The sequence below is a fragment of the Scyliorhinus canicula genome, chromosome 1 (assembly GCF_902713615.1).
Source record: "Scyliorhinus canicula chromosome 1, sScyCan1.1, whole genome shotgun sequence".
Taxonomy (NCBI): domain Eukaryota; kingdom Metazoa; phylum Chordata; class Chondrichthyes; order Carcharhiniformes; family Scyliorhinidae; genus Scyliorhinus; species Scyliorhinus canicula.
This window is the reverse complement of record NC_052146.1, coordinates 108,889,752-108,961,840: the sequence shown is the minus strand read 5'-3', so window position 1 is coordinate 108,961,840 and position 72,089 is coordinate 108,889,752. Positions and strand designations below refer to the sequence as shown.

Sequence of the window (72,089 nt, the reverse complement as noted above, 5' to 3'; positions counted from 1 at the left end):
CTTGTGTGCTAATGAGACCATTGTAGCTTAAGATGTACTTTGTGGTCATGTTAATTTTAAAATTTGTGTGTAACAGTTCAGCTAAGGGGGAGTAAAGGAGGATTGTATTATAATCCAATGTTTTCATATTTAATAAATGTTTTTTTTGTTGTTGAAACTAATAAGCGGACCTGTGACTCTCTTCCTCCATGTTTTATAAAAGAAAGCTTGGGTTCCATTCTGGGTGTTTTCCCATCCAGTTATAAATCAACTGGAATCGTAAAAGTATCATCAGCAAATTTTATTGAGTTCCCAAATCCAAATCATTGGGCTAGGTTTAGAAAGCAGGATTGAGAACCAGACACCCGTATAAATTCCGGGAACTGACTCCGAACATCAACTGCATTGCTCCCATGGGGTTACTTTTAAATTCAAATGCTCTAATTGGGCAAGAGGCCAACTCGACGCATGCTGGGATCTGCTGCTGCCTTGCTGAGGGGAGTAGGCACCTCCCTGGAAGACCCAGGTGCTGGAGCATGGAGGAAAGTGGTCACGCAAGCACAGAAAAGATACGGTGCTGGACTGATGCTAGCTGACCTGTCAAACTTAAGTTTTTCTCAAATTCAAATGAACTTAGCAATGTCTCCACAGCAACTGCCAAAATCAACCTTAAAAATCAAACTTCCAGCTAGACAGGCCCCCTTAACAAACTCCTTTAAGGAAGTTAAAAGGCCGCTAATTGGTGACGAGCATGGCTCCTGTTTCCTCCTGGGTCTTTGAAAATTCCAAACTGTGCTGGACATGCTGAGACAATATTGAAATAGGTTCACAGTCGCTGATATGGGTTTTATGAAATCCATTTTTTAAAAGGCTGATTTCAAATTCAGGTTGGGTGTAAACCGACAGCCTCCAGCTACAGGGCTATGGACCGGGTGCAGGAAGGTGGGATTAGAAAGATCACTTGGGTGTCCTCCGAATGGCCGCCCTCTGAGCTGTAACTTTTCTGTGGTTCGATAATTTTATGATTATAGGTCCAGGGTGATTATACACGAGGGGCGGGATTCTCTGACCCCCCTCCGGGTCGGAGAAACGCTGGGGGGGGGGGGGGGGGGGGTCGGCGTGAATCGCGCCGCACCGGTTGGCGGCTGCTCACAGTAGCCCCCCCCCGCCGATTCTCCGGCCCGCGATGGGCCGAAGTCCCGCTGGTTCTTTGCCAGTCCCGCCGGTGTAGGTCAGACTAGGTCCCTTACCGGCGGGACCTGGCGGCGTGGGCGGGCTCCGGGGTCCTGGGCGTGGCGCAGGGTGATCTGGCCCCGGGGGGGTGCCCCCATGGTGGCCCGGCCGGCGATCGGGCCCCACCGATCTGCGGGCTGGTCTGTGCCGTTGGGGCACTCTTTTCCTCCGCATCAGCCGTGTCAGCCTCCACGATGGCTTCAGCGTAGGTGAACCTCCCCCTGCGCATGCGCGGGGATGACGTCAGCAACCGCTGACACTCCTGCGCATGCGCAGACTCTCGCCGGCCGGCGGAGTCCCTTCGGCCCCGGCTGCCATGGCGCCAAAGGCCTTCCACGCCAGCCGGCGGGGCGCATACCACTCCGGCGCCGGCCTAGCCCCTGAAGGTGTGGGCTAACGCCAGAGTGGTTCACGCCACTCCGTCCCGCCGGGGCACCCCGCCCCGCCGGGTACGGGAGAATCCCGTCCCTGATATCTACTTGGTGAAAGAAGACACCAGAGTCAGTCTTTACCTGTAAAATATTTATTCACAGAGTGAAACATTACCATGCATATATCTCCTGATTCCCCTCGATTCCTGTATCAGTGAGTGCACCTTCATATGTGTTCAAGTGACCATCCAATCAATACCTTTCACGTGTATGTGCTTAATCTCGATTGATGCAATGGACACAGGTCTCTGGATTTCTAACTCAGTAACATATCCACTACAATTTTCTTCATGAATTTAGATTGGAGAGAGAAATGTAAAAATGGGTGACAGAATTACCCCAAACTACAGCAGATAACATAACCAACAGCAAATTAAAAGCCCACCAGCAGCCTCAAGCAACCAGTTAAATGCCTATCTGCCCAGAAGGTCTAAACAGTAATGCAGACACCCTCTTGATTGCTTCTAACACCAGGATTTATGGTCATGTTTTAGGATGGGTGAATCCAGCCCTCAGGAATTTGAAAATAGCAGAAGGTTCCTTAAATAGCTACAGGATCCTCATTTACAATTATTTTTGAGCTGCCAATGATAAATAGGCGGGCACATCCGAATCAGTGTAGTACTGAATGTGTGTTCGGTGGCTGTCATGTACTATATCGCCTGGCAGAATTTGAATGTGTTAATATCCTTTTTACAAGCACTAAATCAACAACAGTGTGCTGAAAATTCTCCCAGGATTACTTCCTAAAATACTATAAAAGGATTAGCTTAAACCAAATCTTCTGCACTCATTGCTTCAGACAAATCTCCGATGAATAGGAAATATGTTGTTCCTCTGGACAATATAGGCTGTACTTAATGTACAAATTGAAAGCAATTAACAGATTTAAGTGGTAGGAACACTGGGAATAGTCGGATTATCACTAGTTGAGAGTTCAACTTCAGAACCTTCACAAAATTAGCATCAAGCCACGACCCATGCTGCATTTAAAACATCTGACAGTGCATTCAGGGAGCTGTTTGTCCAAACTAACGTTACTCGTCCAGTTTAGTAGGAAGAGAATCCTGCAGATGGGTTAGATCATCAACATTTTCAAATGTGGAGAAACTATCTAGCTCGTCATATATTCAGTAAGTTTTGAAGTCCTGGTGGACAGGACTTTTTCTTTTTGACGAGGCCTACAATATCTCTCGTTATCCAAGGTTCCCAAAATTTGCTGTATTTATCCTTCTTCCTCACAGGAGCATGCCGGTCCTGAATTCCTTTCAACTGACATTTGAAAGCCTCCCATATGTCAGATGTTGATTTACCCTCAAACATCCGCCCCCAATCTAAGTTCCTCAGTTCCCACCTAATATTGTTATAATTAGCCTTCCCCCCCAATTTAGCACATTCACCCTAGGACCACTCTTATCCCTGTCCACCAGGACTTTAAAACTTACTGAATTATGGTCACTGTTCCCGAAATGCTCCCCTACTGAAACTTCTACCACCTGGCCGGGCTCATTCCCCAACACCAGGTCCAGTACAGCCCCTTCCCTAGTTGGACTGTCTACATATTGTTTTAAGAAGCCTCCTGGATGCTCCTTAAAAACTCTGCCCCGTCTAAGCCCCTAGCACTAAGTGAGTCCCAGTCAATATTGGGAAAGTTGAAGTCTCCCATCACAACAACCCTGTTGTTTTTACTCTTTTCCAAAATCTGTCTACCTATCTGCTCCTCTATCTCCCGCTGGTTGTTGGCAGGCCTGTAGTAAACCTCCAACATTGTGACTGCACCCTTCTTATTCCTCCCCTTTTACATCCCCCTCTATCCCGCCTGAAACATCTAAATCCTGGAATGTTTAGCTGCCAGTCCTGTCCTTCCCTCAACCAGGTCTCTGTAATGGCAACAACATCATAGTTCCAAGTACTAATCCAAGCTCTAAGTTCATCTGCCTTACCTGTAATAATTCTTGCATTAAAACATATGCACTTCAGGCCACCAGACCTGCTGTGTTCAGCAACATCTCCCTGTCTGCTCTGCCTCAGAGCCATACTGGTCCTATTCCCTAGTTTTCCCTCAATGCTTTCACCTTCTGACAGATTGCTCTGGTGCCTAATGTTCCTGTACCCAGTGCTCCTGTGCCTAATGTTCCTGTGCCTAATATTCCTGTACGCAGTGCTTCCATACCCAGTGTGGTGATAACTACTGTAGATATGCATACTTGCAGTAGGGGGATGTATGGCTGTACCTGTAATACATGTTCCTCCGGTAAGCCCCTGTCGGCTAGCTTCGCCCACAGGGAGCTCGTATATAACTTTGCGTGTGAGTCACTCAGACTCTAGTCTTCAGTTGCAGCTGGAGGAATAGCATCACACAGCAATAAAGCCTCGATTGAACTTGTCTCTCGTCTTTGACTGCAATTGTTAGTGCCACACCCAGCGCTCCTGTACCCAATGTTCCTGTACCCAGTGCCCCTGTACCCAGTGCTCCTGTACCCGGTGCTCCTGTACCCAGTGATCTTGTACCCAATGCTCCTTACCCAGTGCTCCTGTACCCGGTGCTCCTGTACCCAGTGCTCTTGTACCCAATGCTCATGTGCTTAATGTTCCTGTACCCAGTGCTCCTGTACCCAGTGCTCCTGTACCCAGTGCTCCTGTACCTAATGTTCCTCTACCCAGTGCTCCTGTATCCAGTGCTCCTGTGCTTAATGTTTCTGTACCTAGTGCTCCTGTACCCAGTGCTCATATACCCAGTGCTCCTGTATCCAGTGCTCCTGTACCCAGTGCTCCTGTACACAGTGCTCACGTACCCAGTGTTCCTGTACCCAGTGCTCCTGTACCCAGTGCTCCTGTACCTAATGTTCCTGTACCCAGTGCTCCTGTACGCAGTGCTCCTGTGCCTAATGTTCCTGTACCCAGTGCTCCTGTACCTAATGTTTCTGTACCCAGTGCCCCTGTACCCAGTGCTCCTGTACCCAGTGCTCCTGTACCCAGTGCTCCTGTACCAAATGTTTCTGTACCCAGTGCTCCTATACCCATTTCTCCTGTACCTAATGTTCCTCTACCCGGTGCTCCTATGCCCAGTGCTGCTATATCCAGTGCTCCGGTACTTAATGTTCCTGTACCTAGTGCTCCTGTATCCAGTGCTCCTGTATCCAGTGCTCCTGTACCCAGTGTTCCTGCACCCAGTGCTCCTGTACCCAGTGCTCCTTTACCCAGTGCTCCTGTACCCAGTGTTCCTGTACCCAGTGCTCCTGTACCCAGTGCTCCTGTACCCAGTGCTGCTGTGCCTAGTACTCCTGTGCCAAATGTTCCTGTACCCAGTGCTGCTGTGCCTAGTACTCCTGTGCCAAATGTTCCTGTACCCAGTGCTGCTGTGCCTAGTACTCCTGTGCCAAATGTTCCTGTACCCAGTGCTGCTGTGCCTAGTACTCCTGTGCCAAATGTTCCTGTACCCAGTGCTGCTGTGCCTAATACTCCTGTCTTCCATATACCTTTACCTGCTTAGTGTTCCTACACTCTGCTAGCCCCGCGGCTGCAGCAGGAATTGTGGAAGCGGCGGCTGACTTTCATTGAGGGCATAGAGGGCACGCTGTGCACTGCGCTGCACTTTTTCAGCATTGGCAGCACCAGTCTGAGCTGACTGGCTGACAGGCAACAGCCAGAGCATTGGTGGCATGATAACTCCTGTCTCTCCGAGAGAAGACTTCAAACTTTGCGCAAAGCCTCGTACCAAGTTGGTGAAAGCCTCCTCCATGCTCCTCGATATTGAGGACGGGTTTCCTGACAGCCTTCCCAATGCACCAAGCATTTTGTTGTGCATAACCACCAGCCTTCCTCTGTGGACTGCCCCGCCCCATTGAAGTGCTCAGCTGCATCCCCATGCTCAGGTGAGCTGGTACTGGGTGCTATCTGTGGTGAATCACAATAGCGTAATTCACACTGTTATTACATATGATGTACTATGTCTGTGTAAGCTTGGCACACGAGCAGTTGCGCGGCTCTGCCCCTAGGGGGAGATGTACTGGGAGTGTATGGGAGTTTGTACTGGGCTCCATCCTTGGCTCCGCCCATGGGTCCTCCCACCAACTGGTTGTATAAAGCTTGGCAGTCTGAGCCTGCCTGCCAGTTCATCTCGTCACAGACAGGCTCCGTTGTGAGATTATTAAAACCACTGTTCACTTCCAACCATGTGTCTTGTGAATTGATGGTCACATCACTATCCTTGCACTCTGCCCTGGCTGCAGCTCATTCTTACCCAGTGTCTCACCAGGCATGGGCTTTGTTGTATACTAAGTTCCGTGCAGTGTCAGTTCTGAGCTGGTGGCTGTGAGTGTGAAATGAAGCGTCAGTGCTGTGTCTTCATCACCTCTCTCGTCTTGGTGGCTTTCTAATGTTTAGTCAGGTTGCTTCTCCTGAATATTTGAAATGAAAAGTGGACAAGGATAAAGTTGTGGTGTGGAGAAAGGGGCAAGTACGAGCTGTAGCTTATAGATAGGAACAGAGTGTGATGAGAGGGAAGTGGGATATGAGAAGAAGGTCGAGATACCATTATCTTTGATGGTTTTGCACTATTGCTGGCCATGGCCTCAACAATTGGAATCCCAATAACGACCAGCGCTGCGTCCTTCTTCAGGGTTAAGATATGTAGGCACACCTGCCCCCATCTGCTTAGTGCGTGCTATCATGTTGTGTCGTCTCATAACATGGTAGTACCAGTTAGAGCAAGCATTCATTGCTAAGGCTGCCTCTTCAGGTGTAGGAGGTGATATATTGTGGCTGGAGCAGGTGCTAGAAACTGAATCTGATCTCAGGAGGAGTGAGGACTGGGACAATACAGGGACAGAGAGGCCCACAAAGCTTTCTGATGCTGCGTCACCTTGTCCTTGAAGAGAGAAGGAAGTGCGACAGTGAATAACGTGCAATCTGCTTGTGACTGCTGTGACTAACATGGTCGAATAGCTGGCTGTGAGTGTAAGCTGTGAGATGTGGATGTGAGAGCTGCAGCAATGTTAAGCTTGCGAAGGTGAAATGTAATAAACTATGGCCACACTGTCATACATTGCAAACTAGGTATGGAGTGATTTTCTTATGAGGAGAGGTTGAGTAGGTTGTACCTGTCTGTTCTTATTGGAGTTTAGAAGAATGAGGCGATCTTATTGAGACATATAGTATTCTCAGGGGGCTTGACAGAATAGATACTGAGAGGATGTTTCCTCTTGTGCGAGAGTGTAGAACAAGAGGGCATCATCTCTGAGTAAGGGGTTGCCCATTTCAGACAGAGATGAGGAGGAATTTCTTCTCTTAGAGGGCAGTGAATCTGTGGATTTTTTTTACCCCCTGAGGGCTACAGAAGCTGGGTAATTAAATATGATCAAAGCTGAGACAGCAGATTTTTAACCAGTAAGGGAATCGAGGATATGGGGATAAGGCGAGAAGGTGGAGTTGAGGATTATATCAGATCAACCATAATCTCATTGAATAGCAGAGCAGACTCGATGGGCGAGTGACCTATTTCTGCTCCTACGTCTTATGGAGGCAGATACCTTCTCATAGCAGGGGTTGTGGGACATCTGTCTTTAACACCCGTCAACCCTAACTACATAGGCCACCAAAAACTAATCCAAGAGCTCACTCAAGCAGAAGACAGAAGGGTGATAGTCTGGGGGTGCCTGAGAGTTCGCCCCAATTCCCACAAATTGGGATTTTTGCCATGTTACTTGAATGGAAATTTTAGTAACAGGGCAGGGCAAAACAAGCAGGCCCCAAATATGCGAAATTCCCGACCTAAACCTCACAACCTCATTTTCCTTTTTAAGTCACTCCTTGAGGCCTACCTGTTGGACTAAGCTTTTGGTCACTCACCCTAATTTAACCTTCTGTGGCTGGGTGTGATAATTTGTTTTATAATGCTGCTGTGGGGGACTTGGGGTGACGGGGATTGTGCTGAGCAGTCGCACATCCGAAAGACAAGAAATAGGCACTTTTAGCCAAAATTAGCCCACAAAAAATGGCCTAAAACATCCCCTCACCCTCAACAATACAAGGATCAGCAAAGATGCCAGGAAGCAGCAGCTCAAGAGGCTGCAGACACACCAGAAACGGCGGCGAAAGACAGGAGCGGAGAGCGAGCAGGTCAGCGAACCCACGTGGCGAGGGGTGCCTGGCCACTCCCAAGGGAGGGAGACCAGCGACCCGAGAAATGAACTCCCCACCCACCCCTCCGCCAGCTAGAAGGCGTTCCTCATGAGGGAACTGAAAGAGATGAAGGAAGGTATAAAGAGAAAAATCAAGGTGGTGGTCAAGTTGGCAGAGACAGGCGCTGGCCACCATGCAGGTGGCCCTCGACATAATGGGAGAGAGATTAGAGGCCCAGGGCACCATAATAAAGGAGCTGGAGAAAGCCTTGACGCACCAGAGCGGCCGAATCGTCATCCTGGAGACCGAAATAAAGAGGTCGGTGGCGACTCAAGGGAATCTGAAAGGGAAGGTGGAGGACCAGGAAAACCGGTCAAGGTGTCAGAGGTTCAGGGTAGCGGGCCTGTCAGAAGGAACTGAGAGCACGGACCCAACTGGGCATTGGCCCAGATGCTGGGGAGCCTAGTGGGGAGAGACAATTTCCCCAAGCCGCTGGAGATCAACAGGGCCCATAGATCGCTCCGGCCGAAACCCAGGGGGAGCAGCCGAGAACAATCATTGCCAAGTTACATCATTACCAGGACAGGGAAAAAATCCTTCACTTGGCCAGGCAAACAAAGGCCTGCAGCTGGGAGAACAGAGTATTGGGCTGCATCAGGACATTGAGGCCACCTGGCAAAGAGCAGGGCAGAATTGCACACCACCAAGGGCGGGCGGGGGAAAGCTAGGGGGCAGATGGGGGAGGAGGAATAGAGGGGGCAACAACAGTGTGGTGGCGGGTAGCAGTAAGAGGTGGAAACAAAATGGCAGGGGGAACCAATTGGCGGGGCGGGGGCTGTAGACTGGCTTCAACAAGCCACTCATGGCAACATGGAACAAGATGGCACCGAAAGCAGCCACTTTAGAGGGTCCCTGAACAAAGGGAAATTCTGGAGTGCAGGGGCTCACACGTTTGGCGTACATACAATTGGTGGCCATGTTGGGTGGTTCCTGGCCAAAGGAACAGGACAGAACAGGGGCCTGGCCTCATGGTGAGAACAGTGACTGTGGCGATTTTGAATGGACCCTAACAAAGGGAAACCCCGGTGCACAGGTCCACTCCATAAGGGAAGTATGGTTGATCCCACAGGAATGGGGGGACAGAAGCCCCCCACCAGGATAGTCACCTGGAACGTCAGGGGACTTAACGGCCCAGTGAAAAGATCAAAAGTCTTTGTCCACCTGAAAAGTATGAAAGCCGACATGGCCTTCCTCCAAGAGACATACCTGAGGGCGAGGGACCAACTGCGGGTAAGAAAGGGATGGGTGGAACAGATGTACCATTCATGTTATGGGACGAGAGCTAGAGGGGTAGCCATACTAGTGAGCAAGAGCACGGCATTTAATGCAACAAAGACAGTTATAGACCCAGGGGACGGTACATCATGGTCAGCGGTGTTCTGGATGGGGCACTGGTGGTCCTGGTTAATGTGTAAGCGCCCATCTGGAATGACACTGAATTTGTAAAGACCATGCTGGAAATCCCTGACATAGACACACACCGATTGATCATGGTGGGAGGGTTGGGGGGGGGGGGGGGGGGGATCTTTAACTGTGTACGGGACCCACTGACGGACAGATCAAATGCTGAAATGGGGAAAATGGCTGGCATGGCTAGAGAACTAGGGACATTTATGGAGCAGATGGGGGCAGTGGACCCATAGCGGTTCATGCACCCGGGTGAGAAGGTGTTCTCATTTTTTTGCAAGTGCACAAGGTCTATACCCGTATTAATTTCTTTCTGGTGGGGAAATTGATGCTTTCAGGGATAGTAAGGGCGGAATATTCCACAATCATTATCTCCGACCGGACTCCACACTACGTGGATGTGAGGTTGGAGGCGGGCCGTGATCATGGAGGTTGGACATGGCCCTCCTGGCCGATAAGGATTTCTGCCAAAAAACATCACAGGCCATAGACCAGTATATTACTAACAACCAGAAGGAGGAGGTCTCTGTCTCCACGTTCTGGGAGACACTGAAGGCTGTGATCAGTGGAGAGATTATCGCCTATAAGGCATGCAGGGAAAGGGAAGAGAGGGGGCTATGCAACAACTGATCGACTCCATTCTGGAAGATACTCCAAGATCCCAACTGTAGAGCTTCTGGAAGAGAGGGAAAAGCTATACATGGACTTTAACCTGCTATCCACCAGGAAAGCAAATGCATTAAACCTGCCTGACATGGTGGACCTTCTATGAACACGTGGCTCACTAGCTGAGAAGGCAGGCAGCCACGGGGGAGATAGTGCAGGTGAAGGATAGCAGAGGCGGACTGGTAGCTGAACCAAAAAAGGTCAACCAAGTGTTCAAAGCCTTTTACCGAGGGCTGTACACCTCCGAGACCCCCCGTTAGGGACTTGGGGATGAAATGATTCCTCGTTGGACTGAACATGACAGTTATTGGGGACGATAGAAGGAAGGGGCTGGAAGCACTACTAGAACTGGGAGAGGTCATGGAAAGCATCGGCTCCATGCAGGTGAAGAAGGCACCAGGACCTGTCGGGTTCCCGGCAGATTTCTGCATACAATTTGCGGCAGCACTGGCCCCGCAATTTCGGGAGATGTTCACAGACTCGCTAGCAAAGGGCACCCTGCCTCCAACTCTAGCACAAGCCATTATATACCCAAGAAAGACAAAGACCCAACTGAATGCGGATCCTACAGACCCATTTCGCTACTCAATGTGGATGCAAAAATACTTGCAAAAATCCTGACTAAGCGACTGGAGACTGCAGACCACAGATGGTCACAGACAGACTTTGTCAAGGGTGGACAACTAACTGCAAACTGCTAAAGGTGATAATGACCCCATCCGGAGAGATAAACACCAGAAGTGATCATCGCCCTTGACGCAGAAAAGGCCTTCAATGGCAGTACCTCTTTGAGGTAATAGAGCGGTTTGGGCTGGGGACAGAGTTCACCTCACGGGTGAAACTCCTGTAAAAAGCCCCCATGGTGAGCGAATGGATCAACACCACCAGCTCTGAATACTTCCAGATGCCCTGGGGCACAAGTCAGAGATGTCCACTGACCCCGCTCCTATTCGCCATGGCAATCAAGAAGTTGGCGATGGCCTTCAGAGCGGCGAAAAACTGGAAGGGAATCCAGAGAGGAGTCAGAGAACAGAGTCTTATTCTATGAGGATGACCTGCTCCTCTTCATCTCGGACCCTCAAAGCAGCATGGAAGGGATCATGAATGTCCTGAGATAGTTTGGAGCCTTCTCGGGCTACAAGCTCAACCTGAGAAAGAGTGAAGTCTTCCCTGTGAACTCGAAAGGCGGAGGAGCAGAGCTGGCAGGACTACCATTCAAACTAGCCAAATGTAAATACCACTAACTGGAGATCCAGATTGCCCATGACTAGAACCTGACCAGTCTAGTGGAGGAAGTCAAAGAGAAGCTACAGAGATGGGACGACCTGCCATTCTCCCTAGCAGGGAGGGTGCAGACGATCAAGATGAACGTGCTGCCTAGGTTCCTCTTCCTGTTGAGATCCATACCGATCTACGTGCCTGAGGCATTTAACACGCTCGACAAAATTATTATGTTGTTTGTGTCTGTGTGTGGGGGCGGGGGAGGGGGGAAACCCAAGGATCCGCAAAAAGGTCCTACAAAGAAAGAGAAACATAGGGGGCCGGCCCTCCCAAACCTACAGCATTACCACTGGGCAGTCACAGCAGAAAGAGTGAGGGGATGAGTGAAACAACCAGAAATGAAATGGGTCAGGACGGAGGAGAGCTCCTGCACAGGGACCACCCTCTGAGCCCTTGCCACTGCAGCACTCCCATCCACGCCAGCCAAATACTCAACAGGCCCAGTGGTGGTAGCCACACTCTGAACCTGGAATCAACTGAGACAGCACTTTGGCCTAACTAAAATGTCCACTATGGTCTCCTTCTGCGGCAACCACAAGTTCACGCCAGCCATGTTAGACACTACATTTAAAAGGTGGAGAGAGGATGGGGGGGACCATGACCATTAGGGACTTCTACACAGAGGACAGGCTAGCGGTCTGAGAGGAACTGACAGAAAAACTACAGCTACCCAACGGGAATGAACTGCGACACCTATGGGTAAAGTACATCCTCTGCAAGGAGACGACAACCTACCCATAGACCCCGAGACACACAATGCTACCCACGGATCCCGAGACACACAATGCTGGAGAAACTACTGGATGCAGGCAATCTGGGCGGAGGGAACTGCGGGAATTGTATGGATGACTATTCGAAAGAACAGATTCTGATTCCAACATCCGCAGTAATTTGCTTTTATTAGAAAGGGTACATTCCCCACTGGACGAAACATGGGAAAAATGGGAGGAATAACTAGGGATAGAAATAGGATGGGGACTCTGGAGCGAAGCTCTGAACAGGACCAACTCCACTTCCACTTTGCCAAGGCTAAGCCTCATGCAATTGAAAGTGGTGCACAGAGCTCACCTTACGAGAACCCAACTGAACAGGTTCTTCCCGGAAGTGGAGGGCAAATGTGAACAGTGCCAGGGAGGCCCAGCCAACCACATCCACATGTTCTGGGCATGTCCCATCTTGTCGGGTTCTGGACAGCCTTCTTTGAAGCAATATCCAAGGTTGTGGGGGTGAGGGTGAAGCCGTGCCCGAGATTGCCAGTCTTTGATCAGCCAGAACTATTTCTTTTGTTACCTTACTGTATTGTGTTTGGTAGCACTACTGTGCGTAACATACGTTACTCAATCCAGTTGTTGAAAAGGCTTTCTGTACCTTGATGAAGAAGGCTCGAAGTCGTCCAGAGGTATTGAAAGGTTTATTGAGTAACAGAATTAACAACTGCATGAGTTCTTACTTTAAGATCAATAGCAGGAGAAAGGTTACAAAGTTTATAGACTGCAGTTATGTCTGACCACACGAGGCCCCCTGAGCTAGATCAATGCTTCTGCTCTCATCACAGTCTAATCACTGAGAGAGAGCTGCTTGCACCTGGCTTTTCTACCTGCCAGTGCTGCCCACTAGTGGCCTTCCGATTTCCCATTAACCCCTTACTCATATAAAGACCACTACATCCCCCCTTTTTTGTGTTACATAGTTTCAGTGTTGTTACTAGAATGGAACAAACATAGTTGATGTTGTGTCCAAATGTATTACAGAAATCAATGAGTGCATCAGTCCAATGTTCACAGGTTCAGATAGTTGGATTTGCGTCTGATTCGAATTGATCTCCTGAGTGGGCATGGAGACACTGAGGTTTTAATGTCTGTCTGTTCACCAGCTGATGGTGTCAAGTGTTGTCGAGTGAGTGGAAAGACAGATTCAGGAAGTGGAACCTTTAGCAGGTCTCATCGATTGCGTCTGAACAGTACACCTTCGTCGGACATTACAATGTATGATCGTGGCGCTGCTTAAAAGCAAATTACTGTGGATGCTGGAATCTGAAACAAAAGAAAAAATGCTGGAAAATCTCAGCAGGTCTGGCAGCATCTGTAGGGAGAGAAAAGAGCTAACGTTTCGAGTCCGATGGCCTTGACAAAGAGTCATTGGACTCGAAACGTTAGCTCTTTTCTCTCCCTACAGATGCTGCCAGACCTGCTGAGATTTTCTGGCATTTTCTCTATCGTGGCACTGCTTGTCGTATCACTGTTGCCGCGTTGGACCATCCTCATCTGGGTGTCGTAGTCGAACCATGTCATTGACTGCTAATGGTTGCGGTTTTGTATGTTAATCATAGTGCTGCTTTTGTTTGTGACGTTGGTGTTGTATCTTGTCAAGCACTTGTGAGTAATCCGGATTGCTGAAGTGTAATGCTGGTAGTGTTGTTCTCACATCTCGATTGAAGAGCATTTGAGCTGGTGATAGCCCTGAGCTTAACGGTGATGATCTGTATGATAATAGAGCCAAGTGTATGTTGGAATTCGAGTCCGTGGCCTTGCTTATGAGTTGTTTGATAATGTGCACACCTTTCTCTACTTCGCCATTGGATTGGAGAAAGTGTGGACTCGATGTCACGTGGAGGCTTTGATAACTGATGCAGGAGTGAGATCCGGGAGTTTCATTACTTCTGGAAAGTTGGAGTAATAGTCAATGATAAGAACATAGTTTCGACCCATGGAATGAAACAAATCTATGCCAACTTTGGTCCTCGGTGACGTAGTCATCTCATGCTGCTGAAGTGACTCCTTGCATTGTGCCGGTTGATGTTTTTGACAAGTGTCACATGTGAGTATCATGTTTGTAATGTCCTCATTGATCCCAGGTCAGTACATGGGATTGCCTTGCTCTTCTTTCGCATTTTTCGATTCCGAGATGTCCCTTGGGAATCCTGCGGAGTATATCTGACCTGAGCGTTAGTGGAATGACGATTCTGTCATTTCTCAATATTAATCCATCCACTACTGACAGTTCAGTTTTGATATTTTAGAACTGCAGGCACCGTCCTTTGCTAAAGGTTATGCATAACCTGGAGCAAGGTCGCATCTTTTTGTGTCGCCAGATGAATTTGCTGCAGCTTCTCGTCAGATGCCGGGAGAGTCTCCTTGCACAACTGTTCTTGAGCTTCTACATCGTCAATGGATGCAGGAGGTGAGCTGTCAACGGGACAGTGTGTCAGCTATGATGAGGTCTTTTCCAGGAGTGTAGACCAGTGTGAAGTTATACCTCCTCAGCTTCATCATCATGCGTTGTTGGTGAGGCGTCATATCATTGAGATTTTTTTCAATTATGTTGACCAGCCGTCGATGATCAGTCTCAATGAGGAAAGTGGGAAGACCGTACACATAGTGGTGAAATTTTGTTATACCTGTGATCAGACCCAGGCACTCCTTCTCTATCTGTGCATACCTGCACTCTGTGGCAGTCATCGCTCTAGACACGTATGCAACTAGGACCCAGTCTGATTGGTCAACCTGTTGGAGGAGGACTGCACCAATTCCATCTTGACTGGCGTCGGTGGAGATCTTTCTGGGTTTTGTTAGGTTGAAGAATGTCAGAGTTGGAGCTGTCATCACTTGGTTCTTTAGATCTACCAATTCTTCTTGGTGCCTTGGAGTCCAGTCAAACGCTGTGTCCTTCCTTATCATGTTTTGTAATGTTGACGTCCTCGTCGATAATTTCAGTATAAATTTGCCTAGGAAGTTAATGAATCCAAGAAATCTGAGCACAGCTTTCTTGTCTCTTGGCTGCTGCATTTTCTGGATTGCTGCGATCTTTTCATCATCTGGCCTCAACCCTTACCCTAATATAATGTCACCCAGGAAGGGCAGAGATGAACGTGTGAAGGTGCACTTGGATTGGTTTAGTTTCAACCCAAATTGGTGAATTCTTTTGAAGACTTGTCTTAGTCGAGCAATGTGGTCTTCTTCTGTCGTTGACCATATACTCATCGACATATACTCTAACACCCTCAATGCCCTCCGTCATCTGCTCCATGTCACTGTGAAAGATTTTGGATGTGGAGATGATTCCAAAAGGCATGCGGTTATAGCAGTATCGTCCAAATGGCATGTTGAACGTACACAGCAGTCTGCTGGAATCCTCGAGCTGCATCTGCCAGAAGCCTTGGGAAGCATCAAGTTTGGTGAAGATGTGAGCATTTGCCATTTCACACATCATCTCTTCTCACTCGGGGATGGGGTAGTGTTCCCTGCGAATGTTTTTGTTCAGATCTTTGGGATCTATATAGATTCTGAGGTCACCTGATGGCTTCTTGACACACACCAACGAGCTGACCCAGTCAGTCGGCTGTCTGACTTTTGATATGCCTTCAGATTGTAGGCCTTGGAGCTCTGATTTTAACCTTTCCCGCAAGGGAGCTGATACCCTCCTATGTGGATGAATGACAGGTTTTGCATCTTACTTGAACAGGATTTTGTATTTGGAAGGTAACGTACCCATGCCATGAAAGACGTCAGGATACTCACTGAGCAGCAGCTGGATGTCATTGTCTAGTCGTGATGTGTCATTCGTGTGCATGAAGATTCTCTGGACAAGCTACAAGTCCTTGCAGGCTTTTTTTTTTTAATTTAGAGTACCCAATTAATTTTTTCCAAATAAGGGGCAATTTAGCATGTTCAATCCATCTACCTTGCACATCTTTGGGTTGTGGGGGTGAAACCCACGCAAACACGGGGAGAATGTGCAAATTCCACACGGACAGTGACCCAGAGCCGGGACCGAACCTGGGACCTCGGCCCTGTCAGACTGCAGTGCTGCCACTGCGCCACCATGCTGCCCTAAGTCCTTGCAGGCTTGAGCACCTAACAACGATGTCTTTATGTTGTCCACGATCTTGAACTGTAGTCCTTTCGTGACCCTCTTATTGACAACTCGTAGATGGCATGATCCTCGTGTCTCCCTGGGATGGATGCGAGATCTTTGCTTGTCATCAAGTTTGCGGACGGTCCTGTGTCAAGTTTGAACGTAATTGGGAAGTTGTTCACTTGCACCTTGGCGTTCCATTCACTGTTGGAGTCAATTGCATTAATGTGTTGAGGATTCATGGTCAGCGCTTGAAGTTCCTCTGCCAAATCTATTATTCTGATGAAGTATGTGCTCTCCCAGGAGTGGAAATCTTTGTGGTTGGAAAAATTTTCTTCGGGTGTTTGGTTTTCCATTGTGTCCAATGTGCGAACCTAGAAGTTTGCATGTTTCTGTGTTGAAGAGTGATGTTTTGCTGTTGACTTACACTGGGAGGCGAAATGATTCAGTTTGAAACACTTTAAACATCTTTTCCCTTGTGCAGGACATTTCCCTTTTAAGTGGGTGTTGCCACAGCGGTAGCACGTATGCATAGGCAGCGATTGCGCAGGCAAGAATCGCTCCTCTGGCTGAGTTCGGTATTTTGTGAAGTGCGCATGCGCAGCTTCTTGCGCATGCGCAGAACGGGATTTCGCAGGGGTCGCGTCTCTCTTGACTGTGCGCATGCGCGTACATATTTGAACTGGAGCTGGCGCCGGGAAGATTCCTGTGAGGAGAGGACACCATTTAACTTCTTCCACCTCGTGGAGGAATTTCTCCCCATTTTTTTTCTGAAGAAATTCAAGGTACTGCTGTTTCTTTTGTTCGTGCGCTGTGTAATTTGCTATGGTGATTTTTAGAATTAAATAATTTTGTTGAATTAGTGATTCCCTTACGTGTTCATTGGAGAGTCCATAGATTAATTGATCTCTGATGATAGAGTCTGTTAAGTCAGCATAATTACAGCCTTGTGCTATTAGTCTGAGATCTGTATCAAAATTAGAGATTGTCTTGCCGTTTCTCTGGAACCTGTTGCGTAGGTTAAATCTTTCCAGGATTTCATTAGACTGTATTTTACAGTGTACTTCAAATTTTGCGAGTATCACTTTAAATTTAATTTTGGCTTCATTTTCTTTTTTTAAATAAATTTAGTGTACCCAATTCATTTTTTTTCCCAATTAAGGGGCAATTTAGCATGTTCAATCCACCTACCTTGCACATCGTTGGGTTGTGGGGGCGAAACCCACACAAACACGGGGAGAATGTGCAAACTCCACACGGACAGTGACTCAGAGCCAGGATCGAACCTGGGACATTGGCGCCATGAGGCAGCCGGGCTAACCCACTGCGCTGCCCCCTTGTCTTAATTTATAACTCTTTCAATTACGTTGAAAATGTCTATAGCTTGCTGATCTACCATTGCTTGTAGCAGCGCAATCTTTCTCTTGTCGGAGGCTGTGTTTAAGTCAGTAGCTGCCATGTATATTTGGAACTGTTGTTTAAACATTGTCCAGTTACTATTTAAGGTACCAGTAGTTTTCAGCTGCCGTGGAGCTTGAACGTGTTCCATCGAATTGGTTGGTTGTTGAGGATCCAAATGCTGCAAAGTTCCGCAGTCAGTACTTTAGTTTGTTTGTTTTTCTCTAACCTAATCTAGCTAGTATTGTTTGTTTAAAGCCAGCCTGGTACCATCTTTTGTTACCTTACTGCAGTGTTTGGTAGCACTACTGTGCGTAACATGCGTTACTCAATCAAGTTGTTGAAGAGGCTTTCTGTACCTTGATGAAGAAAGCTCGAAGTCGTCCAGAAGTATTGAAAGGTTTATTGAGTAACAGAATTAACAACTGATTGAGTTCTTACTTTAAGATCAATAGCAGGAGAAAGGTTACAAAGTTTATAGACTGCAGTTATGTCTGACCACACTAGTCACCCTGAGCTAGATCAATGCTTCTGCTCTCATCACAGTCTAATCACTGAGAGAGAGCTGCTTGCATCTGGCTTTTATACCCACCAGTGCTGCCCTCCAGTGATCTTCCGATTTCCCATTAACCCCTTGTGTACATACCCATATAAAGATCACAACACTATTTATGGGGAAGAGAGCTGATGTCATCGTCTTCGCTTCCCTAATTGCCTGCTGAAGAATCCTGCTGGGCTGGCGATCAGCAGCAACACCAAAATCTACAGCCTGGCTGGCTGACCTGTCGGAATTTTCCCTCCTGAGGAAAATCAAATTCATCATCCGAGAGTCAGAGGAGAGCTTCCACAAAACACGAAAGCAATTCACCAACTTGTTCCAGGAACTGTTTGAAGCCAGCAGCCAATAGAGTGAGGGGGGTGGGGGGCAGATGGGGGGCGCACACACAGGGGCCAGCCAACAAGACACCAGGGAACAGGAAGAGGGAGGATAGGGGAGGGGAATAATTATACATATGTAAATACATGACAATCACCTTTTGAAAACTATGGGTGCGATTCTCTGCTCCCACGCGGGGTGGGAGAATCGCAGGAGTGCCGCTCTGGCACCCCCTGTGATTCTCCCACCCCCCCCAAATGGCGTGTCGCGTTTTGCGACACGCCGCTTGGAGAATCGCGGGCCACCGTTTTTCACGGCAACTCGCGATTCTGCGACACGGATGGGTCGAGAGGCCTGCCGTTCCCGACCGGTTCACGCCGGCGGCAACCACATCTGGTCGCTGCCGTGTGAACGCCAAAAGCTGGTTTGTGGCTTGTGGGGAGCGGCGAGGGGAGTGAGCACAACGACCGTGCTCGGGAGGGGACTGGCCCGCGATTGGTGCCCACCGATCGTCGGACCGGCGTCTCAAAGGGACGCACTCTTTCCCCTCCGCCGCCCCGCAAGATTAAGCCGCCACATCTTGCGGGGCAGCGGAGGGGAAGACGGCCACTGCGTATGCGAAGGTTGACGCCGGCCAACCTGCGCATGCTGGCTGACGTCATTAGGCGCGCCGGGCCTTGACGCCAGCGACAAGGCCCCGCGGCCGCGATTTACGGCACAGCCCTCCTAGCCTCCCGGGGGGGGGGGGGGGAATAGGGGGTGAGGAGCGGCCTCCGACGCCGTCGTGAACCTCTCCGGGTTTCACGATGGCGTCAGGCCTTGTGGAGAATTCCGCCCTATGTATTTCAATAAAAATACTTCAAATTAATAAAAAAGGAAAGGGGATTGAGAGGGTAAGGGGGTTTGGGTTTTGGGGTTATTTATAAGGTTTCGCTTTTATAAATTGGATCTGGTCTGCAGATTTGTTTATTTTGTATTGTATAAAATTAAAACTTCAATAAAATATTTTAAATGTAATGCTCCTGTGAATTAGCACCTTGGGATGTTTCATTACGTCAAAGGTGCGGTGTAATTACAAGTTTTTCTGTGATGAAATGAACTGTGAATGTAGAAAAATGCTACCCCATCCACTGGATGGCACTGCAGATTCCAAACCAGTTGGAACTCCTGTGGTCCAGGAATCACAGAAGCAACAACAGAGATGAAGGACTTGAGGCTGCACAAAGCCTGATGATGCACTACCCAGAACTTGCTGCAGGTGACACCAGACACAAGCAGAAGAAACATCTGTCTTACTTGTTTTTGTAGTTCCGGAGACTGAATACCTGGAGATTGTTAACTTCGCTTTACCACAGGTGAGTAGAATTTGTCTCTTTTAACAATCTGCCCAATTTACTGGAACAATCTTTCTGAATGGTCAAATATGGAACCTGAGCTGGAAGGTGTGAAGGCTGATCTTTTCATTGAATCCCGACAGAGCAGAAGGAGGCCATTCGGCCCATCGAGTGTGCAGCGACCCTCTGAAAGTGCATCTTTCCTAGGGTCGGCCCCAACCCTATCCCCGTAATCTAGTAACCCCACCTAACCTTTTTGACATTAAGAGGCAATTCAGCATGGGTAATCCACCTAACCTGCACATCTTTGGATGGGAGGAAACCCACGCAGACACAGGGAGAAAGTGCAAACTCTACATTGTGCAAACTCTACATTGTCACCCAAGGTCAGAATTGAACCTGGGTCCCTGGTGCTGTGAGGCAGCAGTGTTAACCACTGTGCCATCATGCCACCCCCACTGTTAACAAGAGGATTGTTACAATTGGTCTGAGTATCCCCAGACTAGCAAGGGGGCGACTGGTGCACCTGGTTACTGTCCAGTGATTCCTGCTGGAAAGTTATTGCATGTATATTTGGACAACACGAGAGGGCAGATTCCAATATAAGGCTCTGGCAATTAGCATGTTGGCAATCTCAATCAGGCTGAATAATGCTTACTTTGGGGAAATTCCAGAGGATTGCTGATGCCTGTAGAGATGCACTGAGGTAAATAAATGCCAGTTCATTAAGGAAGGCTCAGGAGAGGAGAATATTTTATGAACTCTGATTCAAAGTTTGTATGTACTCGCTCCACCACATTAAACACCCCAAATCCTAATTACATGGGTCTATCTTTACATGTCAGTTTCACTGTAACACCTGAGCTGACCAGTCAGGCACCAGGGCCATTTGTACATGTGCATACAGCCCGCCCTGCATTCACCAGTGCACACAGTGTTGATTCCACTCGGATGGTTGATGTGTGCCATTTTTTAAAAAGATAACAAAAAAGTGTATCTGTCAATATTGGGAGAAATAAGAGAGCAGTGTAATTATATTCAAAGCTAAATAATTAAACTAGAAAGTTATTTCAAATCAATAACAAATGAATTTTGGAACTTTTCCAGATCTATCTTGAAGCTGGTGCTGACAAAAAGAGATTTCAACTCTACTTCAAACTTTCAATTTAAAACCTTTTAGTAAGTAACTTATTCACCAATGTTACAAGGTTTTGAGCACTTCATGGTTTAACAAATTAACTAGTTGCCATTTCACTAACTTTATGTATTTATTTGGTGGAAGCAACCTGTATTCGAGATACCATAGTCATGTAGCTGGGCAGCTAAGGTAGGGAGAAGTGATTTTTCAACCAAAATACCTCATAAATCAGATAAATTAAAATTCTGAGGCGGAGGCGAGATCCCGCTTTGTCAGGACCAGCTCCAAGATCAATCCAAGATCTGTTTGTTTATTAATTTTTAAATAGCTTTACTTTATTATTTACCTTCAAATGTGATTCCACTAAATTTTATTTCTAGCAATGGTACTTTACTTGATTTATCTTTAAAGAATTAAGGGATCAATTATTTAGCAGCTAGGTAGGACGTTGCTGACTATACCATTAAACACGTGCAGGATATCCTTCCCCTGGTATTGCAGCATCAAGAAATGCAGCCTATGATTTATTCAATGGGGGGGATGTAGTTATAGTACAGGCATTAAGTTTAGCTTAGCTTCTTGAGATAGATGGGACTGATTGGACTCTGAAAAGTCTTTACAAGTGGTGAGTTAAATCAAACTGAGATTCGGTGAAATGTGGCAAATTCTACTTTCTCCTGAACTTCGTTTGCACCCTTTATCATCACCACTGTATGACGTCTCATTCACGGAGATATAGTTCATTAAGGCAAGCAATTTGAATAATTCCAACTAACTTCTTTTGTTTGTAATCGGGCACACATCCAGCCATATTAAAACGTAACAACCAACAGTAATCTCTTTATAGAACTGTAACAAACTAGTCTAACTGAATGAAATTCTGCACAAAAGACGATCCTATGTAATAAGCAATCTGATATTTTAAGAGAGGAACAAATATAATGAATCCTATCAGATGTCACAAAAGATTTATTTGGGAATAATCATCTCTCTCTCTACATAATGCACATGCATACATGCACAGAAAGCAAAAGCTCCGATTTCACAATCTGTCACTGGCACATTGTCTACAACAGATGAAACTAAAATGGCCTGTATTGAATATTCTTTCAATTCAGTTCCAGAGCGAGAGAAATAGATTGCATTGGATTCAATAAGCATCATGGAGCCCTTGGGGCTGCTGTTGCTGAAGTGGCTTCAATATCTTTTAATCCCAAGGTTTTTTTAAAAGATATTTAATCACTAAAGTTTTGCTAGAACCTTTACAAAATGAATGTAATGTTCTATCCATACTATCCAGTAGTTTGTAATGTGCATTATGATTTCTCTGTTTATACAGCAAGAAAATGTGAAGCCATGTCAATTCCTAATGATGGTTGCTGCACTAAAGTTACAAGTATGCTGCACTAAAGTTACAAGTATGCTGGCAGGTTCAGCAGTGAGAGATATAGTGGATGGTGCATAGCTGACACTGAGCTCTATAGGTGGATCCGCTGCGTTATTCTGATAAACTACAGCTAATCCCAAAACTGACGAATAGAATTAAAGCTACTGTTGGAATGAACTCTCCCAAAGACTCACTTGGACGAGATATACAGATGAGGAAAGAGAGGTTTTGTGACGCAGGAGGTAGTGTCCTTGGGGTTCAGGCCCCACTCCAGGACTTGATCACGGAGGAAGGCGAGTTTATAATGCAGCCAAACAGGTTCAATCAACTTGTAAATCCTTCTAATCATGCCCCAATGGCAGTTGGAAAGAATGGGAGAAGTTTCTGCTCAACCAAGAAAATTATAGCCTCTACCATCACTATTCAAAGCTTCAGATCATATAATTTACAGTGCAGGAGGCCATTCAACCCATCAAGTCTGCACCGGCCCTTGGAAAGAGCACCCCATTTAAGGCCACGTCCAACTCATCCCCGTAACCCAGCCACCTAACCTTCTCATCTTTGGACTGTGGGAAGAAACCGGAGCACCCGGAGGAAACCCACACAGACACAGGGAGAACATGCAGACTCCACAGTGACCCAAGCCGGGAATTGAACCTGGGACCCTGGAGCTGTGAAGCAACTGTGCTACCCCCATTAAGCTACATGGATTAGATTGGTGTCAACAATAGAATGGGGTTTGATCCCTGTTTTGGCCAGGGCTGATTGAAGGACCTACGTCTTTGCCCTACCCCTCTGCGGATCGGATTGCCTGCCAGCTGAGATTGCAAGATGAGGAAGACTTCAGGTACAATCCCTTGTCGGTGCATTCCAGGTAAACGTAATCTCTGCAAAATTGGTGGATCTCAGTACAGGGCACTATAATTGGCCTCAGAAATTTGTTCCATTATCAGATTATAGCAAGATAAACTTAGCTACACCAGCAGTCTTATTCTATTTTTACGTTGGGTTATGATTCCAGTTGATGATATAATTGGACGGGAAGATCCCAGAATGGATCCCTAGCTCAAAAGACCGTAACTTTTACTTTATTTTATAACATGTGGAGGAACAGTCACAGGGCTGCTAGTTTCAACAAGAAAAAAATGATTGAACATATAAAAACTTGTATTATGACACAATACTCCATTACTTCATCTTTAGTTTAACAAACACACACAGATTTTAAGATTAACATGGATTACCAAGTATATTTTAAGCTACACTGGTCTCAAAACACAACACCCTTTAAAGACACAAGATGGCTGTGGTCAAATACTCTCCACTCTGAATCCAAGTTAGTGTCTGTCGATTTCTCACCCTTGAAGTCTGCTATCCTACTTTAAATCTGGTTACTGCAATTGTTTAACTCAGAACCCTTTGCTTAATCTTCCTTGATTTCTTCTGAATAATACCTTGGTCTCTCTTAACTCCAGTCATCTTTGATATTCTTTTCATCCCAATGTCCTGGACTGTAACTTGTTCCGTAGGAAGATTGCAATATACCCAGCTAAAACAAAAAAAGCCTTTTTCCTTAAAAGGGCCTCCAGTTGCTAAGCAACACCCGCATACTTCTGCTGGCCTGTTTATTCTTCACGATGTCACCCTCTCCAAGCAAATAAAAAAAAGTTGGAACTTAAAACTACCCCCACACAAACACCTTTGTCCAGCATGAATCTAACTATAGGTTTTACCCTTCCAGGCCTAGAAACATTAAATTTAACCCACTTAAAACTGCCTTATTTCTAATTTTTACTAATAAATCGCTTAACACTGCCTTTGTTTTCCTAACAGTCCTAGGTGTGTTAATGTTGAATTGCTTTACAAGTAGAACAGGCTTGAGGGGTTAAATTACCTATTCTTGTTTCTCTTTTCACTCTCATTATGTTCAATGAATGTAGCATCAAAGGTGTCATTTGAGTTGCTAAACTCTCTCCCTCAGTATATGTATTTAATTCCTTCTCCAGTTGTCAGTCTTGGCTCAGTGGTAACTGTTATTACACTTTGTGGTAATATGTCGTTATCCTTTACCTTTTGACCCAGAATGGTCTGATGAGTTGATGATAAAGAAACCACCAATCTTTAGATTGAGAGAAAACTAATTAATTGAATAACGATTATTTAAATAAAGTTCGCACACACTACTGAGCTATAACTAATAAAGTTAATAAACTAATATTTACTAATAAGTAAGGTTGAATCTGTTAAATAGTAATCTATAATCTAGTATTAACTCTCTCTAAGCTAAACTACTCCTCATGCTGTGATCAATACTTCTCCTTTGCTAATTACCCAGCATTCCCCGAGGTCTGATATTTATACTGGAGGTGCCCTCACTCCAAACACTGGAGTTTTTGAATTACACAGAGATGTAATAATTAACCCTTCACTGGGGTACTTATATACATATCATTACAGTAACATTCTTGCCCGAGGTGGTGACCTCATGTCCCACTACAGCAACTTGAAAACCCAATGATAGAACTTACAGTGCAGAAGGAAGGCCATTCAGCCCATCGAGTCTGCACCGGTTCTTGGAAAGAGCACCCCACTTAAGCCCACCTCTCCACCCTATCCCCGTAACCCCACCTCCCCTTATAAAGAAACTTACACTCTATAGTTCCTTACTCAAACTCAATGTCCCAAAGTACTTCAGAGCCAATTAATATTTTTGCGGTGTAGTCACAGTAAAAAGCACAGCAGCAATCAACACTTCGGTGGCGTAGTGTATCATCATTGGACTAGTAATCCAGAAACCCAGGGTTATGCTTTGGGGACCCAGGTTTGAATCCTATCTTGGCAGATATTTAAATTTGAATTCAATATAATCTACAATTAAAAGTCTAATGATGACCAAAAAATCATTGTCGAATTTTGAAATAAACTTAAGTTATAAAAAATCAGTTTCTACAGTTTGAACATGTGCACTGTTGCAACTTAGTTAATACTCAGGGTATGTGAAATAGGATGTGTTTGTGGTTCCTCATTCCCTTGCTTGGTCTTTTGCTGGACAAATAGAATATAAAAGCAGGGAGGTCAAATTACATTTGTGGAACCTTGTTTAGGCCACACATGTACTGTGTTTAATTCTGGTCTCCATATTACAAAAGGGATATTGAGGCAGAGAAAAAATGCAGGAAATGTACAAGATGTTGCCAGAATTGAGAGGATGCAACTGTCAAAATAGATTAAAACTGATATAGATCTTAAAAAATGAAGAGGTTCAACAGGGTAAATACGGACAGATCATTTTCACTTGTGGTTGAGACCAGAAGACATAAATACAAGAGTTACGAACAGAGCAAATAAATATTTTAGGTGGAATTTCTTTACACGGAGACTAGCGAGAATGTGGAACACACGGCCACGTGGAGTGGCTGAACAACACTGACCCAATGGAGGGAGGGCAGGCTTCATGAGGAACAGGGCTGTAAGAGCAGGATGGCAAAGAGACAATTAGACCCTGACATAGACTAATTGGGCTAAATGGTGCGCCGTAGATTTTATGTAGTCCATCTCATTGCTTAGCTGTTTGACAGCAGCAGGGATGTGAAAAGTGGGGATAGTAGCCTGACTACTCTTCTTGTACATAAATTGCAATCAGAAGAGGGTGCAGGAATTTCTCTTCCGTATGTTCAAGAAGAATTAGCATTTGGCTGACTGACAGCGTAACTGTTCAATCACACAGGAGTTTTAATGTTCACTTGAACTGAGGCACCATTGGGCATTCTCCCAATTAGCCACTTCCTTCATTCAACACTATTGAAAACTGATCATTAGCATGAAATTAGCACAACTTCTAATTATAAACTTATGATTTTTGTGCAATTTTGTTGTATGCAAAACTGTCCTCGACTGTCCTCTTTACAACAGGAGCTCAATAAAAGCAAATTACTGCGGATGCCGGAATCTGAAACAAAAAAGAAAAGCTTTGTCAGAGTCATTGGACTCGAAACGTTAGCTCTTTTCTCTCCCTACAGATGCAGCCAGACCTGCTGAGATTCTCCAGCATTTTCTCTTTCGCAACAGGAGCTCAATAGTTCTTTGTACCTGATGCCATTCATGTTAAGGCCCTAAATAAAGGAAAGTCATCCTTCAGCTGCAAAACAACCACCTTGGATTTGCAGGTTTATTGCTGTGCAAAGTATCTTACATCCTGTGGTTGTATTAGGTTCAGTTGAAAATATTACCTGTTTCAGAGATCCGCAAAAATTGCCCCACACAGCACCAAGTGCAACACCAGTTGTAGAGTAATGTAATTATATTACTGGCAGCTCACTTGAACACTTGCTGTCCCCTTTCTAGTCATGGGTCGCAGGTGCTTGCTTACACTGCCCCATGTATAACATAAAAGGCAATGTTGATGTGGAAGAGCTGCTGGTGACTGTAGGTTAAATTACCTGTAGAGTTGTTGCATTGTTTGCACTGCTAAGGGCCATTATAATTTTATTCATCCGTGTACTGACAGTTCTATACCATTCCAAATGATTTAATTGATGTCACAAAAGTTAATTTATTTAGTGTAGGATACTAGTACCAAGGACAATTTGGTACAAAATATTTGTGTGCATGCATATTATTTAAAAACTAATAGCTAACTTGTTTACTCCATATATACATGCCGATAGAAAGATTTGCAGATTTGGTGGATTGGCTATGCTAAATTGCCCCTTAATGTCCATCCAGGTTAGGTTATGGGATTATGGGAATAGGGCAGGGTGGACACTCGTAAATGGGCAGTGCTCATTCAAAAGGTCATGCAGACTTGATGGGCTGAATGGCCCTTCCGCATTGTAGGGATTCTATGATATGCACACAGGCTTAAGTAAAGGTTGTGGTTTGAGGTCCCACTCGAGAGTTCAGCATAAAATCCAGGCTGGTATGCCAGCCTGGTACCAGAGTGTTTAAAAAAAAATATGAGACGTTAAACCAAGGTCTCACCTACCCGCTCAAATTAACATGAAAGATTCTATGGCACTACTTTAAGGAAAGCTGAGGGAGTCCTCCCTGGTGTCAGCTATTTTGGCCTCACTCAACATCACACAGCTTTGAGTGAGACACCAAATTAAATATGTTAATCACAATTCTTCAAGGCAGGGCAGGCAGATGTCCCAATATCCGTTGCTGTATAGAGTGGCTATGGACATGTGCTGGGAAAACATACCTTATACTTAAATCTTTAACCCACACAGTGTTTGTGTGCAGGATAATGTTAAGCCCCTTATATTTCTTCTGCAATGTTGCAACAGAAATATTAAATAAATGAAGGGTGCTCCATTGCCTCTTAGCAATATTTACAAAGTATAAAACAGAGGAATAGTGTACTTACAGGATCACATAAGGGACATAGGTTGTCACTTTTGGATGTGTTCGTGCTCAGTAGGACACTTTCTAACCTTTCTCATTGTTTCCCTAACCTTCAAGCCTCTCTTCTGATCTCACACAGCACTGAAGGTAGATAGCAATTCCATAATGACAATGAACGCTGGGTGCAACACATGCCATTGTCCTGCAAAAGGGAATAATCTTCAGAATCACAGAATAATATAGTGCAGAAGAGGCCTTTTGGCCCATCAAGTCTGCACCGACACATGAAAGACACCCAACCTGCCTCCTAATCCCATTTGCCGGCACTTGGCCCATAGCCTTGAAGAAATGATGTGCCAAGTACTCATCCAGGTACTTTCAAAAGATGTGAAGTATCCTCTACCAGGCAGTGCCTTCAGGGTAAAAAGGTTTCCCCTCAAATCCCCCCCTAAACCTCCTGCCCTCCACCTTGAACTTGTGTCCCCTCATAACTGACCCTTCAACTAAGGGGAACAGCTGCTCCCTATCCACACTGTCCATGCCCTCATAATCTTGTACACCTCGATCAGGTCACCACTCAAGTCTTTTCTGCTCCAGCGAAAACAACCCGAACCTACCCAACCTCTCTTTATAACTTAAATGTTCCATCCCAGGCAACATTCTGGTGAATCTTCTCTGCGCCTCCTCCAGGGCATTCATGTTCTCCCTATAATGTGGCACCTAGAATTGCACACAGTACTCCAGTTGTGTTTGTTGGGGGTGTGTATGTTTGTAACAATACATGAGGTTATATTTTAAATGTCATTAGCATTTTACAGAAAAAACTAGTTTGGACTCTAAAAATGACAAGATCTGAAGGTTTGAGAATTGAACAGCAGCTTGTAACTACCTCCATGTCAGAAAGCTATTGATAGTCTACACATTATGGTTGCAAAGAATAAGTATAGCTATGCGTGCTTGGATGCCCCTGAATTACAGCAAAAATACTGGAAAACCAAACTAGACTTGAATATGCTAGGTTCAATCTATGTTGCCAGAAGTTGTTGGGCCTTTGCAATGGGCCTTCAGCATTTAGCAAGGGACCTGGCTAAAGATTTCATGATGGGAGTTTCCTTGACATCTTTTGTCTTGAACTGGCAGCCAGTATGCTCGATTCATAGATTACTACCATGGCACAAGTTGAACCCCATAGGATTGGCAAAGCCAGATTATCTGAAACTTTTCTTCCATTGATAGGGGACTGATTTTATGAAGGGCTTTGTTGGAATCCTCTGGGTATCTAGCACCCACTTCAGACTGTAGCAGTATTTTGATGTAACTGCCTGTGAGAGCTATTGGACATCGGAGATGGAGCTTTAGTGCTGTAGGTACCAACAAAGTGCACTAAAATAAATTGATCACGCTGGAGAACCTTGGGAGATAACACCAGCAAAACACTTGGCAGCACGGTAGCATTGTGGACAGCACAATGGCTTCACAGCTCCAGGGTCCCAGGTTCGATTCCGGCTTGGGTCACTTTCTGTGCGGAGTCTGCACATCCTCCCCGTTTGTGCGTGGGTTTCCTTCGGGTGCTCCGGTTTCCTCCCACAGTCCAAAGATGTGCAGGTTAGGTGGATTGGCCATGATAAATTGCCCTTAGTGTTGGGTGGAAGTGTTGAACTTGGGTAAGGTGCTCTTTCCAAGAGCCGGTGCAAACTCGATTGGCCGAATGGCCTCCTTCTGCACTGTAAATTCTATGATCACTGCCAGATAATATTCTGTCAGGTTACCCCAAGTCCGTAAAAGATCGCAGGTTGCACAGATCTGATCTTTAAAATTAAACTAGAATCAGTAAAAATTTAAAATTGCATGAAATAATGAAGAGATTATCCTTCTGGCATTAGGCACAGAAAGATAAATAGAAAATTATGACTACCATATATATCGACCATTGACGCCTCAAGAAATCCCTCCAAAAACAGGGGTCGATTTATATGCTGAGTATACTATTGAACCTCTGGCATTGGTGCGGGTGGTCACGATTTTTAAATGTCATTCACAAAGTGGGCATGTCTTAAACTCTCTCATATGATCACAACAATGTCTACTTGGTCCCTTCCACCCAGTTATAGGATATTGGTATGTAGAACATGCACTTGTGGAGACAAAAATTGAGGCTGACCACTAATGAGCAAAGCATGCCAAGACTGAAAAGGTGGTTGATTTATACACCCGAGTATATGAAAGGCAAACTTTAGGGCTGGAAAATAGTGTTATCTAATGTTGCAAATTATGGTATATTTAACTACTAGTCTTAAATTAGCAATTAGTTAAATTTCAGAATGTAAAAACCTAAGTGTCATCCATATAACAGTGTATCAATCTAACTTTGAAATTTGCAGGGAAAAAGAAATATGAATTACAGGCTCAGCAGTTAAAAAGCTTTGTAAGTGTCCCAACCTTTGCATCCAGTAGCAGTTGCAAGCAAAAGAAGTGACAATTTATTTCTCCTAGATATTATAAAAACACAGATTATAAAATTGACTGTACAAAAGTGAATGCAGACCAGACTTTACAACAACAAAATACGTAGATTCAGATTCTGCACTCACATTGCTCTCCACAGGAACTGTACAAACTGGCCCAGACCTCCAAAACCAGCCAGGCTCATTTGCCAGCTCATGAAACTGAAGAGATGCTTCAAACCCATTCATGGTTGATCACTTGTCAAGCATTAACATGTTTTTCTTCCCCCAACAACATTACATTTTTTTCCGCTGGCAATTGAACATTTTCTGTGCAGCTGCCAGTTGAAGAGAGACAAGTTCCTCTGCACAAACTGTTCCTCTTTACTGTATTTCTCCGATGTAGAGTCTTTTATCACTGGATGCTGAAAGAACTGTTGGAATAAAAAAAAAATTGTAGATTTCAGTCAATTTAAATTTTATTCCGATGTTACAAGCAGTTACAATTAAATTTCAAACCTGCATGGCTAAAGGATGGTCACGACTGGGAGCTAAATATCCGAGGGTATCAAACTATTCGGAAGGACAGAGTGGATGGTAAGGGAGGTGGTGTTGCTCTGTTATTTAAGGATGACACCCGGGCAATAGTAAGGGATGACATCGGTGCTATGGAGGATAAGGTTGAATCCATTTGGGTGGAAATCAGGAATAGTAAGGCGAAAAAGTCACTGATAGGAGTAGTCTATCGGCCACCAAATAGTAACGTAATGGTGGGGCAGGCAATAAACAAAGAAATAACTGATGCATGTAGAAATGGTACAGCAGTTATCATGGGGGATTTTAATCTACATGTCGATTGGTTTAACCAGGTCGGTCAAGGCAACCTTGAGGAGGAGTTTATAGAATGTATCCGCGATAGTTTCCTAGAACAGTATGTAATGGAACCTACGAGGGAACAAGCGGTCCTAGATCTTGTCCTGTGTAATGAGACAGGATTGATTCATGATCTCATAGTTAGGGATCCTCTCGGAAGGAGCGATCACAATATGGTGGAATTTAAAATACAGATGGAGGGTGAGAAAGTAAAATCAAATACTAGTGTTTTGTGTTTAAGCAAAGGAGATTACAAGGGGATGAGAGAAGAACTAGCTAAGGTAGACTGGGAGCAAAGACTTTATGGTGGAACAGTTGAGGAACAGTGGAGAACCTTCCAAGCGATTTTTCACAATGCTCAGCAAAGGTTTATACCAACAAAAAGGAAGGACGGAAGAAAGAGGGAAAATCGACCATGGATATCTAAGGAAATAAGGGAGAGTATCAAATTGAAGGAAAAAGCATATAAAGCGGCAAAGATTGCTGGGAGATTAGAGGACTGGGAAATCTTTAGGGGGCAACAGAAAGCTACTAAAAAAGCCATAAAGAAGAGTAAGATAGAGTGTGAGAGTAAACTTGCTCAGAATATAAAAACAGGCAGTAAAAGTTTTTACAAATATATAAGACAAAAAAGAGTGGCTAAGGTAAATATTGGTCCTTTAGAGGATAAGAAGGGAGTTTTAATAATGGGAAATGAGGAAATGGCTGAGGAACTGAACAGGTTTTTTGGGTCGGTCTTTCTTCACAGTGGAAGACACAAATAACATGCCAGCGACTGATAGAAATGAGGCTATGACAGGTGAGGACTGTTATCACTAAGGAGGGAGTGATGGGCAAGCTAATGGGGCTAAAGGTAGACAAGTCTCCTGGCCCTGATGGAATGCATCCCAGAGTGCTAAAAGAGATGGCTAAGGAAATTGCAGATGCACTAGTGATAATTTACCGAAATCCACTAGACTCTGGGGTGGTCCCGGTGGATTGGAAATTAGCAAACGTGACGCCACTGTTTAAAAAAGGTAGGCAGGCAGAAAGCAGGAAATTATAGGCCAGTGAGCTTAACTTCGGTAGTAGGGAAGATGCTGGAATCTATCATCAAGGAAGAAATTGCGAGGCATCTGGATAGAAATTGTTCCATTGGGCAGACACAGCATGGGTTCGTAAAGGGCAGGTCATGCCTAACTAATTTAGTGGAATTTTTTGAGGACATTACCAGAGCGGTAGATAACAGGGAGCCAATGGATGTGGTATATCTGGATTTCCAGAAAGCCTTTGACAAGGTGCCACACAAAAGGTTGCTGCATAAGATAAAGATGCATGGCATTAAGGGTAAAGTAGTAGCATGGATAGAGGATTGGTTAATTAATAGAAAGCAACGAGTTGGGATAAATGGGTGTTTCTCTGGTTGGCAATCAGTAGCTAGTGGTGTCCCTCAGGGATCAGTGTTGGGCCCACAATTGTTCACAATTTACATAGATGATTTGGAGTTGGGGACCAAGGGCAATGTGTCCAAGTTTGCAGATGACACTAAGATGAGTGGTAAAGCGAAAAGTGCAGAGGATACTGGAAGTCTGCAGAGGGATTTGGATAGGTTAAGTGATTGGGCTAGGGTCTGGCAGATGGAATACAATGTTGACAAATGTGAGGTTATCCATTTTGGTAGGAATAACAGCAAACGGGATTATTATTTAAACGACAAAATATTAAAGCATGCCGCTGTTCAGAGACTTGGGTATGCTAGTGCATGAGTCACAGAAGGTTGGTTTACAAGTGCAACAGGTGATTAAGAAGGCAAATGGAATTTTGTCCTTCATTGCTAGAGGGATGGAGTTTAAGACTAGGGAGGTTATGTTGCAATTGTATAAGGTGTTAGTGCGGCCACACCTGGAGTATTGTGTTCAGTTTTGGTCTCCTTACTTGAGAAAGGACGTACTGGCGCTGGAGGGTGTGCAGAGGAGATTCACTAGGTTAATCCCAGACCTGAAGGGGTTGGATTATGAGGAGAGGTTGAGTAGACTGGGACTGTACTCGTTGGCATTTAGAAGGATGAGTGGGGATCTTATAGAAACATTTAAAATTATGAAGGGAATAGATAGGATAGATGCGGGCAGGTTGTTTCCACTGGTGGGTGACAGCAGAACTAGGGGGCATAGCCTCAAAATAAGGGGAAGTAGATTTAGGACTGAGTTTAGGAGGATCTTCTTCACCCAAAGGGTTGTGAATCTATGGAATTCCTTGCCCAGTGAAGCAATTGAGGCTCCTTCATTACATGTTTTTAAGGTAAAGATAGATAGTTTTTTGAAGAATAAAGGGATTAAGGGTTATGGTGTTCGGGCCGGAAAGTGGAGCTGAGTCCACAAAAGATCAGCCACGATCTAATTGAATGGCGGAGCAGGCTCGAGGGGCCAGATGGCCTACTCCTGCTCCTAGTTCTTATGATGCATCCCTCAGTCCTTATTCATAAATATAAGTAGATGTTGAGAGGATGTTTTCCTTTGTGGGAGAGTCTAGGACCAGACGGCATAGTTTCAGTTTTAAGGGTTGCTCATTTAAGACAGAGAAAAGGAGGAATTTCTCCTCTCAGGGGGTAGTGAACCTGTGGAATTCTTTACCGCAGAGGACTGTAGATGCTGGGTTGTTATGTACGGTCAAGGCTGACATAGACAGATTTTTAATCAATCAGTAAAGGAATTAATGGTTCTGGGGATCAAGCAGGAACGCAGACTTGAGGATTATCTTATCAGATTACTCATGGTCACATTGAATGGCGGTGCAGACTCAATGGGCCAAATAGCCTACTTCTGCTCCTATGTCTTATGGTCTTACAGAAGTGCCTTTGGGGACTTGTCAAATACAACACAAGGTTGAAACAGCTCATTCTTCAACCAGTTCAATAATATCTTCATGTTCAATAAAATTGCTACATTGCATCTGACACCATAATATTGTCTGAAAGCACAAATTAGTCACAAGTTAATTTCCCAGTCATATTTATTTATTAGTAATTACTACTTGGGGATTTCAACTGAAGTTTTGTAACCAAACTCAGCTTATGGGGAAAATGATGGCTTTCAGCAGCATTGTACTTGTGTTACAGGATCTTTTACAAATAAGAAAAGCAAAAACCCCATGGAAAAGCATGCACCTTTCATGTCGAGTTGTACACTCACTGCACATTCCCACCAACAATGAGAAATGACTGCACTGAACTCCCTACTCTTGTTTGAATAGTGCCATGTGATCTCCTGCAACCACGATTTAAAGTGCCTGAAAGATGGTGCCTGTAAAAGAGGAGTTCTCCCTTAGTGACGAGACTGAAGTGTTGACCTAGACCATGTGCTCAAATCCGTAACTGGGATTGAACTCTCAACCTTCTGCTCATGAGGTGGAGACACTCAATTATATCAAGGCAACAAAAATTAAAAAAAAGTGTGTGGTGATGAGAGGAAAGACACACACTGAAATATCGGTATAGTGTGCCAGGTTCCAACTCATACAGCCAGCACAGGCAGAGTCCTGCAAGGTGCAACTCCTCAGTCCGGCTTGTTTGCCACTTGTATCCAAGGTCACGGTTAGGGACTCCAGAGGGGTTTCTAGCCTCTGTGGAGTTGAGATGCCAACCAGTTTGCTCTGGAGACACTCCTGCTGTTTCCTGGCTGAGGGAGTGTGCTACTGGATTTCCAAGCCAGTTACAGGAAGATGCCACAAACTAGAGGTAAGTTGCCAATAATGTTTAAAATAGCTAAATTGTAAGCTGATATTAGAAAAAGACAACTGCAATTTTCAACCCTAGTTTCTGAAGAGCCATGAATATAAAGTTTTTGAAAAACATTATGAAAACAGGAGGCACAGCACCAGTATTAGAACGTTGTCATTTTGATTCTCAAATCTCAGGCAATGAGCACACCGTGTAGATCAAGTGTGCAGTGCCTTTGCCCCAGGTCAATTCACCAAACTTCACTTGATACAGCTGCCTGCTCCTACCTCAGTATGATCTACTCATTGCCATGTGATTCTCCTCAGCCATTACACCTCCTGGAAAAATTTTCCATAATCTCTCGGCATTGCCAACTCCATCCCCACTGTTACTAAATTTTTCTCTTCAACTATACTTTTGGGGACTTCCGGTTGCGGCTATGACCAGCTAAGTCGCACATTTGGCAGCTCCTGCGACAAAGGTGTTTAAGGGCCGATTGGAGGGCCCCGACGGTACTGTAAAGACGAATCCCGGTGGGGGAAGGCTCCCTGAGGAGAGTGAGACCAACTTTATGGTCGGTACTCGGAGTGGGGCGACAAAAAAAGCGGCAGCAGCTCCCCGAAAAAAGCGGGGGAAGAGGACCAAAATGGCGGCCGGTGGCGCACTAGAAGATTGGAGAAAATGGGCGGAGGAGCAGCAGGCCGCTCTCCTCCGGTGTTTTACGGAGCTGAAAGTGGAACTCTTAGAGTCTATGAACGCGACGACCACAAGGCTGATGGGGGCCCAGGCGACCCAAGAGGCGTCGATAAGAGAGCTGCAGCAGGAGATGACTGCAAGGGAGGAGGAGGCCACGGTCCTCGTGGGAAAGGTGGAGGTGCACGAGGCACTCCACCTGAAATGGCAGAGCCGCTTTGAGGAGCTGGACACTCGAATGAGGCGGAAGAACTTGAGGATCCTGGGCCTAGCAGAAGGCCTGGAGGGGCCTGATCTCCCGAAATATGTAGCGGAGATGCTGAGCTCCCTGATGGGAGAAGGGGCCGGTCCATCGCCCCTGGAGCTGGAAGAAGCATATCGGGTCATGGCTAGGCGGCCTAGGGCGAACGAGCCCCCGAGGGCGGTGCTGGTGCGATTCCAGCGTTTCTGTGATCGGGAGAAAGTGCTGAGGTGGGCCAAGAGGGAGAAAAGCAGCAAATGGGAGAATTCGACGGTGCGGATATATCAGGACTGGAGTGCGGAGGTGGCAAAGCGGCGGGCCCGGTTTAACCGGACGAAGGCGGTGCTGCACGCAAAGAGGATCAAGTTCGGAATGCTGCAGCCAGCGCGCTTGTGGGTCACCTACAAGGACCAGCACCATTACTTTGAGACCCCAGAGGAGGCATGGACTTTTGTTCGGGAGGAAAAGCTGGACCTGAACTAGAACTTGGGAACGCCGGCGGTCGAGGCCGCCCGAGTACCCTTGACTGATCAAGTGGCCCATGTCTTTCTTAGGCCAGGTCGGAACTTGGTTAAAGTTGATGGATCGTTTGGTTTCTTTGAAACTTGTGTTATGGGGGGTTTCTTTGTTCCTTTTTGTGTGTCTCTTCCCGTTGCCAACTTCCCTTAATTATTGTTGTTGTAGGGGGGGCTTTTTTACTGTTTTTTGATCTGTTCTTTAAGGGTTGTGGTTACTGTTCTGTTCGATGGAGGGTGATGGTTAAATACGTTATTATTGGGTAGTTATTTAGTTATGCAGGCATAGTTATGTATTTATGTATTTATTTGAGATTTGTTATTTATATTGTTATATTGTTAAGTTGGGGAGGCGGGACGGGGGGGGGGTGCAAGTTGGTTATGCGTGTTTTCTTTTTCTCTTTTTTCTTCCTCTCGTTTTAAGGGGGCTTTTTTATGGGCTTGGATGGGGACGGGGGTGGAATTGAAGATGGCGGGGTAGGGTGTGGCCGGGCGAAAGCGCGGGCTTTCCCCTGTTCCCCGCGTGCGGGACGGAGGAAGGGGGAGGAGAGAAGAGTGGGGTGTGGCCAGCAATGGCGGCTTTTCCCGCGCTGAAGCGGGGTCAGAGAGGGATGGCAAGGGGGGGGAGGCCCCTCCCCCCCCCACATCGGGAGGAGTCGGAGTGTGGCAGGGGCAGCCGGGTCAGCGAAAACCAGCTGACTCTCGGGAGTACGATGGTGGATACACCGCGGCTAGGAGGGGTCCTAGCCAGGGGGGGGGGGGGGGAAGGGGGGTTAGGGGGGGATACCGGGTTGCTGCTGGAAAGGCCGAGGACGGGAAGGGAAGAACGGGAGGAGAGAGGGGGGGGGGGGGCCATCGCCATGGGGAACGGGTCAGAAGGGGAGGGTCGACCCGGGGCGAACAGGGGACAGGACATGGCTAATAGACAGGGGAAAGGGACAGGTCGCTCCGCGACCCGGTTGATTACTTGGAACGTGAGGGGGCTGAATGGGCCGGTCAAGAGATCAAGGGTTTTTTCACACCTAAAGGGACTGCAGGCGGATGTGGCAATGTTGCAGGAGACTCACTTGAGAGTAGTAGACCAGGTACGCCTGAGAAGGGGGTGGGTGGGACAGGTGTTCCACTCAGGCTTGGACGCAAAGAACCGGGGGGTGGCGATTTTGGTGGGAAAGAGGGTGTCGTTCGTGGCGGCGCAGGTGGTAGCAGATAAGGAGGGTAGGTACGTGATGGTGAAGGGTAGGCTGCAGGGAGAGAATGTGGTGCTGGTGAATGTGTATGCCCCGAATTGGGATGACGCGGGTTTTATGAGGCGCCTGTTGGGCCTCATTCCGGGTCTGGAGGCAGGGGGCCTGATCATGGGGGGGGACTTCAATACAGTGCTCGACCCTGGGCTGGACAGATCGAGTTCCAGGACGAATAGGAGGCCGGCAGCGGCGGAGGTGCTAAGGGGGTTCATGGAGCAGATGGGGGGGGTAGACCCTTGGAGATTTGGCAGGCCAAGGGCGAGGGAGTATTCTTTTTTCTCCCACGTCCACAGGGTGTACTCCAGAATAGACTTTTTTGTACTGAGCAGGGGGCTGATTTCGAGAGTGCAGGACACGGAGTACTCGGCCATTGCGATTTCGGACCATGCGCCACACTGGGTAGAGGTAGAACTGGGGGAAGCACGGGACCAGCGCCCGTTGTGGCGCCTGGATGTGGGGCTGCTGGCGGACGATGAGGTGTGCGGAAGGGTCCGGAAGGGCATTGAGAGATATCTGGGCACGAACGACACGGGCGAGGTGAAGGTGGGGGTAGTCTGGGAGGCCCTGAAGGCAGTGATCAGAGGAGAGCTGATCTCCATAAGGGCACACAGAGAAAGGAAGGAGAGGCAGGAGAGGGAGAGACTGGTGGGGGAACTTATAGAAGTGGACAGGAGATATGCGGAGACACCAGAGGAGGGGCTGTTGAGGGAGCGGCGCAGTTTACAGGCCCAGTTTGACCTACTGACCACTAGGAAGGCGGAGACGCAATGGAGAAGGGCACAGGGCGCGGTCTATGAGTACGGGGAAAAGGCGAGCAGGATGCTAGCACACCAGCTGCGCAAGCGAGATGCAGCCAGAGAGATTGGGGGAGTGAGAGAGAAGGGAGGGAACGTAGTGCAGAAGGGGCAAGAGGTGAACGGGGTCTTCAGGGATTTCTACAGGGAATTGTACCGGTCTGAGCCGCCCAGGAGGAGGGGGGGAATGGAGAACTTCCTCGATAGATTGAGGTTCCCAAAGGTCCAGGAGGAACGGGTGGAGGGGCTGGGGGCGCCGATAGAGCTGCAGGAGCTAGTTAAAGGGATAGGCCAGATGCAGGCGGGGAAGGCGCCGGGGCCGGATGGGTTCCCGGTGGAATTTTATAAGAAGTATGTGGACTTGGTGGGTCCAGTGCTGGTGCGAGCCTTCAATGAGGCGCGAGAGGGGGGGGGTTCTGCCCCCGACAATGTCACAGGCCCTGATCTCCTTGATCCTGAAGCGGGACAAAGACCCTGTACAGTGCGGGTCCTACAGGCCTATCTCCCTCTTGAATGTAGATGCCAAACTGTTGGCAAAGGTCCTGGCAACCAGAATAGAGGATTGTGTGCCAGGGGTAATCCATGAGGACCAGACGGGGTTCGTAAAGGGACGACAACTTAACACAAATGTCCGGAGACTGTTGAATGTGATTATGATGCCAGCAGTGGAGGGGGAGGCTGAGATAGTGGTAGCACTGGATGCGGAGAAGGCATTCGATAGGGTGGAGTGGGAATACCTTTTTAAAGACGCTGGAACGGTTTGGGTTTGGGGAGGGATTTATCAAGTGGGTGAAGCTGCTGTATTCGGCCCCGATGGCGAGTGTGGTTACAAACGGGAGGAGGTCAGAGTATTTTGGGCTCCATCGAGGTACCAGGCAGGGATGCCCCCTATCCCCCTTACTATTTGCATTAGCGATCGAACCGTTGGCGATGGCACTGAGGGGTTCAGGGGGGTGGAGAGGACTGACAAGGGGAGGGGAGGAACATCGGGTATCACTCTATGCGGATGATTTGTTGTTATATGTGGCGGACCCGGAAGGGGGAATGCCGGAGGTAATGGAAATACTAGCGGAGTTTGGGGACTTTTCGGGATATAAATTAAATGTGGGTAAAAGTGAGGTCTTTGTGATACACCCAGGAGATCAGGGGGAGGGAATTGGGCGGCTCCCCTTTAAGAGAGCAGTAAAGAGCTTCAGGTACTTGGGGGTGCAGGTGGCAAGGAACTGGGGGACCCTCCACAAGCTGAATTTTTCAAGGCTGGTGGAGCAGATGGAGGAGGAGTTCAAGAGGTGGGACATGGTACCGCTGTCGCTAGCAGGGAGGGTGCAGTCAGTCAAAATGACGGTCCTCCCGAGGTTCTTGTTTCTGTTCCAGTGCTTGCCCATCTTTCTCCCCAGGGCCTTCTTCAAGAAGGTAACTAGCAGCATTATGGGCTATGTGTGGGCACATGGCACCCCTAGAGTGAGAAGGATTTTCTTGGAACGGAGTAGGGACAGTGGAGGATTAGCGCTACCCAATCTCTCCGGATACTACTGGGCGGCGAACGCATCGATGGTGCGCAAGTGGGTGATGGAGGGGGAGGGGGCAGCTTGGAAACGTATGGAGAGGGCATCCTGCGGCAATACAAGCCTGGGGGCGCTAGTAACGGCACCATGGCCGCTCCCCCCCACAAGGTATACCACGAGTCCGGTGGTGGCGGCCACCCTTAAAATCTGGGGGCAGTGGAGGCGACACAGGGGGGAAGTGGGGGGTCTGATGGCGGCGCCACTGAGAGGGAACCACAGGTTTGTCCCGGGGAACACTGGCGGGAGATTCCAGAGCTGGCACAGGGCGGGCATCAGGCAACTGAGGGACATGTTCATAGAGGGGAGGTTTGCGAGCCTGGGAGAGCTGGAGGAGAAATTTGAGCTCCCCCGGGGAACACGTTTAGATACCTGCAGGTGAAGGCATTTGCCAGACAACAGGTGGAAGGATTTCCCTTGCTTCCCGATAGAGGGGTGAGTGATAGGGTGCTGTCAGGGGTCTGGGTCGGAGAAGGGAAGGTCTCGGACATCTACAAAATAATGCAGGAGGTGGAGGAGGTATCGATAGAGGAGCTGAAAGACAAGTGGGAAGCGGAGCTGGGAGAGCAGATAGAAGATGGGACATGGGCGGATGCCTTAGAGAGGGTCAATTCGTCGTCGTCGTGCGCAAGGTTGGGCCTCATCCAATTTAAGGTGCTGCACAGAGCCCATATGACGGGGACTAGGATGAGTCGGTTCTTCGGGGGTGAGGACAGGTGTGTTAGGTGTTCGGGAAGCCCTGCGAACCATGTACATATGTTCTGGATGTGCCCGGCACTGGAAGAGTTCTGGGAGGGGGTGGCGGGGACGGTATCGGGAGTGGTGGGAACCAGGGTCAAACCAGGGTGGGGGCTAGCGATTTTTGGGGTTGGGGTGGAGCCAGGAGTACAGGAGGCAGGGGAGGCCGGAATATTGGCCTTTGCGTCCTTGGTAGCTCGGAGAAGGATCTTGATTCAGTGGAGGGACACAAGGCCACCAAGTGTTAACACCTGGTTAAACGACATGGCAAGCTTCATCCAATTGGAAAGAATCAAATTCGCCCTGAGAGGGTCGGTACAGGGGTTCTTCCGGCGGTGGCAGCCCTTCCTTGACTTTCTGGATCAGAGATAGGAACTGGAGGCCGAAACAGCAGCAACCCGGGGAGAAAGGGGGGGGGGGGGAGGGAGGGGGGGGGGGATAGCAACGAAGGGAGCACGTCAGCGGGGGGTCGCGGGCAATGACTGCCCGAGGCCATCGGCAGAAAGGGAAAAACGGTTTGGTTGCTAGACTGGTAGCGCGGGGGGGGGGGGGGGGGGGAGAGAGGGTGGGGGGGTGCGCGCGGGGGAGGGCGTGGGGAGGATTTTCCAGGGGGGATTTGTTGTGTTATAATTTAAAATGTAGTAGGGGTAAATGTTTGTATCGAAAAATTTCAATAAAAATTATTTTTAAAAAAAACTATACTTTTGGCTCCACCCCTTAAACTTATTTCCCGTTTTTTCCTTTCACTTTAGTATCCACTTGTTCATTCTGCTCCTTAAATTGCATTGCTACATCTGCCTGCACATGACAGAATGGTAGTGAAATGTACAAATAACAGAAAATTCTGGAAATACACATCAAGTCAGTCAACCTAGTCAAGAAAAAAAAAAAGTAGATTAATATTTCAGGTGTGTACCCTTTGTTTCTCAGCCTACTGAACATTACGCATCCGAAGTGTCATGTACAGTTTTTCCCTTTGATTTCGAATTAGCTGTGCAATTCCAACAATTAATTTTTCTAACGCAGTGTTGGAAGTAATTATATAACTCTCCGGGGTTTTAAAGTGTTGGTCAAAACAAGACACTTACTAATTGGTTCTTCAGGATGAAATGCCACCTCATTCACGGAGCCTGCATGCCCCGGTAATTTATACAGGATTCTCCGTGATGTTGTATCCCAGACATAAACAAATCTGAAATAAATAGTGCAATTGGTTAGCCTCCGATTAAAGGGCCGATCCTTTAAAACAGAGATGAGGAAGAATTTCTTCAGCCAGAGGGTGGTGAATCTGTTGAATTCTTTGCCGCAGAAGGCTGTGAAGGCCAAATCACGGAGCTTCTTTAACACAGAGATAGATAGGTTCTTGATTAATAAGGGGATCAGGGGTTATAGTGAGAGGTAGGAGAATGGGGATGAGAAACATATTAGTCATGATTGAATGATGGAGCAGAATCAATGGGCCAAGTGGCCTAATGCTGCTCCTATGTCTTATGGTCTTATGATGTCTTTTTAAACGGTTTTTAACAATTTTCATTTGTATAGTGCCTTTACCTTAGCAAATCCTCCAAGACACTACTTCAAATTAATGTACTCCATAGATATATGCAGCGTTGTACTGGCAAAAATCTTACTATGACACAATTAAGGGCAGCACGGAAGCACAAGTGGCTAGCACTGTGGCTTTCAGCACCAGGGTCTCAGGTTTGATTCCACTGTCTGTGCGGAGTCTGCACGTTCTCCCAGTGTCTGCGTGGGTTTCCTCCTGGTGCCTCAGTGTGGTAGTATGACTAGAGGTAACAATGCCGAGACACCATTGGTGGATAAGCCTCGCTGCTTATTGGTCCATTGGTATGTAATACTTGTCATCTATTGGTTACGGCTGTAAGGTAGCTCCGCCCAGTAAAGGCGGGGTATAAGGGCCCATGTACCCCCCCGCAGCTTCCTTTCTGTACCTGAGCTGCTGGGGGAAACATCTAGCCTATTAAAGCCTTCAGTTCGGACTACAACCTCGTTTCTGTGGTCATTGATAGTGTATCACTCAGTTTCCTCCCACAGTCCAAAGACGTGCAGGTTAGGTGGATTGGCCATGCTAAATTGCCCTTAGTGTCCAAAAAGGTTAAGAGGGGTTATTCGGTTACGGGGATAGGGTGCAAGTGAGGGCTTAAGTGTTCGGTGCAGACTCAATGCGCCAAATGGCCTTCTTCTTTACTGTATGTTCTATGTTCTAATACTTAGAAATATTGCTCTATTATTTGTGGAGTACATTCCCTGCTCCCTACTTCCTTTGAAAAGATCAGTTTCAGAATCTGTAGATTTTTGGCACAATAAATGCTACCAGGTGATTAACTGTGAAGTCAGGTTACGTTGTTGCGGTATTAAGTTCACATCATTCTTTTTCAGTGGGTAAATGTCATTGCTTCATAGAACTATGTTTAAACAATTTCTTGCACTCATCATCCTGATATTCAGTAAAAGAGGTGGTTTCAAATCCGGTAGTTATTAAATTACAAGTCATCATAGGGAGACAGTGCATACAAGATACACAGCATGCAGCTCTTAGCTTGTCATAAAATTCATCACTCAGATCAATAAGTGGACATTATAAATATAAAAAATTCACATGAATGATCATCCATTAATTGCAAACTCGATCTCACATTTATCATCAAAGCTATCATGAAACAATATTTACCTGTCAGCAGATCCAGCTGCTATTTTGCTTCCATCAGTCGACCATGAACATCTCAAGAGGTTCTGCAAGAAATTGGATAATGTCAAATTTGGCGCAAGGGATCAACATACAAGAGTGAAAAAAAGGCATGCTACTACTGAGTTAATGCGATTCTGGTCCCCAACTCCCACAACAAATATTCAATTGAGTCTGGAAATGCACAAGCAGCATTAATACATTAAGAGGCACCCCTCATTAAAGGGGGGGGGGGGGGGGAAAGAGAAGAGGGGACCTCCATGGTAACATGTAGATGGAGGTCACACGTCGAGTAGCTCCCACTAGAGCTTTTGTTTTTTGGCCCTTTTCACCAATTTTGGGGGGAAATTGTAAAGTTGTGGTAATTAGAAGATGTCAAAAACCCAAGGGAAGAAAACGGCACAATAATGAATGAGTGATAGTCCGCCTGAGAGCTCAAGTTCGGTGTGGAGTGCTGTGGGAGGAAAGATGGCAGGAGGAAGCTGGCCGGGTGGGGCTTCACCCATTACACTGGCCGAGGTGATGGCGGTGGAGTTTGAACGGAAGTTTGCGACGCATTTTGAGCGGCATGGGAGGGAAACGATGTGAACGCTCAAACAATTGGTGGACGATAGGTTGGCCCCAATAAAGGAGGCTCTGGTAAAGACTTTGATGGTGGTGCACGAACAAGGAGAGGTGCTGAAGGAGGTGGAGGAGATATTGTCATGGCACAACAACCAGCTCGTCTCGATGGGAGAAGAGCTGCGGAAGGTGGAGGAAAGTAATAAGGGGTTGAGAGCCAAAACAGAGGACCTGGGGAACAGGTCACGGCAGCAGAATCTTCGGATCGTGGGGTTGTCCAAGGGGCTGGAGGGCTGGTGAAGTACTTTCCAGAGATGTTTATCAAGTTGTTGGGGGAGGGCCTTAAGCAAGGGGGGAAAGAGGGAGGTGTGGGAGAGGAACGGCCACCCATGTGCCTGTGTTCTGGTCTTGCCCAAAATTGGAGAAATTTTGGGGTCGTTTTTCAGCACCATGTCGGTAATGAGCCCAGTCCCCTGGGGCCCATACTTGGCGTAACGGACTTGTCGGAGTTGCAGGTGGGAGCAGGGCCAGACGTTTTAACTTTTGCCTCGCCGATTGCTCGTAGGCGGATCCTATTGGGGTGGAGGGCAGTCTCTTCTCCAGTGCCTCCATATGGCTTGGGGTCCTGATGAAGTTCCTGTATTTGGAGAAGATTAACTTTATCTTGAAGGGGTGGGGAGGGGAGGGGCGATTGAGGAGTTCCACAAGAGTTGGGGTCTGTTTATTCTTCACTTTAAAGAGTTGGTTACTGTCAGCTGCAGGGAGTGGGGCTATTCTTTGAGGTACTGGGGTGTTTGTTGGTAGAGTGTGTAGGGGGGGTTGTCTGTTCTCGTTGTATTTTATGTATAAATTGTTGAAAAACAAATTAAAATATTTTTTAAAAGACTTCATGATGACTGTTTCTGATTTCAATATCAGCTTCAAAATTAATAACCTTTGTTGAACTTTTTAAACTACTATAACCACTTAATAACAATAAACAATTGAAATACGTCCGCATCTTATGACCATTTTATATTCTGCATCACAGACTGCATTCATGTTGCATAGGAGGTCAGCATTCTCAGACAGAACATCTAAGTACCACTGGGGTCTTTTAAGAAGTCCATGTTATTTTTGATTCACTAATGCACTGATTTAATTTAAAAGAAACTCCCCTACCTTTTCAAAATTATGCACATTACCCTGGAATATTTTCACACATCTCTCTTTTGGAGCAAAGGGACGGACATCCCAGACCCTCACTGTAAATCGAAACACAAAAATCATACTGTTTTGGCAATTTACATTTCTTCAGATTTAGAAACACTCTGATAATTAAAAGGCAAAACTAATTCAAATCAGAACCTCATTCGCCACAAATGCCATAGTTTATTATATGATTTCTATCAATCTTCACTTCAGTAATTTAATGTACAATAATCTCAATGGTTAAAAAACTCCCAGAAGAGTCTGATCCAACATTTCAGCCCATTAGAGCCAAACCAGAAAGACTTTTAAGTTCCCAGATACAATCCTGGACCTGTGTTGAGTTAGCCGATTTCAGCCGGGATATTGTTCGTGAAGCTACAATTGGCCTTAACGGCTGTGGATTTGGAAGGAAACGTTCAATGACAGTTACCATTCTTTATCACTATTTAGCAGGCCCAATTATATGAATCAGTAGATCATGGGTCCAGTCAGGGTCATCTGAGGTGGTGTTGCGCCCCCCATAGTCAAATAACATAATGCGGTCATGGCAAATTATAGAAGATACTGCAGAACAAAATTGGCACCAGTGGGACACAGCCCAAAAAGCCATCATTTGCTTCATAGAGAAGACATCAGTCAAAGTGAATTGGTGGAGTGAATATTATAAGGAACAAACTTGGGTGCATTATAAGAAGCGTGAAAAAACAGCAAGGTGTAAAGTCTGTTTGATGTTCGTGAGCAGCTAAGCCACACAGTTTAACTAAGGTTACAGGTACGATTCCTAGCCTACACAGTTCGCCATTTTCAGCTGACATAGCAGTTAGGTCACACAAAGTGGTCCTGATAAAAAGTAGCCATCATGTGGGGGTCCTAGTGTGAGCAAATATCAAAAAGACAGGCCCTGCCATTTTGGTAACACTCTCCTCTGATTCAGAAGGCTGTTGGTTCAAATCTTACTCCAGGACCTCAGCACACATCCTAGATTCAGTTTCGTGCTTGCTGGAAGCACCATCACTTGTCTCCACAGGTGATTCAAGGAGTAGCATGGGACTGTCCTCTGATCAGTTCTGATCCAAAATATGATCCCAAAAGGTGTGGTAGCAGGTTCAATAGTAACATTCAAAACAGAATTGGATATACACTTGAAAACAAAAAAACCTACAGGGATAGTGGGAAAAGCAGGGATGAGAGATTAATAGGTAGCTCTTTCAAAGAGCTGGCATAGTCATGATGAACAAAATGGTCCTCTTCTGTGCGGCATCATTCCGTGGTTTGCTGTTTGTAGGAGTAGATGTTCAAACTGGCTACAATAGTGCTACATTTTAAAGGTAATTCATTGGATGCAAAGTAAATTTGGGACATGCCAGGGATATGAGACGGTATTACAGACTTTCTACACTTTTTGTCATTCTCTCCCAAATTTTACAGGAATATATGAATGTTACCCCCTGCCCTATTTAATTATTATTTAATACTCTCAGGGGTCTTCAAGAGAACAGTAACACAATCACATTTTTATTACCTGTATTGTCCATAGAATTAGAAAGAAGGTAAGAGCCATCTCCGCTTAGAGCCAAGCCAGTCGCAGAGTCTGTATGACCACGCATTGTATAAATTAACTTGTTTTGTCGTAGATCCCAAACCTAACAGGAAAAAAACAAGTTGAACTTTAAAATAAATCCTAAGTCAGTCAGCAACTTACCAAACAATATTGAAGTACATACAAATTTTTTAATGTTCCAAGATTAGCCACAGCAGAAATTCCTTATGTTTGCAATGTGCAACAAAGTGAATTTTGTACAGTAGATCTTCTACTACTGAGTTACGCAGTTTGTGCTAGAATGTGCAAGCCTCCCTAAAATGTTACAAATCTACATAGACACTTTATGGAGTTACTCCTCGGTTACGGTTACCTCAAATATCTGTATTACTAAATGTTTTAACAAGTATAAACTCACCCTGACCACTATCAATTTACAAAACAACTGATGCATGGACTCCTCATTTTTGGCAGACATTCTGAATGACCTCATTCTTTCATACAATGGATTTGTGCAATATCCTAAACAAAGCAGCTCATGGCAATAAAGAAGCAGGTCATGACCCCTTTAAGACATATCAAATCCAGGGATTTACTGGGCTTCCTTCATTCATCGCATTCTCTCTCCCCCACTGCCTTCCCTAGTTATTCTTTTAAAGCAATAATGAAGGTCAAGCAAGTTGAATGAAATTTAAACTTACAATATACCGCTCCCCCGACATCTCAAACTTGGGACGATCAACTATATGTATGCACATGCCCATGATAAAGACCAGCAATGGTGTTAACATGTGTGCCATCATACTGCATGATAGGCAGCTGCACCATACTCTCTACACGCGTGCACCCACGCACACGTTTCACTGACTGTAATCAGATAAAACAGCCTATTTCAAGGACAGAAATCTAGGTTTTCCTGGTCTGTTTGTATAAACTTGCTATGCCATCAAGAAAGCCTTTGGGCGATTATTACCCATTCCACACAAAAGATGTCGGAGGTCAATTAATGAGAGGGGTACTGGAAAAGCATATCATTGTTTTTAAAAAATATATTTTTATTCTCCTTTTTCACATTTTCTTCCAAATTTACACCCACCAACGAACAATAAACAGTAACGAATACATTGTCAATCCCCTTATCAACAACAACAATCTCATCCTCCCACCAAACCCCCAAACAGCCCGTGTGTGAACATAAACAAAAACCAAGATGGAATCAGGAAACACCCATAGTCACCATTAACACATGTAGTCTCCCTCCCCCCCCCCCGCCCCCCAAGCCCTCCCAACCTCGCCCCCCCCCCCATGTCCGATGTAATCCAATTCTTGAAAGTGCATAATGAATGATGCCCATTAATTGTAGAACCCCTCCATCCTTCCCCTCAGTTCAAACTTAACTTTCTCAAGAGTCAAGACTTTCTGTACCAGTGGGACACAGACCCGCCACGCCAGGGCACAGGGTGGAGAGGTTGCTCTCCATCCCAACAGGATCCGCCTTCCAGCAATCAATGAAGCGAAGGCTATAGCGTCTGCCTCGGCACCCATTTCCAACCCCCTCTGGTCTGATACCCCAAATATTGCCTCCCGGGGGGTCCAGATCCAGTTTCATGTGCACTATTTTAGAAACTACTCTTAAAAGCCTTGTTCCAGTTATCCTCCAGCTTTGGACAGGACCAGAACATATGAACATGGTTTGCGCCCCCCCCCCCCCCCCCCGTCCCCATCCTCCTCCCACATTCCTACCCCTCGCCCCCATCCCTTTCCCCCTCCCCATCATCCTTCCCCCCCCATATCCTCTCCCCACCCCCCCCCATCCTCTCCCCCCCCCCCCCAATCCTCTCCTCCCCCCACCCTCAACGTTCACACACATCTTCTACTCCTTCAAAGAATTGGCTCATCCTCGCCCTCGTGAAGTGTGCTCTGTATACCACCTTCAGCTGCATCAGCCCCAACCTCGCGCACGAGGTGGAGACATTTACTCTCTGGAACACCTCACACCAGAACCCCTCCTCCATATCCTCTCCCAACTCTTCCTCCCACTTTGCTTTGATCCCTTCCAGCGGTGCCTTCTGCTCTCCCAAAATAGCCCCGTAAACGGCCGATACTACCCCCTTCTCCAGTCCCCCTTTCACCAGCACCTCCTCCAACAATGTGGAGGCCTACTCCACCGGTAAGCTCTGCATCTCTTTCCCAGCAAAGTCCCAAACCTGCATATATATGAACATTTCCCCCTGCTCCAGCCCATATTTTGTTCCCAGCTCCTTCACTCCTGCAAACCAACCCCCAAAAAACAAATCCTTTAGTGTCCTAATTCCCTTCTCCTCCCATCTCTGAAAATTTCCATCCCACTTCCTTGGTTCAAATCTGTGGTTCCTCCGAATTGGCATTTCCCTCGACCCTGCCCCCAACCCAAAGTGCTGGCGAAACTGCCTCCAAATTCTCAACAAAGCTATCACTACCGGACTCCCTGAGTATTTCCCCAGGGTCATCGGAAGTGGCGCTGTTGCTAGCGCCTTCAATTATAACCCACTACACAAACTCCCCTCCATTCTGACCCACTGGGAGTCAACCCCTCTGAAGGCACATCATTGTTTGTGAAGATCTGCTAAATTTAGTTTATGACTGAGAATTGGTTCCACATGTGGTAATGTTACAAATCTAGTCACTGCTGCCCTTAAAAGGGCGTGAAGTAGCGGGTTAGGATTGGATTTGAACCAGCAATCTGTTACAAAGCAATCCATTTCCCAAGATTATTAAAAAAGGGATTGACCTAGGATCACACTGTTTGAACAAAATAATCCCTTAAAAATAGAAATCTTTTTTGTTTATTTGAACAAAGAACTGTGGTGGACAGCGTTACACTTTTAGCTTTTTAAACCCAATATTTTCCTTGGGTTGAGTGTCATTGGTCATTCTTATTAGTAATCCTTACATTAGATATATCCCCACTAGATTCGCAACACATTGGGTGTGATTGAAAAACTTTGTCACGCCCAACTCGGTGATGCAACAAGGCCGTTAAATCTCTTGAGAGATTTGTGACGCTTGGAACACCTTGCGAGATCTAATGGCATCTTGCGAGATGTCGTGATCTGGATCTTGCCCTAATTGAGCGCGATCCAGATTTACATACTTAAGTGATCAATTAGGCGCACTTAAATATGTCGCCGCCAGATTCTCCCAAGGCCTGGGAACGAATGCCCATGCCTGGGAGATCTCGCCATGGCACCATTTAGCACTGGTACACACAAACGTGCACCAGGCATAACAGCACTGGGTTTTGGGGTTGGGCTCCTTGGCCATCGGAGGCCTCTGGATGGTTGGGCTCTGGGCAAGGTGGTACCCTGGCTCCCGTTGCCACCTGTGCACCCTGGCATTGCCACACATGCACTCTGGCACTGCCACATGTGTACCCCGGCAGCAAGCTGGCAGTGTCAAGGTGCCTGGGTGACTGTGCGGGGTCAAACCCGGAGATGCCCTGCCCTTATGAGGTGGGGTGAAGGGGGGTCCAGGATCCTCCAACAGGTAAGTTGGGGTGTTTGGGGGGGGTCATGAGATTGGCTGGCATTTAAAAACGGCATTGTGATCTCTTCCTGCACTGATGAGCCATTCCTCGCCGATGCAAAAAAAAAGAATCCCATTTAAAGCAGGGTCGTTCTCGGTGCTGTAGGCACCAAGAAACACTCAGCTAAACGCGCCCAAAATAGGACTCTGTTTTTTCCCCCCTTAAGTAGCACCCATTAACTAAACTGGAAAATGAACTGTACTCAACATACCCAATTATCAAGTTTTACATATCTCCTTAAATGCCAAAACAAGGCAGACATATATCCTGTGCTAAGGCTGCAAATATAGTTGCTTACAATACAGGGCTACTACAAAGTCCTCTGACTAGACTCCCACTTTGACAATTTCAGACAGACTGGTGAGAGTATCTTTGGTCCAAATTTAATGAAAGTCGGCTACAGTGTCCATTGAAGGGACTAAACAGAATTTCAGCTATGCTCCACAAACTGAACTTGTCTAAATCTCAGATGTAGCTGCCAATCAAATATTACTTTTAAATAAATTCCTCCTGGGAATTCATACCATTGGATTGATTGGAGAAACCCAATGTTCTGTTCCAACCACTTAGATCAATTTGCTATGGAAGGAAATTATTACTGCCCCAGGCAACTGTCAGGGACACTGCTTTACATGGGATATGTTTAATGCCCTGCATTTAACAAGTATTGACATATTGAACTACCAGGTCTCCCAATTGCCTTTAGTACACCAGGCCATAAAGTATATCCTCTGTACATTGCAGAGATATCTAGCATTAACCAATTTCAATTTTTGTGATCAGCAAGAAAGAATCCAATAAATTAAAATCCTCAGATAAACTGCTTAATTCTACATTACAGCACATGAAGGTGAAAGCATTAGATAAAGCTTCCTCGCCATAATTTTCCAGATTTTGAGGCTAGAAGTTGGTTTGGTCAAAGTCAGAAACGTGATAATTTATAAAAATGATTAAAGCAAGGATTTTAAGGGTACTCAAAGTCCTTAGCTTAAAAGACGAGCAGAACAGAAAGTTTTATTAGAGCTTATTTTTTTAGACTTCCTTACAAAGTTCAAAATCTAAACTGAATATCAAAATCTAAGCTAGAATCAATGTTTAGTGAATCCATCCTGTGAGCAACTGAACCAAGATAGCCTTGTGCGGTTTCCAGCCCACGCCGACTTACACAGAAACATACATCAGAAAATAGGAGTAGGTCATTGCGCCCTTTTAAACTGTTCCGCTATTCATTCTGATCATGGCTGATCATCAAATTCAATACACTGATCTCTTTAGCCCCAAGAGCTGTATCTAATTCCTTCTTGAAATTACGTAACGTTTTGGCCTCAACTAATTTCTGTGGTAGTGAATTCCAGATTCACCACTCTCTGGGTGAAGAAATGTCTCCTCGCCTCTGTCCGAAAAGGTTTATCCCTTATCCTCAAATTTTGATCCCTAGTTCTGGACTCCAACAACATCAGGGACATTCTTTCTGAATCTACCCTGTCTAATCCAATTAGAATTTTATAAGTTAATATGAGATCCCCTCTCACTCTTCTAACTCAAGTGAATATAGTCCTACTTCTAAACTCCAATGTATATAATCCTACTTGGTTGCCTTTTGCTGGGTGCTACAATTGCTCACAGAACCACCATGATTTGGGTAGAAAAAGGAAACGCTGGCGAGCGCTTCTAGTCCTGGTTACCATCTGCTTACCCCCAATAGAAATGTTTATGTGCAGATGCTAGGTGAGAACAGGGTGAAGCTCTGTTGGTACACACAATACAGTTAAGTAGCCTATCAAAGCATCAAGATTTATTTTTATTCATGCAAGGGATGTGGGCACCGCTGGCTGGGCCAGCATTTATTCCTTATTTGCTCTGGCTTGGTAGGCCATTTAAGAGTCAAGCACATTGCTGTGGGTCTGGAGTCACACACAGGCCAGACCAGATAAGGATGACAGATGGGTTTTCAGGACAATTGGCCAATGGTTTCATGATCATTAGACTTTTTCATTCAAATTTCACCATCTGCTGTGGTGGGATTCAAAACCCATTATTAGCCAGAATCGTGGATTACTAGTCTAGTGACAATACCGCCATCTCCCCTTAAAAGAATGGCCACGTGCTACTAGAGGGAGGAAGGCAGGCAGGGGGTTTGGGTCTTCCGAACCAGATGTACTGCGGCAGCGAATGTGGAGAATGTACGGAGCTGGGTCAGAGGGGTTGACTCCCAAAGAGTTTGGGTAGGGGGTCGGGATTGAAGGCGCTAGCGACAGCGCCGCTCCCAACGACCCCGGGGAGATACTCAGGGAGTCCGGTAGTAATAGCTTTGTTGAGAATTTGGAGGCAGTTTCGACAGCACTTCGGGTTGGGGGCAGGGTCAAGGGAAATGCCGATTCGGGGGAACCATAGATTTGAGCCAGGATGGAAATTTTCGGAGATGGGAGGAGAAAGGAATTAGGACACTAAAAGATTTATTTCTTGGGGGTCGTTTTGCAGGATTGACGGATCTCGAAGCGTAGTATGGGCTGGAGCAGGGGGAAATATTTAGATACATGCAGGTTCGAGATTTTGCCAGAAAGGAGATACAGAGCTTCCCAGTAGAGCCAGCTTTCACATTGCTGGAGGAGGTGCTGACGACAGGGGGACTGGAGAAGGGGGTAGTATCGGCAGTTTACAGAGCTATTTTGGAGGAGGAGAAGGCGCCGCTAGAAGGGATCAAGGCAAAGTGGGAGGAAGAGTTGGGAGAGGATATGGAGGAGGGGTTCTGGTGTGAGGTGCTCCGGAAGGTGACCACCTCCACCTCGTGTGCGAGGTTGGGGCTGATACAGCTGAAGGTGGTGTATAGAGCGCACCGCAGCTTACAAGGGCGAGGATGAGACGGCTCTTTGAGGGGGGTAGAAGATGTATGTGAACATTGCGGGGCGGGGGGGGGGGGGGGGGGGGGGGGGGGGGGGGGGGGGCGCGCGAACCATGTTTCATATGTTTTGGTCCTGTTCAAAGCTGGAAGCTGGAGGATTACTGGAAGGAGGTGTTTAGGGTAATCTTCGCATCGTTGATCGCCCAAAGGTGGATCCTGTTAGGGTGGAGATCAACCTCTCCAACCTGTGCCCTGGCGCGTCGGGGGAACCTGCTGGAATTCTTGATGCTTGAACAGGTCAAATTTGAACTGAGGGGAAGGATGGAGGGATTCTACAATTCATGGGTGCTATTCATTATGCACTTTCGAGAATTGGATCACATCGAACATTAGGGGGGTGGGGGCTAGGGGAAGGGGGACTGTATGTGTTAATGGTGACTATGGGTGATTCCTAAATTCCTTTTTGTCATTTATTTATGTTAACATGCGGGCTAATGTTTGGGGGTTTGGTAGGAGGATGAGATCATTGTTATTGATATGGGGATTGACATTACATTCATTACTGATTATTGTTGGGTGTAAATTTGGGAGAAAATGTGAAAAAGGAGGACAATAAAAAAATATTTAAAAGAAACAGAATGGCCACTTGGGCAAGATATTGGGGAAAATTATACTTTAATCAAAGCCCCATAAAATAAAATTGAGAACAAATAAAGAACTCCCTCAACAATTATCTTAAAAAGGAAGCACATGTAGAGCTGTGCTGAGAAGGCCGGGGAATGGCACCAGGTGAATTGCTCCTTCAGAGAGCCAGCACAGACATGATGGGCTCCTTCTGTGCTGTAACCATTCTATGATTTTTGGAACAAAATAATAGGTTCTCCAAGTAGACATTTTTAATAGCTACACACAATAGGTAGCAACAACTATCATTAGCACGCTAGCAGAGCCAGAACATTGGAGGATCATTGGTTACTACTCCGATCTTGAACAATAGAACTTCAGTAGTCTATTCTAGAAAACAGCAGATAAGATTTCTGCTGCCTGATTCTGACAGGCATTTTCCATTCCTGCTACAAAATTCCCACCAAAAAAGATTCAGGTGAGATACCGTTAGTAGTTATGATTTGCTGCCAACTGTAGTATTACCAAATTAGAAGTGAATCAGGATTAAAAGCAAGGACAGATTCCAAACATTTTGCCCAATGATTTGACAGAGATGCTCTTTAGAAACAGTATAAGGTAACCATTTCTCAAAAAGCTGGAACTTCATGTGATAAGTATGTCAGTAGGTGTCTGATGGGTCCATAAACCATGGAATATATAACAATCTTTATTGTCACAAGAAGGCTTACATAAACACTGCAATAAAGTTACTGTGAGAATCCCCTAGTCGTCACACTCATGTGCCTGTTTGGGTACACAGAGGGAGAATTCAGAATGTCCAATTCACCTAATGCATTCCCATAGAGAGCAGTACCTACAAAGTAGATCCATATAAAATCTCTCTGACCACTAAGCCAAGCTATACAATTGGCCATTTCTTAGGAAGCCTATCTGTTAAACCGAGGGCAAAGACGGCCAGTATTCAAATATACGCCTGCACTTGCTGAAACTCACCCAGGGAACAGGGAAAGTGTCATTTTACTAAAAAATTGCAACCATAAATTTTAATGGATTCTAAGACTGTTATTTTTGATGTTGATTGTGGCTAATGAATGACCCGAAGGAGCATCTTACCTTAATGTCATTATCGATACCACCAGAGATAATCTGATCACTTGTGTCATTAAATGTTGCCGCAAGTACTTGGTATGTGTTCTGAAACGTGTGGATAGCAGCCTTTTTTCGAATATCCCATAGCTAGGGAATCAAACATGCAAATTAGATATAAAAATACATTAAAGAAAATAAAGATCATTAAAAAAAAGACAAGACACAATGGACAGGGTAAAGAGAGGAGGGGGGAAGAAAGGTGTGCAAACGAGGGAAGAAGAGAAGCAAACAAGATAAAGGAGAGGTGGAGCAAGTGAATGAAGAAAGGAGAAACCTGCTCCCATTTTGTAGTAGGAGGTGTTTCACAGGAACAGAATTTGCATAAACAGTAACTAGTTTACAAACAATACATATTAGTCTAAAGTCTAATACACATTGGTCTTTTGCTGAAGGATGGCAATTTTAATGTATTCCTTTCGAACAGTGACCTATGGATAATTTGTACGTTCTGTTAACAGTATGACTTTCTTTACACACCTACTCACATGTTTCAAATTTGAGCAATAATTAGACCCGTCGAAGTTTAATTATATTACCCGCACAAACAATCTAACCAATATATTTGCCCGTTTGTGCCTCTCTTCTGAAGGCACTGACCTTTGTTGGGGTTCAGCTCAACAGTTGCCACCAACCTTTGGCACTTTACACAAATAGCAATTCTTGATGTACGAGGCTAGAGAATTGACAATGAAAACCATCCAGATTCCATTCTCAGCCAAAATGTAGTTTCTAGCAGGGAGTAACGAAATGGCCAATCAAAAGCAGAAATCCTGCTAACACTTCTCTTTCTTTGCTAGCACGGAAGCCAAAGCTAATCATGCAATTGCAACCCTAGCTCAAATCAGTAAATTCAGCACAGATCCAAGGTTGGACTTGGCATTTCTGGTCTGTCTGGCTTAGTTATTCACTGGATAAACTCACTGAGCTATTGGCAGGGCCCCGCTCCCTACCAAACACAATTATCCCAAGGAGAGGGTAATACATTTATACTGGAATCTGTTCAGTCCAGGCCAGGATATTTTCATCCTGGGTGGCATGGTAGCACAGTGGTTAGCACAGCTCCAAGGTCCCAGGTTCGATTCTCGGCTTGGGTCACTGTCTGTGTGGATTCTTCACCTTCTCCGTGTCTGCATGGGTTTTTTCCGTGTGCTCCGGATTCCTCCCACAATCCAAAGATGTGCAGGTTAGGTGAATTGGCTACGCTAAATTGTCCTTAGTATCCAAAAAAGGTTAGGTGGGGTTACTGAGTTACGGGGATAGGTTGGAGGTGTGGGCTTAAGTGGGGTGTTCTTTCCAAGGGCTGGTGAAGATTTGATGGGCCAAATGGTCTCCTTCTGCACTGTAAATTCTACAATTCTATCCTTGCAAGCCTCTGCTTTAGAATTCGTCTTTCAGTTCTATCCCATAAACCACTTAGTTAGCAAAAGTAAATTGCAATCACCTTTACAGTTCCATCATCGCTTCCTGTACAGACTAACTGTGGTCCTCGTCTTGCCGGGTAACAGGAGTTCACAAAGGAAGTGTGGCCTTTCAACCTCTTGATTCTTTCACCTGTTTCACTGTCCCACACTGCTACTGTTTTATCTGTTGATGCTGAAAAAAGCATGCTGAAGACAAAGCAAAACAATTAACCTATGTGCAAGGTAGTGCCAGATACCAGCATATTAAGAACTTTCTGTTAATACTTTGAAAAACCGGACACATGCAGGATATCAAAATGGCAGCTCCAAATTGTGTGATCCTAGCATTTTGAACTTGTGTCCCTTTGTTAGGAAAAAGGATTGACCTTGTGGAAACCACTTGATGAGGGAATCATATTTTGCAATCTGCTTTTAAATCAGTAAGAAGCTGCTTGGAGGCAGAGAGTTCCATCAAAAGCCATCAAACTCGCTGTAAGTCGTGCAACAGCCAAGCTAATAAACAGCATTACACCCCGAAAGTGGGAGATTCTGTCAGAGACAGACTCCACAACCTTTGGCAATTTCAAATTCACCGAGATAGAACATAGAACAGTACAGCACAGAACAGGCCCTTCGGCCCTCAATGTTGTGCCGAGCCATGATCACCCTACTGAAACCCACGTATCCACCCTATACCCGTAACCCAACAACCCCCCCCTTAACCTTACTTTTTTATTAGGACACTATGGGCAATTTAGCATGGCCAATCCACCTAACCCGCACATCTTTGGACTGTGGGAGGAAACCGGAGCACCCGGAGGAAACCCACGCACACAGGGGGAGGATGTGCAGACTCCACACAGACAGTGACCCAGCCGGGAATCGAACCTGGGACCCTGGAGCTGTGAAGCATTTATGCTAACCACCATGCTACCCTGCTGCCCCTGAGATCCAAGATCCTAGAAATTCAACTACCAATCCACAGGCCAGAACGTCTGGCGGTGACATGTAAGTGGAGGACGCACGTTGGGTGGCTCCCACTTGAATCCTTGTTTATTGGCCCTTTTCATTTTGGTGGACTTTTTATACGTGCTGTCTTCAGTAAAGTTCTGGGAGAGGATACTGAAATCCTAACGAAAGAATATGGCACAAAAAGGAACGCATGCTAGTCCACCTGAGGGCCTGAGCTCGGTGTGAGGTTCTGTGGGAGGAAAGATGGCGGGAGCAAGCTTGCTGGGTGGGGCTCCAGCCATTATGGTGGACATGCTGGCTGAAATGATGGCAGTAGAGTTCGAGTGGCAGTTTGCCAAGCATTTTGAACGGCATGGGTAGGTGATGGTGGGAACGCTCAAACAGTTGGTGGAAGATACACTGGCCCCAATAAAGGAGGCTCTTGGAAAGACATTGGAGACGATGCAGGAGCATGGAAAGGTGGAGGAGGCATTGTCGCAGCACAGCGACTAGCTCACCTCAATGGGAGAGGAGCTGCAGACGGTCAAGGAAAGTTATAAAGGGTGAGAGCCAAGGTGGAGGACCTGAACAACAGGTCACGGTGGTAGAATCTTCAGATTGTGGAACTGCCTGAGGGGCTGAAAGTGGGCACTGAGTATTTTTGGGGGATGTTTGCCAGATTGTTGGGAGAGGAGGAGAACACTTCCCTCTTTGAGCTCGATAGGACTCATCAGTCGCTCCAGCGAAGCCAAAGGCGGATGATCCACCAAGACCTGTGATAGTCTGCTTTCACGGCTATTAGATGAAGGAGAAGATCTTGAGATGGGCCAAGCGGAATCGGGAGGCGAGGTCCAAAGGGCATAGTACTCGTATATACAAGGGTGTCAGGGTGGAGCTGGGAAGAAGGCAGATGCCCTTTAATAGGGCGAAGGCAGCGCTTTATAAAAGTGATGGTTTGGGGTGGTCTATGCGCCGAGATGGTGAGGAAGTTGAAGGACTGGGACCGAACTGAGTTTGGACTTTGATTTCTCATGTTATAGTTGGGATAATGTGTTGTGGTTTTTCCCCTTCGTTTTAGGGTATAACATGTTGGGTTGTTTAGAAGGGTTGGATATGGGGGGGGGGGGGGGGGGGGGGGGGTGCTTCTCTGTTAGTTGTTGTGTTAGGTATGTGGAGGGTGGGGTTCTGGTGAGGGCCACCTTGCTAGAAAACAGGTTGGCTGGTGAATGGGAACGTGGTGGGGGGAGGGGCAACAGCTAGCTGAGCCTGGTTGGACAGATTTCGACTGGCCTAGAAGGTGACTGTTCAGGGGATTGGGAACATGCAAAGGATTGGGGAGGGGCAGTTGGATGATGGTGACAAGGGGCAGGTCTTGGTCTCATTTGTGGGGCGGGGCCAGAGGGCCATTTTGGGTGGAGGACGAGCGCAAGAGGTCGGTGGAAGGGGACATGAGCCTGGACACGCATCAGTTAATTTTAGGTGGGCATTTAAACACAGTGTTGCATTCAAAGATGGATTGATTTAAGCAGCGCTCGTTGACCCCTTTGTGGGGAGTGGCAAGGGTGTTGGCAGTGTTTATGAAGATGGGGGGGGGGGGGGGCGAGCAGATCCATGGTGGTTCTTGCCTCCAGGGGGCAGAGAGTATTCCTTTTTCTCACCAATGCACAAGGTATATTCGAGGATTGATTTCTTTCTTATGGGGAGGTTGTTGTTGTCGGGGGCGAGGAAAGCGGAATGCTCGGTGATTGTTATTTCAGATCATGCTCTACACTTGGTGGATGTGGTTTTGGAGAAGATGCCTGCATAGTGGCCGATGTGGAGGTCGGATGTGGTCTTGGAGAAGGGGCCTGCACAGAGGCCGACGTGGAGGTCGGATGTGGTCTTGGAGAAGGGGCCTGTACAGAGGCCGACGTGGTCAGATGTGGTCTTGGAGAAGGGGCCTGTACAGAGGCCGACGTGGAGGTCGGATGTGGTCTTGGAGAAGGGGCCTGTACCGAGGCCGACGTGGAGGTCGGATGTGGTCTTGGAGAAGGGGCCTGTACCGAGGCCGACGTGGAGGTTGGATGTGGGGCTGCTTGTGGATCCGAGTTTTTGTGTGAGGATGGCAAAGGTGATTGATAATTATGTGGGGTTCAATAATTGGGCAGCACGGTGGTGCAGTGGGTTAGCACTGCAGTCTCACAGCGCCGAGGTCCCAGGTTCGATCCCAGCTCTGGGTCACTGTCCGTGTGGAGTTTGCACATTCTCCCTGTGTTTGCGTGGGTTTCACCCCCACAGCCCAACGATATGCAGGGTAGGTGGATTGGACACGCTAAATTGCCCGTTAATTGGAAAAAATGAATTGGGTACTCTAAATTTAAAAAAAATGTGGGGTTCAATAAAAATGGGGAGGCCTCACCATTAGTGGTTTGGGAGGTACTGGTGAGGGGCGGGAACATCTCATTTAAGGCGCAGGTGGATAGGGAGACAAGAGAGGAGTGGCAGCGGTTGGTAGACAAACTTTTGGAAGTGGATGGGAAGTATGCGGGGATCCCACTCTGGAACCTTTGGCCAGTAAAAAGGAACTGCAAATGCAGTTTGACATTTTGCCGACAGGAAAAGTGGTACGCCTTGGCATTCAATCATTACCATCACTGAATCCCCCACAATCAACAACCGGGGGGGGGCGGGATTACCGTTGATCAGAAACTGAACTGGACTAGCCATATTAATATTGTGGCTACCAGGGCAGGTCAAAGGCTAGGAATCCTATGGGGAGTACATCACATCCTGACCCACCCAAAGCCTGTCCACCATCTTCAGGACACAAGTCAGGTGTGTAATGGAATACTCTCCACTTCCCAGGATGAGTGCAGCTCCAACAACACTCAAGAAGCTCAACGCCACCCAGGACAAAGCAGCCCCTTGATTGCTCCCCCTTCCACAAACGTTCAAACCCTCCATCACCTATGAACAGCCTCCCGTACCAGCCTCCCCGGACAGGCGCCGGAATGTGGCGACTAGGGGCTTTTCACAGTAACTTCATTGAAGCCTACTCGTGACAATAAGCAATTTTCATTTTCAACAGTGAGAGCCTTGTGTACTGTCTACAAGATGCACTGCAGTAACTCACCAAGGTTCCTTAGACAGCACCTTCCAAACCCATGACCACTACCATCTAGAACCAAAGCAGCAGATACCTGGGAACCTCATAACCTGGAACTTCCCCTCCAAGTCACTCACCACCCTAACTTAGAAATATATCGCTGTTCTTTCACTGCTGCTGGGGCAATATCCTGGAACTCCCTCCCTAACAGTACCATGGATATACCTACACTGCAAGGACTGCAGCGGTTCAAGAAGGCAACTCACCACCACCTTCTGAAGGGCAACTAGAGATGGGCAATAAAGACTGGCCTAACCAGTGACGCCCACATCCCGCAAAGGAATTAAAAAATGGTGAGGTGGGCAACTAGTGTGGTGTACGGGGAGAAGGCCAGTCTGGAGGGACAGATCTGCCGGCCGGTCACACCCGGAAGATTGTTTAGGTCTGGGATGGGCAAGAGGTTGCGCTGGAGCAGATGAATCGGGCATTTGAGGAATTTTATAAGAGGTTGTATAGGTCAGAGCCCCAGGGTATGAGTTGGATTTGATGGAACCTTTGTTGGGGCTGGAGTGTCTCACGGTGGAAGTAAGTGTGTGTGTGTGTGTGTGTGCGCGCGTGTCCGTGTGTGTGGGAGGCGCTTCCGGAGACAAATTTTGCTGTTGTTAAAAAAGGATAAGGACCTGGTGGAGTGTGGATCGTATCGGCCAATATCTTTGTTGAATGTGAATGCCAAGAACCTTGCTGAAGTGTTGCCGCTTAGGTTGGAGAAGGGCCTTCCGCAGGTGGTTGGGGGGAGGAGGATCAGACATGGTTTGTAAAAGGTAGGCATTGTCCTTGAATGTTCAGCATTTGTTAAACATGGTGCTCTCATCAGAAGAGGAACAGGGGGAGCAAGACATGGTGGAGTTACTTGTTTGCGGTGTTGGAATGATTTGGGATTGGGCTACGTTTGCAGTGTGGGTCAAACTGTTGTATAAGGAAATGAAGGAGAGTGTTCATACGAATGAGGTGAACTCTGGATATTTTCAGCTGCATGGGAGAACGAGGTAGGGTGTCCCATGTCCCCCCTTTTGTTTGCGCTGATGATGAGAGCCCTTGGCCATTCTGCTGAGGAGCCAGGATAATTGAAGGGGGTTGGACTATAGGGTGCTGATGACCTTTCATTCCCATGGTGGTATCTCATAGAATTTACAGAGCAGGAGGCCATTCGGCCCATCGAGTCTGCACCGGCCCTTGGAAAGAGCATTCTATTCAAGCCCACACCACTACCCTATCCTCGTAACCGAACTTTACCTTTTTAGACACGGAGGACAATTTAGCATGGCCAATCCACCTAACCCTCACATGTTTGGACTGTGAGAGGAAACCGGAGCACCCGGAGGAAACCCACGCAGACACGGGGAGAATGTGCAGACTCCACATAGACAGTGCCCAAGCTGGAAATCGAACCTGGGATCCTGGAGCTGTGAAGCAACTGTGCTAGCCACTATGCCATCATGCTGTCCTATATAATGGGGCTGCTTAAGCATTTTGAGACTTTTTCGGGATACAAATTGAATTTGGATAAGAACAAATGCTTTTTGCCCTCCCCATCAGGGATGGGAGCTGGCTTTGGGGGGGATTGACATTTTGTGTGGTGACTACTCACTTCAAGTATCTGGGTGTGCAGGTGGCTCGGGATCGCGTCCGGCTCTGTAAATTGAATTTCCGGAGCCTGGTGGGCAAGGTCAAGGCTGATTTGTTGAGGTGGGACAGCCTCCCCCTATCATTGGCAGGTCGGGTGCAGGCGTTAAAGGTAACTGCTTTGCCCAATTTTTATTTTTATTCCCTTGTTTACTGGTCTTCTTGCCGAAAGTGATTTTTTTTTGGGGGGTGGTAAGGTTGATTTTGTCATTTGTCTGGCAGCTACGGTAGCGAGGATTTGGAAGACAGTGCTTCAGAGAGGGCGACAGTCAGGGGGCCGAATTCTCCGCTCCCGGGAAAAATCGGGAAGGCCGCCGTGAAACTCGTCCGAGAGGCCGCTCCTCTCACCGTTTTCACCCCGACCCGGGGGGCTAGGAGCGGCGCTCCGTTATTCTCGGCCGCCGGGCCTTGACACTTGCGTCAAGGTGGCGCGCCGAGAATGACGTGACAGCGGCGCCTATGTGACGTCAGCCGCGCATGCGCAGGTTGGCCGGCTCCAACCCGCGCATGCGCAGCTGACATCACGACGGCTGACGGCACAAACCCGCGCATGCGCGGTGGCCGTCTTCCCCTCCGCTGCCCCGCAAGACGTGGTGGCTTGATCTTGCGGGGCGGCGGAAGGGAAAGAGTGCGTTGCTTTCAGATGCTGGCCCGACGATCGGTGGGCACCGATCGCGGGCCAGTCCCCTCCCGAGCACGGCCGTGGTGCTCACTCCCCTCTCCGCCCCCCACAAGCTTCAAACGGGCCTTTGGCGCCCATGTTCACGACGGCAGCAACCAGGTGTGATTGCCGCCGTCGTGAAACGGTCGCGAATGGCAGGTCACTCGGCCCATCTGGGCTGGAGAATCACCAGTCAGCGTGGAAAACGGTGAGCGGCAATTCTTCCGAGCGGGGGGTGGGAGAATCGCGGGGGGGCGCCAGGGATGCGTGAAATGAGTCGCCCGGCCCTCCCGCGATTCTCCCACCCGGCGTGGGGAGCGGAGAATCGCGCCCAGGGGGTTTGGCTTTGCCGAATCTGATATTATTATTATTGGGCAGCGAACGCTGAGAACGTGCGGTGCGGGTCTGGGGTAGGGAGCCAGAGGCATTGTGGGTGAAGATGGAGGAAGGCTCTTGTAGGGGGTTGGGGTACGGGTGATGGCAACAGCCCCACTTCCATTTGCCCCAAAGAAATACACTGGTGGTGGCCACTCTGAAGATATGGAGGCTATTTTGGCAACGTTTTACATTTGGGGCGGGGTCAAGGCTGATGCCAATCCGAGAGAATCATGTGTTTGAGACAGTGAGATTGGATGCCAGGGTTCCTATAGCGCCTACACTTCAAAATAACTTAATTGACTGTAAAACATTTTAAAACATCTTGTGGTCATGAAGAGTGCTACACATATGCAAGTCTTTCTTTTTCTAATGGCATGGCATCAAGTAACTCATTAAAATTGAAGCATTTTCTCACACAAAGGAACACAGGAACATGCAGGACTGGAAAAGATTCAACCTCTGCCAACTGTCCCCAAATTTCACAAAATGCCATTCTATACTTTCTGATACAGCTCAATCACTTGTCAAACAGCAAATCAGCTTCCTTTAAATATGACACTCCAATATTACTGTACCTGCCATCTGTGTTGTAATGCAATTCCATGACAGCTCCACTGTGGCCTTTCAATGTAGCATAATTATCACAGTCTCCATACACATTCCATAACACTAAAAAGAATGGGAAATAAGAACATGAAGGACCTTAAACCACACATAGGGTAAGATTTCACAGCCCCACCCTCCACTGGGATCTTCCAGTCCTGCCAAACGTCAATGGGCTTTTATTTGAGCTGCCACAAAGGGGTCGGACATTACTGGCCATAGCCTTTTGAGCACTTACCAAAATATTAAAAAGGTGCTGTTTTGTTAAATTGAGATGACCGAATTTCACAAGCATTCTCATAGAATCAGTGCAGAAGGAGGCCATTTGGCCCATCGAGTCTGCACTGGCCCTTGGAAATCCCACCCCTCCACCCTATTCCTGTAACCCAGTAGCCCCACCTAAACATTTGGACACTAAGCAATTTAGCTTGGCCAATCCACCTAACCTGCATATCTTTAGATTGTGGGAGGAAACCGGAGCACCTGGAGGAATCCCACGCAGACACTGGGAGAAAGTTCAAACTCCACATAGACAGCCACCCGAGGCCTGAGGAAGGAGCTGCGTTCCGAAAGCTAATGATTCAAAACAAACCTGTTGGACTGTAACCTGGTGTTGTGAGACTTCTTGCAATAATATATTGGTGATGCTGCAGGTCAGGCAGCATCTGTGGAGGGAAGTTAATGTATAGAAGTTCATATGGAACATAAACAACTTTATGGGTCTGCTGGCTTGTTTCTGTGCTGTAGACACAAGTAATGTTTGATTGAGGTGCCCACGGAGCTCCTCAAGTGCAGAAAACCAGCGATGCGGGGCCTTGGCCACTCATTCCCCACTGAGGCCCCTATCTAACCCGAATGCTGTTTGATAGAATGGTGTTTCTTCGCGCTGCGAATGCCGGGAGGCTAAACATGCTCGGTATGGACTTTGTTCTCATTTAAATTATGCACTACAGTACTGTAATAAAAATCATTACTAGTGTCACAAGTAGGTTTATATTAATACTGCAATGAAGTTACTGTGAAAATCCCCCAGGTTGTCACATTCTGGCACCTGTTCGGGTACACAGATGGAGAATTCAGAATGTTCAATTCACTTAACAAGCATGTCTTTTGGGACTTGTGGGAGGAGCCCACAGCACCCGGAGGAAACCCACGCAAGCACGGGGAGAATGTGCACAATCCGCACAGTGACCCAAGCCAGGAATCGAACCCAGGTCCCTGGCGCTGTGAAGCCACAGTGCTAACCACTGTTGCCAAATTATCACCAAAGGATAACATTCCAACGAAAGCTACTATTGGTATAATGGGGCAAATGATTGCACGACTATTAACGAAATAATCAGAGCATTGCATATTAAGCAGTTCTAAAATAATTAACAGTAAAATAAAAGCAAAATACTTGTGATGCTGGAGTTCTGAAAGAGTCACATTGAATTTGAAATGATTCTCTCCACAGAAGCTACCAGACCTGCTGTGTTTTTCCAACATTTTCTGTTTTTATTCCAAAATAATTAAAGTTATTAAAATTAAAGATATCTATTTGCTTATATCTATCTACTTTACCAATCCTGTATGGCTGAAAACAGAATAAAGACAAAATTCTCTTTATCACTTACATATGAGTCGGTCAAATCCTGCGGATGCCAGTACTGATCCATTTGGGTGGAACTTGCAACAATAAACCTCTCCCTCATGACCCGTTAGAAGCATTATAGGAGCTTGAAGACTTGATGTTCTCGGGGGACCCTAAATTATTGGCAGAAAAGCAAATGAGGAAATTAGATCAGTAAGAATGTCCAATGCCATTTCCCACCCATCTTACAACAGCTTGTATAGACTGTACAACATAAAATTGGATGCAGGTCTCTCAAAGCCTAAATTCCAAATCAAATTATTGCACAAGATCACTCCCCAGCTGCCCCCCCCCCCCCCCAAAAAGAAAATCCTAAAATAAAAGGGCACTATGGACATAGTTCAAGTAAAAAAGCTCACTGCCCCCAAAAAAGCACAATATGAACACAGTTCATGGGCACACAGCCAAATTGGAACCAGCACATGTTCTGCTGATCCTATAGTGTCAAATGTCAAAATCAGAGTTTACCCAGCTACACCCTATCAATCATATTGTAGCCTCCATTGAGATCATACTTGTGATATGCCTCAAATTATATTGACAGAAGCAGGCACGTCATGAAAAGATGATAGTAAATAATTGGGACCCCAGCACTGATACCCATTTATCTCAACGGTTTCCTGCTAATTAGCCAGTCCTCTATTCATGCTAATATATCATCTCCATATGCCCCTAGCTTGTGTATAACCTTTAATGTGGCACTTTACTGCATGCCCTTTGGAAATCCAAATACATCTATTGGTTTCCCCTATAGCTGCCCTTCTTGTTTTGTCCTCAAATTTATCAAATATGATTTGTCTTTCACAAAACCACATTGACTCTGCCCGATAGTATTATGATTTTCTAATAACTTCCATGGAATAGCAACGAGAGTTGGATTTCCACGCTGCTCCAAATTTCTAGAAGTTGAAATCCAGCCTGTGGGGGTTTGGGAGGGTTGGGGGTCAGTACTATAGCTGCCCCAGAAGTTAGAAGTGGTTTAAATTCTAACTTTTCTTGAGGAACTATTACTGTAAGGCAGTCAGAACTATCTGAAGTTTGTGATTTACATTGTATTTTCAGATGGTTGCCATGCAGCACAATTACGCAATGGAAGTTTGAACTTCTCGGGCAATTGCCGTGCAATCCTTACCTGTTGGGGTGGGATCTGCTGCACATCTTTGGGGTAGCCCCCAAACCTGAGGTTACAGGCCTAAATGTCCTATTACCTCTTTAGTAATGGATTCCACGAATTTCCCTAATGAAGAGATATTAAGCTAACTAGCCCATAGTTTCCTGCTTTCTGTCTCCCTTTTTTGACACAGGTGTTACATTTGTGATTTTCCAATCAACTGGAACCTTTGCGGAATTTTGGAAGGTTACAACCACTCTCTGCAGCCACTTATTTTAAGACCCTAGAATGCAGGCCATCAGGTCCAGGGGACTTGTCAGCCTTTAGTTCCATCCATTTTCCCATAGCGATGCAGAGTGAGGTTAACATCGTGGGTTCAACTCCTGCACCGGCTGATTTATTCATGAAGGCCCCATCTTCTCAACCTTGCCCCTCGCCGGAGGTGTGGTGATCCTCAGGTTAAATCACCACCAATCAGTTCATGTCCTCAAAGGGGAAAGCAGCCTATGGTCATCTGGGATTATAGAGACGTTACTTTAACTTATTCCATAGTATATAAAAGCAAGTCTTTCCTCCTTTCCCCTTATTCATCAAATTCCCAAAGTTAAGTCCGCTCTTTTCCAGAATTCCAATACGCTACTTACCAATATTTATGAACCCACAACCATCATCTCATTCCATTAGTGTGACTTACAATTCCTTTCTCTTTCACACCCTTATCCGGCTAACGTTAATTTAAGATAATGCTGTGCCCACTTATCAAGCCTCAAAATATCCTATTAGAGTTCTGATGAAAGGCTATCAAACTCTAAATGTTAACGGTTTCTCCCTCTACAGATGCTGCCTGACCTGTGAGTAGCTCCAACATTTTCTGTTTTTAATCTCAATAACCGTATTTTAGTTTGGAGCTCAAAATTGCACAGTACTCTGGGGTTTTAATGTTTGTAATCAGAAAGTGGCACAGGAGCAGAGGGACTTGGGTGTACATGTGCATAGGTCATTGAAGGTATCAGGACAGGTTAAGAGTGCAGTTGATGAAGTATATGGCATCCTAGACTTTGTTAATAGGGACACAGAGTCCAAAGCAAGGACAAGCTTGGACAAAGAGTCATCCAGACTTGAAACATTAGCTCCCTTCTCTCTCCACAAATGCTTTCAGACCTGCTGAGATTGTCCAGTATTTTTTGTTTCAGATTCCAAAATCCACAGTAATTTGCTTTTATTTTACAAAAGCAAGGAAGTTATGTTAAACTTGTACAGAACACTAGTTCAGCCTCAACTGGAGTACTACATCCACACTGTAGGAAATATGTAATGGCATTGGAGACAGTGCAAAAAAGATTCACAAAAATGGTTCCATGGATGAGGACCTTCAGTTATGTGGAGAAAGGGCTGGTTTAGCATAGTGGGCTAAATAGCTGGCTTGTAATGCAGAACAAGCCCAGCAGCGCGGGTTCTATTCCCATACCGACCTCCCCGAACAGGCGCCAGAATGTGGCGACTTGGGGCTTTTCACAGTAACTTAATTGAAGCCTACTTGTGACAATAAGCAATTATTATTAGATTGGAGAGGATGGATCTGTTTTCCTTGGAAAGTGAGAAGGTCAAGAGGGATCTGATAGAGATTTTACAAATTATTAAGTGTCTGGACAGAGTAGATAGGGAAAAGCTGTTCCCATTGGTGGAATAGTCAGGAACATGAGGGCACAGACAAGTGGCAAAAGAAGCAGCAGCAACACAAGGAAAATGCAGTGAGTAGTTAGGATCTGATTCGCACCGTCTGAGAGTGGCGGTAGAAGCAGATCGAATCGAGGCATTCAAAAGGAACAGGATTATTATCTGAAAAGGAAGCAGGCGCAGGACTCCCTTTAGTGAGACAACACAGACATGAAGGACCGAATGGTCTCTTCCTGTCAATTGTAACCATTCTGTGATGTGCTCAGGCCGGACCGGCGCTCGGCGATGACGTCACGTGGCCTGGTTGTTTCTGGATCTTTAGATCGGTGGAAATCTAAACACACAAGGCTGCAGAGGTGGAAAACCCGAGATATTAACGGGGGTGGCGACCGCAGGTGGTGGGGGGAGGACGGTCCGACTCCACCCTCCCTGCCCCTAGTGCAGACCCGGCGTTTCCGGCCTCACCGCCTGTACCACGGCCTGCTGCGGCCCCCCCTGCGCCGCTTCATTCCTCGGCCGCTTGGACGGCACCAGCGCCATTTCCTGCGCCTTGCGCTTCTGATCGATCATCTCTGACGACGGTGGCGGCGGCTTCTCCTCCCCGGTACCGTGCGGCTTCAGTTTGAAAGGCCTGTCAGCCAGGCCAATGCACCTCTCAATAAGGAGGTCTCTCATTGCTTACCTCTCCGGCGGCGTCCCGCCTCCCTCCCATTACCATTGGCTGCGCTTAGTGTCAAGCATTGTCACAGTGGGCGGTGCCAGTGTAGCCCTGGACGCTTATTGGACCGGAATGATGTCAATCTACCGCGCCGAGTAAGGGTCCTCGCTATTGGCCCCCCGCTTGGAGCGTTTGCAGGATGGCAGTGGACTGGGATTTGTGCTGCAGCAACGGGCTTTAGTCAGTCGTTTTCTTTCCCCTGTCTGGTCAATTATTTTGATTTTCTGATCAACTGTTTTTACATTTAATGTACGAGTTAGGCTGCCGTTATATTTCACTAATACAAGAGCAAAAAGATGTTGGAAATCTGAAATAAAAATAGAAAATTCTGGAAATGCTCAAATCAGACAGCAAACTCAGTTAAGGTTTTGAGTCCAAATCATGTTCGATCACCTGGCAATAACCGGCATCTGTACAGTAGTGTCATTGTACAGCTACTACTGAACTCAAGTTAAACTGCAGACTGTGCATCAGCAGTTCTCCAAAGGGCCCAGGCCCTATGTCCTGGCTATTTTGAAAATATGTATTCACATCTGGCTGAACATCCGCCACTGGTTGTCTGAGGTGTGAGCAACGTGGCCCTTGAAGGAGGTCTCCCCCGACTTGGCTTTGGATTAGGATGTGACAGTTTGAGTTGTCCTTGCACATTTATAGCCCAGATTTTGGGGTGGTAGTGATCGTGAAACTGCTTGTGTTCATTGACATTACCAACGGTTAAACTGTCTGTTTTCATGGACATTCCTCCACTGAAACCGACCACAATTTCTGGAGTTTCAAAGAGTCGTATTGGTTTGTAACATTAACCCTGTTTCCCTCTCCATAGGTACTGCCAGACCTGATGGGTTTTCCCAGCACTTTCTGTTTTTATTTCAGATTTTCAATATCAGCAATATTTTGCTTTAATTATAAACTTCTGGAGTCTGCGCATGTGCAGAATAACACAGATCCTGAGGTTGCTGTGATTCTTCATTTCCACACTGGGTGTGCTCCTGAGTCATCCCCGGACTGCAGTCAAAGGAAAATCAAATGAATTGAGGGGAATCTCCATTCCTGGTCTGACCGCAAAAACCCTTGAAAAAACCATACTTGAGCTGCAACTGCGATTTCTGTTTCTGCATGTTGCACCCCTTTGGCAAACTGTGTGACTGACAATCGGAAGTTTAAGGCTAAAGTGGAGCCAAATATGATTCCTCTGGGTGTTCCAGTTTCCTCCCACAATCCAAGATGTGCACGTTAGGTGGATTGGCAATGCTAAATGGCCCCTTGGTGTCCAGAGCTGTGCAAGTTATGTGGGGTTACGGGGATAGGGAAGGTGATTGGGCCTAAGTAGGGTGCTCTTTCAGAGGGTCAGTGCAGAATTGGTGGGCTGAATGGCCCCCTTCTGCACTGTAGGAATTCTATGATTCAATATCTTGGAGGCTTATTTCCCAAGCCCTCAGTTTCAATGTGATCCAAATTCTATTAATAAGGCGACAGCAGACTTGAGATAGGATGAACTCAGAAGCTAGTTTATTTGCGTACACTCAAACACAGGAGGAGGGTAGCAGCATTTCCTCCTTGTCACACTTACAATAAAAGAGGGGGAGAGAGAAAGATAGACTCACCGGGCAAAGATCAGAGAAAGTAATAATTGTTCCACATGTGTCCAGAATCAAAGTCCAATAGTACGTTCCTGCACAGAGGTAAGCCGGCTGAACTGATGCCAGATAATTCACCTGTCCAGTGGAGTTGACTTCCTTGATGAGATAGGAACGCAGAGATGAATCAGTCTTGTAGGCAATGGTACAAAGGTTCCAGTAGATGCATTGAAGGTGGAGACCAGACATTCATACCTGCACAGAGTTTATTTTCCGTGCTGCTGCTTGGTTGATGGAAAGATGGCAAACTAAGCTTTTCAGGTCCACGAGGCTGTATAACTATTCTATCTGCTGAGGAGGTCATGCCACCTGACTTGCACCTCTCCACTTCAACTTTGACAAATCCTTTTGTCCGGGTTCCTGAGATTGTTAACAATCCAGCCATTAATACATTTAAAGTAAGGTTTCAGGGCTCTTTGTCTTAGCAGACTGGGAGACTCCAGTTGGCCAGACTGGATTCTGAAATGCAGATCACCTTTGAATTTGGTCTCTGCAGCCCACATGGGTCATTAAGAGTCTCTTTAGAGAAGGTGCATATTTCCCTGACACTGCCTGATTAGGTCCTACTGTTTGAAGGTCGCAGTCAGACATTGCTTCAGCCATTTTACAAGGTCGTTGTCCAGGTTTAAAATTTGGGAAATTAGTCATGATTGTATAGAGATGCACCTTCATATATTATATATCCTCCCCGGTTGGAGAATTCAGTGTCGCATCACCAAGAGTGGCTTGGTAGCACCAAGAGCAGGCCAAGCCCTAAATGACATAGCTGCTCGACTGGGTCTGCGCAGGTGGGAAGGGAACCAACATGGACAAGAGAGTTGAACTACAGAGGTGAGGCAAGAGATTACCCTTAACATCAAGGCAGCATTTGATCGAGCGGCGTCAAATAACCCTAGGTAAACTGGAGTCAATGGGAACTGAGAACTCCCACTGGTTCGAGTCATACCTGGCACAAAGGAAGATGTATTTGTTGGATGTCAATCATCTCAGTTCCAGGATATCACTGCAGGAGTTCCGCAGGGTAGTGACCGAGGCCCAACCATCTTCAGCTGCTTCATCAATGACCTTCCTTCCATCTTTGGGGCAGAAGTGGGGATGTTTACGGATACTGCACAATGTTCAGCACTGTTCATGACTCCTCAGAGAGCAGTCCATGTCCAAATGTGCAAGATCTGGATTGACAAGGCACGGGCTGACAAGGTGGCAAGTAACATTCGCGTTGCACGAGTGCCAGGCAGTGACCATCTCCTACAAAGAGAGACTCTAACCACCGTCCCTTGACATTTAATGGCATTACCATTGCTAAAATCCCCACTATCAACATCCTGGCAATATAAATACTGTCACTACAAGAGCAGATCAGAGGTGAGGAACCCTGCAGCGAGTAACTCATCTCTTGACTCCCCAAAACCTATCCACCATCTCGAAGGCACAAGTCAGTGATGAAATACTCTTCCCCTTGCCTGGATGAGTGCAACTCCAACAACACCCAAGAAACTTGACACCATCCAGGACACAGCAGCCCATCCACAAATATTCACTCCCTCACCAGCGATGTACATTGGCAGCAGTACAAGATGCACTGCAGTAACCTTCTAGACCCCGGCCACTAACATGTGGAAGGACAAGGGCAGCAGACATATGGGTACAGCGCCAGTTGTAGTTTCCCTCCAAGCCAATCACCATCCTGACTTGGAAATATATTGCTTTTCCTTCATTAGATGCCCACTTCCTTCTGGGTGAAAAAGGTTTTCCTCAAATTCCTCTAAATCTTCTTACCTTAAATCTATGCCCTCTTGTTATTGACACCTGTACTAAGGGGAAAAGGTTTTTCCTATCGACGCTGTAAATGCACTTCATAATTTTGTACATCTCAATTAGGCCCCTTCATCAGCCTTCTCTACTCTAAGGAGGTCAACCTCAGACCTATCCAACCTCTCTTCATAGCTGAAACACTCCTGCCCAGGCAATATCCTGAATCTCCTCTGCATCTTTTCAAGTGCCATCATATCTTTATGGTGACTGCAACTGCACACAGTACTCTAGCTGTGGCCTAAC

At 46.5% G+C, this 72,089-nt stretch overlaps 1 protein-coding gene and 1 long non-coding RNA gene across 3 annotated transcripts; both read right to left on the bottom strand.

Annotated features, from left to right (window-relative positions):
• Nucleotides 1-25,882: 25,882 nt before the first annotated feature.
• LOC119966091 lies at nt 25,883-28,059 on the bottom strand. The gene is made up of 2 exons (XR_005460677.1): nt 27,537-28,059; nt 25,883-26,117 (listed from the first exon to the last, which is right to left on the bottom strand). It is a non-coding gene; the product is annotated as an uncharacterized LOC119966091 (long non-coding RNA).
• Nucleotides 28,060-29,931: 1,872 nt separating this feature from the next.
• snrnp40 (small nuclear ribonucleoprotein 40 (U5)) lies at nt 29,932-68,344 on the bottom strand. Of its 2 annotated transcripts, none has more exons than XM_038797272.1 (10): nt 68,142-68,344; nt 64,872-65,001; nt 63,228-63,321; nt 55,936-56,101; nt 54,459-54,581; nt 46,294-46,414; nt 44,742-44,824; nt 43,005-43,066; nt 41,401-41,504; nt 29,932-30,392 (listed from the first exon to the last, which is right to left on the bottom strand). In XM_038797272.1, the coding sequence occupies exons 1-10, from the start codon at nt 68,244-68,246 to the stop codon at nt 30,343-30,345; spliced, it is 1,038 nt and encodes a 345-aa protein (XP_038653200.1). In that variant the 5' UTR covers nt 68,247-68,344; the 3' UTR covers nt 29,932-30,342. The 2 variants fall into 2 exon arrangements, with proteins under 2 accessions (XP_038653200.1, XP_038653208.1); XM_038797280.1 differs by having other exon boundaries at nt 68,151-68,340.
• Nucleotides 68,345-72,089: the final 3,745 nt, after the last annotated feature.

Coding starts and splice junctions, on each gene's coding strand:
- snrnp40 (XM_038797272.1), bottom strand. CDS start 68,246: ATGATCGATCAGAAGCGCAAGGCGCAGGAAATGGCGCTGGTGCCGTCC. Junction 65,002..68,141: donor AGCAGGCCGTGGTACAGGCG/GTGAGGCCGGAA, acceptor CCAATAATTTAG/GGTCCCCCGAGAACATCAAG. Junction 56,102..63,227: donor CATTACAACACAGATGGCAG/GTACAGTAATAT, acceptor CTTTGTCTTCAG/CATGCTTTTTTCAGCATCAA.